At 33.6% G+C, this 72089-nt stretch overlaps 1 protein-coding gene, 1 non-coding gene and 6 pseudogenes across 2 annotated transcripts; 3 read left to right on the top strand and 5 right to left on the bottom strand.

Annotated features, from left to right (window-relative positions):
* The window catches only part of LOC125424077 (DNA-directed RNA polymerase subunit beta''-like), a 4819-nt pseudogene extending 1107 nt beyond the window's left edge, over window positions 1-3712 (bottom strand).
* A 15594-nt stretch (window positions 3713-19306) lies between these two features.
* On the bottom strand, window positions 19307-20172 carry LOC125424075 (photosystem II CP47 reaction center protein-like). Its single transcript, XM_060820296.1, has 2 exons — window positions 19908-20172; window positions 19307-19818 (listed from the first exon to the last, which is right to left on the bottom strand). Exons 1-2 carry the CDS (start codon window positions 20170-20172, stop codon window positions 19307-19309), a joined length of 777 nt encoding a protein of 258 aa, XP_060676279.1.
* A 16613-nt stretch (window positions 20173-36785) lies between these two features.
* On the bottom strand, window positions 36786-38517 carry LOC132805400 (acetyl-coenzyme A carboxylase carboxyl transferase subunit beta, chloroplastic-like; annotated as a pseudogene).
* Window positions 38518-39302: 785 nt separating this feature from the next.
* On the bottom strand, window positions 39303-43226 carry LOC125424028 (ribulose bisphosphate carboxylase large chain-like; annotated as a pseudogene).
* Window positions 43227-43633: 407 nt separating this feature from the next.
* On the top strand, window positions 43634-43707 carry TRNAI-UAU (transfer RNA isoleucine (anticodon UAU)). Its single transcript has one exon. It is a non-coding gene; the product is annotated as a tRNA-Ile (tRNA).
* A 3747-nt stretch (window positions 43708-47454) lies between these two features.
* On the bottom strand, window positions 47455-48530 carry LOC125424022 (photosystem II protein D1-like; annotated as a pseudogene).
* A 7289-nt stretch (window positions 48531-55819) lies between these two features.
* On the top strand, window positions 55820-57992 carry LOC125424018 (photosystem I P700 chlorophyll a apoprotein A1-like; annotated as a pseudogene).
* Window positions 57993-58017: 25 nt separating this feature from the next.
* On the top strand, window positions 58018-60088 carry LOC125424073 (photosystem I P700 chlorophyll a apoprotein A2-like; annotated as a pseudogene).
* Window positions 60089-72089: the final 12001 nt, after the last annotated feature.

The following is a 72089-nucleotide window of genomic DNA, read 5'->3' as shown; positions in this document are numbered from 1 at the left end:
TGCTTGAAAAGTATGTTTTAAATTGTCAAGTTCTAAATATTTAGTTACCGAGATCTGATTATGAGTTTTTAAAAGGTAATTATCAATCTGAGAGGCTATTTCCTAAAGGGCCTAATGAATTCCTAATTAGAGGATCTCTTTTAATTGATTCTTTTATTACATTGTAATATTTTACATCATTGAATGGACCCATTTGAAAACAATTAAACGATGACAAAATTATCAAAGATTGAGATTCCTTACTTCTATTTAACAACGTACAAATAGTTCCTTGATTTTGGCTAAGTGATTGTTGAATCCTTTCCCTGGAATAAATATAATAAAATGGATTGGTACGGTTTGACCTATTATCAGAGATCAATCCTGAACCTAACAGATCATTCCTTTTTCTGATATATGAAAGATATGGGATTTCACTAAGTTGATTCTTAGGAAATCTCAAATCATACCATTTGTCCTTACTTTAACAAAGGAAGTGTGGGCCTTTTCGATAGAAGAAGTTTTTTTATCTTGGTCCCAATTCAACACTAAACAAGTTCGAACTAATTGAATGCTTGTGCTAGAAATTCCCCGAATTGGTTTGCCATTTCCATAAAGAATATAATTTACAACTCTAAGTTCTAGATTATCACTTTCCTGCAACGGGTCCCAGGGGAAAAGTGTTTCTAAATTTATACCGTCCGCTATTTCATATATGATTATTGGCCAAACCAAAACAACATATTTTTTCTTGGTAGGTGTGATCCATTGGACACAAATCCAATTTTTCAATTTTTTTGATTCCTAACATTTTTTTTAACTGTTCCTAGTGGTATCAAGATGCTACTGTGTCGAAATATCTTATCCATCTCTACAGCAAAATGGATATCTCCAGAAAAGATTTTAAGTTCAATCTTTTTTTGTCTCTCTCCACTAGTGCCAATCCGCCTGCTCGACTTCTTATATTTAAAGTGATTCATGTATCTACTCCAATGATACTATTGTTCCATACCATTATGGAAGAAAATTCAGGTAAAATATGCACTTCCTCGCGAATGAAAAAAAATCGATCTACTTTCATTTGGTATTTTGGCTTAAATTCTTTGACTCCTTGATATTCAAGCAAATCCTCTTTTTTAAGGATTGAATACAACCTTATCACCCATATTTAGTCATTCCTAAACTTTTTCTTCTGTATTGAGGATCATCAAAATAAGGAAAAATAATATTTCTACAAAAAATGCCATTTATCGGTATTTCAATCGAAATAGTGGGATGAGGCATTAGTTCTTTCTCTCATTTTTGAATCCACTGGAATGGAATAATGAATCTATTTCGTCATCTCTTTGCCAATAAAAATAAATTAGAATTCTGGTGTAGAATAGAAGGAAATATGAAATTGCAATGACCTTTATATATGATTCAATTAATTTATGAGTAATCTGAAATGATATTTGTTTTTTTACCAGAAAAACCTAAACTAAAGAATTTGTGTTTTACTTGATCATTATTTATTTGATTTCCTAAAAGGCTAGAAAATATTTTTCCTTCGGCAGAAATAAAATGAACATTCGTTTGATCTTGATCTTTGTGGAGTGAAATGGGGAGGACACTGGATCGGTAGGAACTCTAACAATATCCATAAATGACTTGTTTTCGGTAAGAGATGGACATTACTATATGTAAATTCTGATGCATGGTATACATCGGTACTCCAGTGCATTTCTCCTTCCGAGTCAGAATAAATACGTTTTCGAACATTTTCTTTAAAATTTAAAGTGTATGTTCCCGCCCGAATTTCATAGTAACTTGTTCGGAGTCTAAATATTGATCATTTTGAACTAAAATAAAATTTTTTGGTCATATACACATTTATATAACATAGAAAAGTGGGATGACTATGACGTGTACGTGTAGGATGCACCAAATCCTCATTGAATTTTATTTTTCCATTAGAAAGGGCTCGTACATGTTCTGCAATACCCCCTGTGAATACCTCACCGGTATGAAAAGTTCTTAATGTTAGTTGAGTGCCCGATTCCCTAATAGATTGACCCGTAATAATACCTACAGCTTCTCCCAATTTGACCAGGTCACCATGAGTAGGGCTCCGACCATAACATAATTGTTAGATCTAAGACATGCTCTTACAAGCCAAGGGAGTTTGGATAGATATTGGTTGTATTTGAAAGGTTATGAATTGATTGAAAAGTCCAATCCCCATATCTTGATTTCGGATGGCAATACATCGAGGGCCTATATATATATCATCTGCTAATACATGACCAATCAATATTTGGATAAAAATTCTTTCCGACATCATCCCATTACAAGGACTCATAAAAATACCTTGGGTGGTGCCACAATCTGTTCTACATACAGCAATGTGTTGAACTACTCAACAAGTCTGCGTGTAAGATAGTCAGCATTCGATGTTCGTACAGCAGTATCCATAACTCCTTTGCGGACTCCGTAACAAGAAATGATATGTTCTGTTAAAGACAGTCCTTCACGTAAATTGCTTTGGATAGGTAAATCAATCATTTGTCCTTGTTGATCCGATCTTAACCCTCTCATACCTACTAATTGGTGTACTTGAGATACATTTCCTCTAGCTCCCGAAAAGGACATTATATGGATTGGATTAAAAGGGTCAGTCATCCCAAAATTAGGATTCATTTCTTATTGCAAATAGTCACTTGTAGAATACCATATCTCAATAGATTGTCATAATTTTTCTACTGTGTGTACATTCCTATAATGATGGTGTTTTTCCAAAATTAAACCTTGTTGTTCAGCATCTTGGACTAGCCATCCTTTAGAAGGTATTGTTAAAAGATCATCAATTCCTAACAAAATGGATGTAGGAGTGGCTTGTTGGAATCCCAGAGTCTTTACTTGATCTAGGATGTGTGATGTATATGCCATTCCAAAGTGGTCTATTAATCTATTAATAAGCCATTTAATGGTAATTCCATATATCACTTTATTGTGAAAGGCCATATTAGCCCGTTCTGCCATAAGTACCTCCATATTCCGCTGAGTGGGGTTCGCCAATGGGTTTGAGTCAATGATTGGAAAACTTCCTTTTCTCGATCTTGATTCACATAGAAATTCAAGAACTATGGTCCTACTTGAACCGGAGAGACCTGAATTCACACTGGTGTCATAGAATTACTTAGCTTGGATACCATATTATTGGTATCATATGAGCAGGCTAGGAAAAATCCTTGTATAGCTTCTTCGTTTTCTCAATAATGAGAAATATGACCAACAGTGGTTTGAGTGTATATACAAAAAATTTCCCTTTTTATGCTTCTTGCTATTAGATAGGACCTATAAATCTCATGATAGGTACCCAAAGGTTCATAGTGAACTTTGAGGGGAGCTTCTCTTGAAGTAATAACACATTGATCTAGTTGCCACTGGAGCCACAAAGGACTATCTAAATGGATTATTTTCTGCTGGTAAGCTCCAATTGCATCTTAGGAATTACAAAAAAGGGGTTTTGCCTCTTCCTCGGAGAAAGACAATCAAACAATTCCCAATCATGGTCCTTGCGGATAGGATCATCAATAGAATATACAAAAAGAAACTCCAGATATTTGATATCTTCCTTTTTAAATGAGATCTCAATTCCAGCGATGGTTTCATTAGATATCTTACAACTAGAATCCCTCTTTTTCTCGATCCAGTTCCTCCACCACTGCGAACCCCAGTTAGATTCATGCATGATACACTTTTAGTTATTGGGAGAACCCAAGTACTCTTTTTTGGATCCAGGAAATAGCTCTCAAAGATCTTTTTTCCTTTTGGAAGATACAAGAGTGAAACAATCAACCTATTGATATTGGAAGACCTAAAACATTCTTCCCATGTATCATTTCTGGGTCCAACGAAATTCATAGGTATAGGAAGAAGCCCTGTCAAATAGAGATTTTTTATTTTGACCATCTTTCGATTGTTAATACGATATAAAAGGACCGCTACTACAAATAGTATTACACCCTTGATCGTGAAATATCGATTGCTTGTTGAACCTTGTAAATGTGAATTGTGTGAAAGTAGGATACTCTAAATTCGGGAGTCCAAGAGTTTGTGAAACGTTCTTGATGGAAACAAAAGTGAATGAAAGATCCTATTGAATTGAATTGGGTCCATGAATCCAAGAAATCATGAGATTCTTGATCTCTATCAATATCTCTCTTAATTCGAAAATCCAGGATTTGAATTTATGTCCTTTCATTGAGTCCTCCTAAATTGCATTGATTTATCCTAAAGATTTCATTTGAATTGGAATTTGGTTATTCACCATGTACGAGGATCCCTACGAAGCATCCATGGCTAAATGGTTAAAGCGCCCAACTCATAATTGGCGAATTCGTAGGTTCAATTTCTACTGAATGCACGCCAATGGGACCCTCCAATAAAATAAGTCTATTGGAATTGGCTCTGTATCAATGGAATCTCATCATCCATACATAACAAATTGGTGTGGTATATTCATATCATAACATATGAACAGTAAGAACTAGCATTCTTATTGAGACTATAACTCATAGGGAAGAAAATAGATTTATGGATGGAATTAAATATGCAGTATTTACATACAAAAGTATTCGATTATTGTTAAAAAATCAATATACTTCTAATGTCGAATCAGGATCAACTAGGACAAAAATAAAGTATTGGGTTGAACTCTTCTTTGGTGTCAAGGTAATAGCTATGAATAGTCATCAACTCCTAGGAAAGGGTAGAAGAATGGGACCTACTATGGGATATACAATGCATTATAGATGTATGATCATTACACTTCAACTGGGTTATTCTATTCCACCTGTTAGAAAGATAAGAACTTAAATCAAAATATTTAATAGCATCACGATACATTTATTCTACCCCGAGCGCACGCAAAGGAGCCGTAGACAGTTAAGTGAAATCCAATCCATGAAATAATTTGATCTATGGGTAGCATCATTGTGGTAAAGGTCGTAATGCCAAAGGAATCATTACCGCAGGGCATAGAGGGGGAGGCCATAAGCATTTATACCGTAAAATCAATTTTCAACAGAATAAAAAAGACATATATGGTAGAATCGTAACTCTAGAATATGATCCTAATTGAAATGCATACATTTGTCTCATACACAATAAGGATGGTGAGAAAAGATATATTTTACATCCTAGAAGGGCTATAATTGAAGATACCATTGTTTCTGGTATAGAAGTTCCTATAAAAATGAGAAATGCCCTACCTTTAAGTGCAGTTTGAAATATTGATTTACGTAATTGGAAGTAACCAATTAGGTTTACAATGAAACCTAGAAATCGATCATTGATCCAATTTGAATACCTCTATAGGATAGACCTAAACAAAAAAATAAAGAGTAACGATAGCAAGTGATTGAGTTCAGTAGTTCCTCATATAAAATTATTGACTCTATAGATATAGTAATATAGAGAAGACAAAATTGTTACAAGCATCGAAAGAATCAGAAGCGCCTCTTGTTTCAAAGAGAGGAGGACATGTTATTCACATTTCATTTAATGGCCAGAGGCAAATTGAAAGTTAAGCAGTGGTAATTCTAAGGATTCCCGGGGGGAAAAATAGAGATGTCTTCTACGTTACCCGTAATATGTGGAAGTATCGATGTAATTTCATAGAGTCATTCGGTCTGAATGCTACATGAAGAACATAAGCCAGATGAAAGAACAGGAAGACCTAGGATGTAGAAGATCATAACATGAATGATTCGGCAGATTTTGATTCCTATATATCCACTCATGTGGTACTTCATTATATGGTATATATAAGAATTATACGATACATATAAGATCCATCTGTATAGAGATCATCATCTACATAAACTTGTATAGTTTAGGAAGGGGCTTTGATTGATCAAAAAGAAGAATCTACTTCAACCAATATGCCCTTAGGCACGGCCATATATAACATAGAAATCACACTTGGAAAGGGTGGACAATCAGCTAGAGTAGTAGGTGCTGTAGCGAAATTGATTGCAAAAGAAGGGAAATCGGCCACATTAAAATTACCTTCTGGGGAGGTCCATTTGATATCCAAAAACTGCTCAGCAACAGTCAGACAAGTGGGGAATGTTAGGGTGAACTAGAAAAGTTTGGGTAGAACCGGATCGAAATGTTGGCGAGATAAGTGTCCTGTAGTAAGAGGAGTAGTTATGAACCCTATAGACCATCCCCATGGGGGTGGTGAAGGGAGGGCCCTAATTGGTAGAAAAAAACCTGCAACCCCTTAGGGTTATCCTACACTTGGAAAAAGAAGTAGAAAAAGGAATAACTATAGTGATAATTTGATTCTTCGGCGTTGTAGTAAATAGAATTTTTTTCTTCGTCTTTACCAGAAAAAAAAGGAGTAATTAATTGTGACATGTTCACTAAAAAAAAAAAAAAATCCTTTTGTAGCGAATCATTTATTAAGAAAAATAAATACGCTTAACATAAAAGCAGAAAAAGAAATAATGGTCACTTGGTCCCGAGCGTCTACCATTATACCGACAATGATCGAGCATACTATTACTATCCATAATGGAAAGGAGCATTTGCCAATTTATATAATAGATCGTATGGTAGGACATAAATTGGGAGAATTTTCGCCTACTCTAAGTTTCTGAGGACATGCAAAAAATGATAATAGATCTCGTTGTTAATAATTATTTAATAAATACAAAAAGTGAATATAGATATTTATTGTTCATTAGTAAGAGGTAAACCTTATGAGAAAGAAGAAAAATATGGACCGATATATAGAAGAATACGCTATAGGTGAATTTATAGATACGTCTACTCATAAAGTGCGAAGAGTAATTGATCAGATTCGTGGGCATTCTTATGAAGAAACACTTCTGATACTCGAACTCATGCACTATCGGGCATGTTCTCCCATTTTAAAATTGGTTTCTTCTGCAGCAGCAAATGCTAATCACAACAGAGGTTTCACCAAAGCAAAGCTAAAAATTAGTAAAGCGGAAGACAACGAAGGCATTACTGTGAAAAAAGTAAAACCTCGAGCTCGGGGACGAGGTTATCCAATAAAAAGACCCACTTGTCATATAACTATTGTATTGAAACATACAGCCGTACATTATTATACAGACTATTTAATGAAAGAAAATTGTCTTTGAAGAATTTTAAGGTTAAAGGACAAATATTTTTTTATAATAAAAAATCAAATAAAATATGCCATATTATGCTTAAAAATACATGGATGAATAAAAAAAAGAAGTACATCGATATGACATGTCATGATATGTATAGTAGTGGGGGATTATGGGATAAAAAACTAAATCCACTTGGTTTTAGACTTGGTGCAACCCAAGGTCATCATTCTCTTTGGTTTGCACAACCAAAAGATTATTCGGAGGATCTACAAGAAGATAAAAAAAATACAAAACTGTATAAGGAATTATGTACAAAAAAATATGAAAATATCTTCTAGTGTCAAGTTAATTTCATGTATAGAAATTAAAAAACGAATCGATTTGATTCAAGTCATAATCTATATGGGACTCCCAAAGTTGTTAATAGAACCTAGAAGAATCATAGAATTACAGATGATTGTACAAAAAGAACTTAATTGTGTGAATTGAAAACTTAACATTGCTATTACAAGAATTGAAAACCCTTATGGAATCCCTAATATTCTTGCGGAATTCATAGCCGGACAATTAAAAAATAGAGTTTCATTTCATAAAGCAATAAAAAAAGCTATTGAATTAACTGAGCAGGCAGGTACAAAAAGAATTCAAGTACAAATTGCAGGGCGTATCGATGGAAAAGAAATTGCACGTGTCAAATGGATCAGAGAAGGAAGGATTCCTCTACAAACCATTCAAGCTAAAATTGATTGTTGTTCCTATACAGTTCAAACTATTTATGGGGTATTAGGCATCAAAATTTGGATATTGATAGAAGAGGAATACTAGGCCTTTACTTGACTTATCTTTAGTTCTATTCTATCCATCCAGTAATAGAACAAAAAATGACAAATTCTTTCATTCTTTTTCTCTTAACTCAAAACAAAATAAACAATTCTGTAAGGTTAAATAAAAATTCGATTAATTATTTGATATAATTGCTATGCTTAGTGTGTGACTCGTTGGTTTTTTTAGGATTAGGATTCAAAAAAAAGAAAGAAGTACCAGCCCATAGTATGAACTAATAACTATTATAGAACTAATATAGAACTAATAACCAGCTCATCGTTTCGCATTATTTGGATATAAAAAACGGGTCAAGATATGACATATTGGTCATATCAATGTAGCAACTGAAATCTTTTTTGCATAAACAAACAACAAAAAAGAAAAAACTAATCTGAGTCTGAGTTGTAAAGAAAAAAAAAAATCAATGATATATGATTCCAATATGTAAGGTCTATCGTTCATCTCATAACGCGGGATGTAATAAAGCATTAATACTGATTAGTCTGTAATTATACAAATCTGTTCATAGAAAAAGAATCAAGAGCCCCGAGCCATAAATACTGAGAGGATTGACTCAAGAACAAATCAAATTTCATTAGGGGCTCCATTGTAGAAGTTAGACTTAACCATTAATCGAGAAGTGATGGGAACGATAGAACCTGTGAATACATAAGATTCTATTGAAAACGAATCTTAATGATTCATTGGGTAGGATGGCGGAATGAACCAGAAACCAATTCATTTATTTTGAAAGGTCATGTCATAGACTAATCCTACAACTAAATATTTAAAGAGTATAAATCAGCCTGTGAAAATTTTGATTTTATTGGATTTCTAAATTTTAGCCGATCTGATATGATAATAAAAAGCAAAACAAAATAAAGATTCGTTATAACCTTATAACAAAATGGTTTTATCTATGCTATTATCTCTAAATGTATCTCTAAATAAAAATTCTCTATAAATCGAATCCATGTTTAGTTATATATCAAAACAAGATATACAAGTTTTTAATAGATTAGATGAAATTTCAAAAAATCTCATAAATCAATATAGTTTTTTAGTATATTATTCATTAAATATATAAATATAAATATAACTACAGAGATATTATTTTTTAATCATTTCAGTCACGAGGAGCTAGATGAGAAGAAACTTTCATGTCCAGTTTTGTAGTAGAGATGGAATTAATAAATAACCATTAACTATAACCCTAAAAGAACCAGATTCTGTAAACATCATAGAGGAAGAATGAAAGGAATATTTTATCGAGGTAATCGTATTTGCTGCGATAGATATGCTCTTCAAGCGCTTGAACCCGCTTGGATCACATCTTGACAAATTGAAGCCGGTTGATGATGACACGAAATGTCCGCCGCGATGGGAAAGAATGGGTACATATATTTCCAGACAATAAGACCTACAGAGACCTGTATGGGTTCGGGGAAAGGATCTCCCAAATATTGGGTAGCTATTGTCAAACTCGGTAGAATACTTTATGAAATGAGTGGAGTAGCAGAAAATATAGCTAGAAGGGCTATTTCACTAGCGGCATAAAAAATGCCTCTACGAACTCAATTCATTATTTTGGTATAGGAACGTAGAACCAAAAGAAAAGGTTTTTTAAATTGAAAAAAAAACAATTGTAGGTTTCCTTTTTTGTTTTGAACAAACAACATTTCTTCTTTTTTTTTTTTTTTTTTTTTTAACTTCTCCCTTTATGTTAATTGAAAAAATAGATTAAAAAAATGATTCTACCCCAAAACCATTTGAATGTAGTGGATAACAACGGAGCCCAAGAATTAATGTGTATTAGAATCATAAGAGCTAGTAAATGGTGATATGCTCATATTGGTGACGTTATTGTTGCTATAATCAAGGAAGCAGTACCAAATACACCTTTAGAATGATCAGAAGTGATCACAGCTGTAATTGTGCATACTTGTAAAGAACTTGATACGAACCAAGGATGACCTGCACTTAAACCCGTATTATATTAGCTCAGATCTAATTATGTTCAAGTTCTAATGGTTACCTTGACCCCTAACCAACCTATGATTAGAAACCTTGGTATATAATGAAGATGCCACAATAGGTGATGGAAGGCATATTGATAAGTCAAACTAAAAACACTCATTCACTAATGGTGTTTTAGGTGTTTAAAAGAGCAAAGAGAGATTCAATCTCACAAAATAAATTCTCAATATTATTAATGGTGTGTTCTTCCTCAAAAACAAGCCCTTTTATAGGCTAAAGGAAAACAAAATAAAAACCCTAAAAACAAGAGGGAAAACTGGCCATGCTTGTTGTTTCCTAATGTGACTGAATTTTCTCTCTCCTTTCCTAATGTAATTTTAATTAATTAATTCCTTTATTTTGAATTAGGAATTAATTAATTTACAAAGAAATAATAAAAATAATAACTTTTCTAAACTTATTTATCCAGCAAATAAACAAATAAAAGCCAAAATGTAAAGATAATTTTCCAAAACAAAAAGTAGAAATCAAATTAGGAAACTAAAATACTATTTTTTTGACTAAGTTGACTTTGACCAATTTTTGACCAATCTAAGCTCCAAATCAGCTTCCATATGCTTTTTAGGATGCCAAACAGGATTACCATGGAGCCCCACACATTGCCCTTGCTTGGAGGAAAGAGAAAAAGCCAACTCAGTAAAATACAATAAAGCCAGCAGGTAATACAGCAAAACCGACCAATTTGTCATGCCATGCACATAGCCCATTTTTGGTTGCCTTTGAAGCTGCCTTGACTTGATTCCATGACCTTTTAGACATATATATTGAATCCATGAAGCATTGGAACCATTTCATGCTGCCTGAACTCCATAAATGCACCAAAACCATTACCCAAGTCTGTATTGGCTTCCACCAGTTGTATGCTCAAAACAGGTCTTGGGTTTTTGGGTATGGACACGCCCCCTTGAGAATGACCTACTCTCTGGATAAAGGCAGCAAATTTATCCTTAAACCTTTTAGCTTGAGCCCTAGTGATTGGTCTGGTCTTCATCCATATCAGGTCAGCACCACAGCGGGTTGTCGGTTGTGCGAGTTCAGGCGGATTCGCATTAGAACTCAAACATGAGAATGGTATGATCATACAATATGATGACAATGATGCGGTTGTTATTGATCAAGAAGGAAATCCAAAAGGAACTCGAATTTTCGACACGATCGCCCTGGAATTAAGGTGTTAAATTTTGCTAAAATAGTTTCATTAGCACCCGAAGTATTATAAGAAGAGACCATAACAACATTAATGTAATTAATTATAAAATAATTAATATAATTAATGTAGTTATAATATTTAACCGAGTATTTACTGTGTATTTAATTGAAATTGATTAAGATTATTTAGTAAATGGAGATTTATTATTAGTAGTAGATTGGTTGTGTCTCATGTATATGCCTTTAAGAATTCATAATTAAAAAATGAAGAAAAACAAAAAAAGAGCATGTTGTTTATAGCAAAATTCGACTACAACAATAATCTGAGTTTATCATGAATAAAGACACTATTGATGACATTATAACCTCTATACGAAATGCTGACATGAATAAAAAAAGAATAGTTCGAATAACATCTACTAACATTACTGAAAACATTGTTAAAATCCTTTTACGCGAAGGTTTTATTGAAAACAAGTGGAAACATCAGGAAAACAACAAAGATTTTTTTTGTTTTAACCTTACGACATAGAAGGAATAGGAAAGGACCGTATAAAACTGTTTTAAATTTAAAACAGATCAGTCGACTCGGTCTACGAATATATTCTAACTATCAATGAATTCCTAGAATTTTAGGTAGAATGGGGTTTGTAATTCTTTCTACTTCTCGGGGTATAATGACAAACAAAGAGGCTCGATTAGAAGAAATTGATGGAGAACTTTTACGTTATATATGGTAATCCTTCTAATATGCAAATTATATGCGGAACTTTCATATTTGTGAAAAACAAAAAAGAGAGAGAGGGCGGTTTTCTAATATCACCCCTCCCATATTAGTTGATACCTCAATGAGTTTGACCTAAAATGAAAGAAAAAAAGGATTCATGAAGGTTGAATTACTGCATGACTACCCAATGGTGTAGTCTGAATTCGTTTAGATAATGAAAATTTGATTCTAGATTATGTTTCAGGAACGATTATAAGTAGTATTTTTTTACGTATACGACGAGGAAATCAAAGCAAAAGTGAAGTAAGTGATTATGATTCAACCAGTGAACGTATAGTTTATAGACTCCAAAAAAAGATTCCAATGATTAGATGGTTTTTTCAATTTCAACATTCATTTTTGGGGAATACAATTCGAAGTTAAAAATTTCAAGCAATTTATTTTTTTTCAATAAAGAAAGTTAGAATTAAGTTAAGGATGATAAATATGAAAATAAGAGCCTCTTTGCATAAAATTTATGAAAAATGTCGACTGATCCGTAGGCGGGGATGAATTATAGTAATTTGTTCCAACTCGAGACATAAACAAGACAAGGATAATCTTTCTAAGCAAAAAAAGACTCTATAAATCTAAAGGAACCATTGTACAAATACAGAAATAAAAATAAAGGATCTATTTTGACATGAAATGGATATATCCATATATCTCTGACTTATATTTATGAGATGATAAAATATGGCAAAACTTATACCAAGAATTGATTCACGTAAGAATAGACTTATTGGTTCACGTAAAAATGCGCGTAGAATACCAAGGGGAGTTATTTATGGTCAAACAAATTTCAACAATATTATTGTGACTATTACAGATGTAAGGGGTCGGGTAATTTCGTGGTCTTCGGCTGGTACTTATTGATTCAAGGGTACAAGATGAGGGATGCCATTTGCCGCTCAAACCGCAGTGGGAAATGCTATTCGAATAGTAGTGGATTAAGTTATGCAACAGGTAGAAGTCATCATAAAAGGCCTCGGTCTCGGAAGAGATGCGGCATTAAAAGCTATTCGTAGAAGTGGTATACTATTAAGTTTCATACGAGATGTAACCCTTATGCTACATAATGGCTGTAGACCTCCTAAAAAAAGACGTGTATAAGAATAAACATTGAAGATATTTCAAGAGAAATAAATAATTCAATGATCTGATCAAATAATATTACTATGGTTCACGTGAAGGTAACAGTATCTACTCAGACACTACAGTGGAAGTGTGTTGAATCACGAGTAGACAGTAAGGGTCTTTATTATGGACACTTTATTCTGGCTCCACTTATGAAAGGCCAAGTTGATACAATAGGCATTGTGATGCGAAGAGCTTTGCTTGGAGAAATAGAAGGAACATGTATCACATGCGCAAAATTTGATAAAATGCCATGTGAATATTCTACCATAGTGGGTATTCAAGAATCTGTACATGAAATTTTAATGCATTTGAAAGAAATTGTATTGAAAAGTAATCTTTATGGAACTCGTGATGTGTCAATTTGTGTCAAAGGTCCTCGATATGTAACTGCTCAAGACATCATCTTACCACCTTCGGTGGAAATCGTTGATAATACACAGCCTATAGTGAACCTAACGGAACCAATTAATTTGTCTATTAAATTACAACTCGAAAGGCATCGTGGGTATCGTATAAAAATGCCAAATAAATTTCAAGACAGAAATGATCCTATAGATGCTACATTCATGCTTGTTCGAAATGCCAATTATAGTATTCATTCTTATGCGAATGGGAATGAAAAACAAAAGATACTTTTTTTTTTCGAAATATGGACAAATGGAAGTTTAACTCCTAAAAAAAGCATTTCATGAGGCTTCTTGGAATTTGATTGATTTATTTATTCCCTTTTTACATGCAGAAGAAGAAAATTTCTATTTAGAAAAAACCCAACACAAAGTTACTATACCCCTTTTTACTTTTCATGATAGATTGGCTAAATCACATAAAAATCAAAACGAAATAGCATTGAAATCTATTGTTATTGACCAATTAGAATTGCACCCAGGGTCTATAATTGCCTTAAAAGGTCCAATATACATACATTATTAGACTTTTTGAATAACATTGAAGAAGACCTTAAAAAAATGAAACATTTTTGCATAGAAGATATAAAACATATATTGGACATTCTAGAAACAGAAAAGCATTTCGCATAAATTTTAATGGATTATTTCTTTTTTTTTTCTAAAAAAAAAGAAGATAAAAATGAGTTTTGAATCTTTACCACATTCCATATACTCAGAATAAATCCAAAATTGAATTGAATAAATAAATGTATTTAGGGAGAATTCTCTTTGAAGTGACTATTCCCTAGATACACACATTGTGTTTTTTTTATTTCACAATTGAATCAATTTAAAAAAAACCTAAAGTTAGAGATTTATCAATAGGTAACGTTGATCCAATACGCAACCAAAGGGCTACAGCGGTACCAATCAAAAAGACGGTTGTCGCTACTGGATGAAGAAATAGGTTTTTGAATTTACTAACATTCTTCAAAAAGGGTACCGTTAATAACCCTGTAGGTACGGAAACCATTAAAAGAATTCCCAATAATTTATTGGGCATTGTACGAAGAATTTGAAATACAGGAAAGAAATACCATTCAAGCAATATCTCCAAAGGAGTTGCAAATGGATCCGTGGGTTCACCAATCGTTGATGGTTCTAGAACCGCTAAACCTATGTTACATGCAATAGTACCTAAAATTACTACAGGAAAAATATATAAAAGATCGTTGGGCCATGCGGGCTCTCCATAATAATTATGCCCCACCCCTTTAGCCAACTTAGCTCTTAATACAGGATCGTTCAAGTCAGGTTTTTATGTTATTATGGTAGGTGAATTCTAGATCCATCCCCCAAAAGAATCGGACATGATAATTTTTCATCATCCAACTGGAGCACGAATCAAACGAACCAAATATATCCATATAAAAAATAAAAAATTGATATGGTATCCACACCTATGTGAATGATTCTATATAAGAGTAAGAAAAAATTTACCAAATTTCCTTTTTCGGAGTTTCAATAACCATCCATTATAAGGAATTTAGTTCTTACAGATAAATGCTCAATACCCAAGTAGGCTTACAAATTATTATCAAGTGCTTTCTAGGCTGTCTCATACCTTGCAATTAGACTTTATCCCTAAGAATATCAAAACTTTTTACATACAAAGGATTTACTTGTTACTAATCTAGTTTAGTCCCTATTCTTCTTATTCTTCTTTAGATCCCTTGTTTCACTCTGATAGTATAATCAATCGCGTCAATGCAGATGAAATGAATACATTTCCATACTATTAAGTAAGTGAAATATATAGAACATACCCCGGGATTATGTCACATCACTTCACTTATTCTTTCTACTGGATCTCACGAAGCCTATTCATACACGACATGTTCAAGTTTGATCATAGAAAAGATTATCTTCAAATGAACCAGCCTATACCTCTGTATGGGGCTTACATGGTGATTGGAACAAAGACACATGTTTTTATTTTAGTTGTCAATTCAAATGTGGCAGATAAGGGCATATATTCTGCACGGCCCAATTAATAGTTCAAGTCACACACTCCCATAATCCATTTAATCTTCGAAAAATTCACATAAACTATGAGTGTAAAAAAAATAAAAATAATTCGTCGTTACATTTTTGTGGAGTTGAAGAGAAATATCCAAATACATGTCTTATTTGTTTCAATAAGACATATTTGTAGCAATGAAATATTATTGGTCCTACCCCAATTGATAAATGATTGATTAAAAATAGCTATGATATAATATATTTTTTATATTATTTACATTATAAATTACATTACATTATATTATAAAGGGCTAGAAATCCCTTGCTTATGTATCATTAGGAAGTGCATTAACATGAATACGGCACTAAAAAAAGGTAATACTGATACGAACCTAGGACGACCTGCTCCTAAACCCGTATTATATTAGCCCGGATCTCAATTAAGTTCAAGTTCTAATGGAATGGACCTCAACCCCTAACCAACCTATGGTTAGAAACCTTGGTATAATGTAGACGCCACAATAGGGGATGGAAAATCTATTGATAAGTCAAGCTAAAACAACCAATTCTCTAATGGTGTTTTAGGTGTTCTCAAAGAACAAAGAGATAATTAATCTCACAAGTATTTTCTTTATCAAATCAAAGTTATTTTCTTATTGTTAACCAAGCCTTTAAATAGGCTACAAAGCCACGAAATAAAACCCTAGAACATAAAGAAAACCAGCCACCACACATAAAGAAACCTAGTTGGCTGAAACTATACTTCCTTTCCTAATCTAAGTTTGATTAATTAATTCCTTTATATTAAATTAGGAATTAATTAATTTACATTGGAAAGAATAAAATAAAAACCTTCCTAAAGTTATTTGTCCAGAAAATAAATAAATAAAAGACAAAAAGTAATGGTAGTTTCCTAAAACAAAAAGTAAAAACAAATTAGGAAACTAAAAATGCTAGCCTTTTGATCAAGTTGACTTTGATCAATCTTTGACCTCTTTGAGCTTCAAATCAGCTTCTAGATTCTTTTTAGGATGCCAAATAAACTGAATATGAAGTCCCACACGTTGCCCATGCTTGGAAAAATAAGAAAAGGCTAATACAGTAAAATACAGTAAAGCCAGCAAGCAATATAGCAAATTCGGCCAAATTGTTGATGCTGTCCGTACAAGCCCTTTTTGATTGCATTTGAGGCTGATTTAACTTGATTCCATGACCTCTTAGGCATATGTATTGAACCCATAAAGCATTGGAACCATTTCATGCTTCCCGGACTCCAAAAATGTACCAAAACCGTCACCCGGGTCCATATCGGCTTCCACCACTTGGATGCTTAGAATAGGCTTTGTATCTTCAAGTATGGACAAGATCTGTTGAGATTGATTACCCTCTGTATAAATACTCTTAGGTTGCCCTTAAATCTCTTAATTTGAGCTCTTGTAATTGGCCTAGTCTTCATCCGTGTCGAGTCAGCAACCCAGCGGGTTATCGATGGAGCGGGCTCGGGTGGAATCACATCAAATACACAAGTTTGTAAACTATAAAACTGAGTCAAATTGGATTGTCCCACACTAGCACTTCTACGTAATAACTCTACCAAGGGCAATCCTATTATAGGAATAGCTCCTGACACACCTATTATAATTTTTACTGCCCAATAACCAATTTGGTCTCGAGGTAAGGAATAATCAGCTACACCAAAAGATGCGGTCAATACACCTAAAACCACACCTATAACCTAAGTCAATTCACGAGGTTTTTTAAAGGCGCCAGTGAGATACACATGAAATACGTACAGGATCATCATTAGGACCATCATATTGGTTGACCATCGATGAACTTATCAGAACCAACCAAAGTTAGCTTCGGTCATTATATATTGAACTGAAGCAAAAGCCTCCATAACTGTCAGACTGTAGTAAGAAGTCATAGCAAACCTTGTAGCTACTTGTACTAAAAAACAAGTAAGTGTAATTTCGCCTAGACAATAAAAAATGTTGACATGAGGACCAACATATTTACTAGTTATATCATCTACATTTTCCTGAATCTCAAGACGTTCTTCGAACCAATCATAGATTTTACTGGGATAGGTTAATGAAGTGGAGCCCCCCCCCCCCCCCCCCCCCCGAGAACCGTATATGAGAATTTCATCTCGTACAGCTCAAACAGAAACACCAAAATACTAGTTCTACCATATATGTGTAATAGAAAGTTAAGTTTGAAACTTCTTAATCATCTGATTCAATCATTTCTGAATATACAAAAGAATACAAATCTGAAAGTTCTTTCTTATGGTTATAATGCCAAAATATAAAGTCGGCTCATTTGTCTTTGTGGTGATGATTATAGGCCTCTTGAATCTTCTTTTTACCTATTTTGTAATTTTTTTTATTGTGTGTAATGCGCTTTTAACTACTATTTTTTATTATTATTGATATTGATAGGAATTCTCTTGTTAAGACCCTATGAATCGATTAAAATCCCAGATTCATACTAAAACCACGATGATTCAATAAAACCCTTTCTTTATAAACTAATTCCAAAAATTCCTTGAGTAAGAACTGTTGGATTATCACTTATTCAATGAAGAACTAGAATGAATAAAAGTCCAACGACACCTTTGTCCTTTGATCAAAATAAGCATAAATATGAGTTTGAAAAAATAAAAATATTTCAATTTACAACTTCTAAATCTTACTCTTTGAAAAAAAAAATGGAAGTCCGGACACGTGGTCTGAATATTAAGGATGAATCATAGCGCTAATAATACTTTGGAATCTATTTCCTATAATCTGTGTTTCAGATACTAGAATGAATATCTGGCGAAGTAAAACCATCTCTATCAAGATGACAGATGCATTCTCTATACTATCCATATTTTGGAACTCTAGAAACAAAGAAATTTCACGATCAAACTACCAAAATAGAATGGGATAAAAATCAGAGACCTAAATGCTTCACTTTGTATTGAAAAGCTAGTTACTAGTTCTTGCAAATCTAATTCGTTCCAATTTCGTTCAGTAAAATGGAAGAATTATAAATCTCCAAAATAATAGATAGGAATATCACAAAAAAGGCCATTGCGATACCCATCAAAGGAGTAGTTCCCAACTCAGGAGCTACTTTACCGTATTCTAAATTCAATGGTTTCAATAAACTCCCTACAGCAGTCCATCTTTATATTCATTGAGATCTATTGATTTTGTATACCATTCCGTTGTAAATAAATAATCTTATCATAGACCCATTGTGGCCTTGAAACTATATAATAATGGAAACAGCAACCCTAGTTGCTATCTTTATATTGGGTTTACTTGTAAGTTTTACTGGGTACGCCTTTTATACTGCTTTTGGGCAAGCCTCTCAACAACTAAGAGATCCATTCGAGGAAACTCAGAGACTAGTTGAAGTAATGAGCCTCTCAATAATGGGAGGCTCATTACTTTCAATTGAGATAATGAAAAATCATTTCACCTTTTTAGTTGAAACTTTAGGTGGTTCTTGAAAAAAGATAGCGAAAAAAATTATTCTTAAAGTTGAGACTAAGAGGAATGTATAAGCCAATGCTTCCCTAGATTCGATCGTGGTTTACATACAATTATAGCTTCTATACCTGTTTATTTGGGATCATCTCCTGGATAAAGAAAGAGCAAGAATAAAAGAAAAGGTAGTGATTCAAATCAAGATTTATCTGGCACCTTACTCATAAACCTAAAAACGAAAAATAACAAAACAATATTCTATCAGATTACTTGCCTTCTTGTAGTTGGATCTCCAAGTTTTTAGACTGCTGCAAATTCTAATTGAGCACCCAAATCGGGGTCAATACCAGTAAAAACATCTTTGAACAAGGTTCTAGCACCATGTCAAATGTGTCCGAAGAAAAAGAGTAAAGCAAATGAAGCATGTCCAAAAGTAAACCAACCCCTCGGACTGCTATGAAAAACACCGTTGAATTTCAAAGTAGCACGATCTAATTCAAAAATTTCACCCAATTGAGCACGTCTAGCATATTTTTTCACAGTAGTAGGATCATTATAACTGACTCCATTGAGTTCGCCGCCATAGAACTCAACAGTTACACCTACTTGCTCGACACTGTATTTCGGTTCTGACCTTCTAAAAGGAACATTGGCTCCAACAATTCCATCTCCATCTACCAAAACAACTAGAAATGTTTCAAAAAAAGTAAGCATACAATGTACAAAAAGTTCACAATCCTCTTTATCTCTAAAAATAGGGTGTCCAAACCACCCAACAGGAATTCCATCCCCATTGTCCATATTGCCCGCTCTGAATAATCCCTCATTTGATGGATTATTGCCGATGTAATCATAAAAAGCTAATTTTTTAGGAATTTTAGACCAAGCTTTGGATCCTAATACACCCAGTGCCAAATAGCTGCCAAAAAGCATAAGCCCGAAAACACAATATGTGCACTAGCCATGGCTTCATAACTCCAAATACCTGGATTTGTTATAGTCCCTCCTATGATAGTCCAACCGCCCCATGAATTGGTTATTCGTAAATGAGTCATGAAGGGTATAACAAACATCCCTTGTCTCCACATTGGATCAAGAATAGGGTCAGAGAGATCAAAAGCTGCTAATTCATAAAGAGCCATCGAACCGGCCCAACCAGCAACCGGAGCTGTATGCATTATATGGACAGCAAGCAAATGACCGAGATCATTCAATACAATGGTATGAACATGATACCAAGGCAAACCCATGGAAATACCCCTCTATCAACGAAAAATAGACATTATGTAACTTCATTGCATTAGAAAAGAACTATACTATATAGACCTTCCCTTTTGAGTGGATTATCTCAAGGAAAGGATTAATATTTATTCTATTGTTTTAGTAATAATGGAACAATTTTCTTTGTAGGAACAAAAGAAAGCAGATCTATTCCACACCCGATAAGTACCAATACGCAATGGTAAGAGCATGATACCTTTTATATGAGTGACTGCATTTATATTTTTTTTTTTCATCGTTCAAAGGACCTATTTGAAAGAAATTTCCTTTAGTATTTATGTCTTCCTTTTTTTTTATAAACTTATTCAATCTTTGGATAAAATGGGATAAAGAACAATATTATTAAGACAATAAATACATTGTTACGCTTTCACATCAAAGTGAGCTCTAGTAATTAATTTTTATTTCGTTTAATGCCTATTGGTGTTCCAAAAGTTCCTTTTCGAAACCCTGGAGAGGAAGATGCATAGTGGATTGACGTATAATGCAACTTGTCAGATATATTTGGTCATATGGTATTTCCTTGTTCTCTTACCCGATCGAGATATCCTTTCTTTCATCTAAGAAAGGTTGATTGAATCATCTAAAATTTGGAGTGTGAAATACAATGAAGTGCAATTCAATCTATTTTTTAGGGAGGGGTATACAGATTAATATTCTTAATTATAATAATTTATAATTTATGGTTGGCTTGGTTAGACCAAAAAAATGAAATGTAATGTCAGGACCCGTCCAGAATTCCTCACCGGAATCCTAGACAAGCCCTGATCCCAGGGAAATACCACCGAACCTTCCAATGGAAAATCCGGCAGTACCTCCCCTAAGGGTAGGACTTACCAAAAAATTACCTGCACTGAAAACACACTTCTATACTCATCCCCTTATTCCTCCCGCAAAACTACAAATTGATTCCACAAATTTACAACACTTCACAACAATAACGGTAAACCAGTGCATAAATAAAACATAAGTGTCCAAATAGTATACAGAGCTTTATGAAGTGCTATTCAACAGAAATACAACAAAGATGAAAGAAATAATACAACTGAAAGGAATGAGTACAAAAGTACTTCTCGAAACACGATAGCGGCGGAGAATTGGTTCGCCCGGAAGAACGTCTATCACCCCTTGCACCTAAGGGAACGAAACTTAAAAATGTGAGATGCTAATTATCTCAATGAGTGACCCTAACTACTGAACACTTTTAATGATAATAATAATAACAAATAGGGAATTTAATTAATACCAACAATTAATAAATAAATAATAATAACAGTTGGAAATAATAATTTTCCCTCAAAACTCTCACTAATCACTCCATTGGAAATGTTCCCTTTTTAAAACAATTTCACAAAACCCAATATTCGTACTTCCCGAAAACCAAGGGATCAAACCATTTGATAAATAATAAATAAATAATTACCCCAATATATAATTAAAATATAATAAATCATAATAAACAAATTTTTGAACACCTTTGGGGTTTGAAACTTTATCTGAAAAATTACACTTGACGCACCACACCATATACCGGTGATGCCCTCCGATACCCAACGTCCTGAGCACCGACTGGCGGGGAGATTAAAGAGAGAAACTTGCATACGGCACTTCGGCATCCCAACAGTACCGCTGCTGAAACCATCATCCCGGCCAAGGAGGGGGGCGGCTCTGGCCAATAACAAACTTGCCTGCCCACTGTCCAATGGCAATTCATGGGAGACATAATAATACTTGCTGAACCACATATACATATACCAGAACACCAATATTGTATGAATGCGTCTAAAATAATTATTAAACCAACTGTATCGTTTTCCAAAATTACCGTGGGAAATATACCAAAATTTCACACTTACCATCCCACGTATTTTTATTTAACAAACCGGTACGAAAACATCGATAGCAAATAAACCATAATTTTCTCGTAATACGAGGTTCAACAGATAAAGTACCATGGGCATAATTATAGAATTAAACCACCAATTTAACAAATATTTTCATAAAATATTTAACCAATTATGCCCAAAATAATACTTAAAACCACGTACGACTATTACCGAAATATACTTTGCTCATGCATAATAAATAAATTAAATCACAATAAAACCATAACTAAATTGTCCCACATGAGCATAAGTTAAACACCAATTAAACATAATTAATTGCCCAAATATTTTTGAAGGTGGGTCACTCACCTTAAGAGCGTAAATCAGCTAAGATCCTCCACAGGATCAACTCCACTACTTGTACGCGCACCTAAAACATCCATAGTATACCAACCAAATATATTAATATTTTAATCGGGTAATTCCTAAATGGGTATCCGCGGAGCGAACACAAACGACAACTAAAAGTTATGAGTTATATACCGAATCGAAGCTTGAGTGATGAGGATCACGGATTCGGTCTTACTTTTCGGAGATCGGACCTGAGGTGGCCGGAATCTCGCCGGAAAGATTTCGGGATTCGACTCCGCAATTCTCCCAAACCGTAGCCAATTGGCGGAAAAGGATGCCGGATTTGGATTCAGGAGGTCGAAAACAGTGGACAAGGACCGGCGGTGTGACTGGGTACTCGCCGGAACAGTAACTTCCGGCGAGCTACCGCGGTCACGGGCAACCGTAGCCGGCGGCGGCACGTACGGTGGCCGTTGGCTGAGATTTTTAACAGTTTTGTAGATCGAGGGGAGAGGATTCCAATGGAACCGGCGGTGAGGTAAATGGAGGCCGGACGGGGGAGAAATCGGGGTTTGAAGATTTTTGGCCCCTCGCTGAAAAACGCTCCAATCCCGGCCCGTCGGAGGCCCGGTGGCTGTGAAATTTGGTGGGTAGGCCGGACTTGAGGAGGTGGTGAGGGGTGGCTGGCGCGTGTGGCCTGAAAATGGCCGGAAACAGGGCAAACGGTGGTGGAGGGAAAAATCACCGCCGAACTTCGCCGCCTCGATTAGGTCGCGTCCGGTGACCAACGGCCGTGAGATTTTGGGGTTTGGCAGGAAATGGAAAGAGGCTTCCGTCTGGCCGGCGCGTGTAACGAGAATCGACCGAAAAATTTGAAGATTCCGGAGGCCGGTCGATTTCTCTCTCTCTCTCTTTCCTCTCTCTCTTCCTCGAGATTTTTGTCAAATAAAAGCCACCGTGCTGACACTGTTCATCCACGTGGACCAATCAGGTGATGACACGTGGTGTTACTGTGCACTTAAGCCAGATATAATAAAATATTACGGTATCCGGCGAACTTCAAACGTCCATAACTTTTTAACCAAGTGTCCGATTTAAGCGTGCCGCTAGTCTATGAACTCGTATCGACGAGTACTTTACAACTGTACAAGAGTCAAAACAAAATTACACAATGAGAAAAAGTCAACTCCCGGCACCTTTTGGACTATTTGCACCTCAACTTGTTTTGCCCATAACTTTCAAACCGTAGCTCCGTTTTCGACGTGCTACTAGTCTATGAACTCGGAGCATCATGCACTTCGCCACGGTAACCTGGTCAACCAGAAATTCCAACTGGAACAAAAAGTCAACTTTTGACCCCCCTCGGTCAACGGTCAACCTTGGTCAACGTGGACGGATTCCGGTGTGATTTGGGACGGGGTGTTACATGTAATATTAATATACAAGCTCCATTTAGCAAAAAAACCAATTGGTAATATATCTATGATTACCACTTATATCATATTCTATTTATAAAGATTTTCCACTTATAATATATAATAATGATCTCAAGCTGTTAATCAATCGAGTAATGTGATGAATGCATTGAATATTTACTATTTGGCGGGAGACATGGAATAAATAAATAAAAAAAGGAAGTCGTAGCAAAAAGATGTGGTATTGGGGCATTTGTCCTATATGTGCAAATCCAAATCGGGCAGATCATTACTCGGAGTAGAGCATAAACCTAAAAAAAGTTGAAGAAGACCGTTCAGGAACAAGAAAATTACATCGTGAGTTGGATTGGATCCCAATGAAACAATACATCAATGAGAAGTTAGTCCGATAAGTTTAGTGAATTATTTTTATTTATAAGTTTTTAATTTATATATAAATTAAAACAGGCCAAAACTCATCTTTCTTGAAACATGAAAGAAAAAGCCCCCCTTTGTTACAAGCTAAAAAGAGCCTGCTATGAATATAAAAAAAGAAAGAAAGCTAGAATCTACAGATTGGTTCTTTTTTTTTTTTTTTTCAGAATTTTTGTTGAACCGTATGCATCAAAAGGTGCATGTACGGTTCCTAAGGGATACAATTTTATCCTAATCAACCGAATTTATCGAGAAAGGTTACTTTTTTTTGGCGAACCGATTGACAACGAGATCTAAATCAACTTATTAGTCTTATGGTATATCTCAGTATAGAGGATGATACCAAAGATCTGTATTTGTTTATAAACTCTCCTGCCGAGTAGCTAATACCCGAAGTAGCTATTTATGATACTATGTAATTTGTGCGACCAGATATATAGACAGTATGCATGGGATTAGCCGCTTCAATGGCATCTTTTATTCTAGTTGGAGGAGAAATTACCAAATGTCTAGCATTCCATCACGCTTGGCGCCAATTAGTTTTTTATTGGATTTGAGAGAAAAAACGAAGACTATGCCTTCGCGTTACAGGAAATATGAATATTAAGTAATAACAGCATGCCATTTCGAATTCGATATAAAAAGAAAAAATTTTCAAAATGCTTACGTTATGTATTGAAAGAGTAGTATGAGATAAAGAAAGGGTATTTCCAATTTTATCTGATCTATCAGGAGATTCAGCATCATAAACTTTTTTGTTTTCACACCGAAGATAACAATATTTATGTTATGAAAGAATACGAAAATAAAAATAATAATAAAAAAAACATAAATAAGTAAAAAAAAAAATCTTATTTATTTGTATTGAAAAAAAAGGAAACTTTGAGATTGCTAAATAATAGATGAAATAATAAAGCAACGGAGCCATCATAGTTTTTTTTAACTACTCCAAAAGGAAGGCTAGTTAGTGGATCATTTACTTATGTGAATTTGACAGACTCTATATATATGTATATTTTCTATTTTTTTTTCTATTTCCTCGATGTAAGGTAAAAAAAGGTAAAAGTGAATTCCATTGTAGAACCGTATGCAATGCGCAAAAGATGCCTGTACGGTTGTTCAATTCTATCCTTTTTTTCGTACTATTTATTTTATTATTCTTTATCTCTTCGACTTTCATCATACAAGATAGAGGAACTATGTATTATGTTATATTATCAAGGTAATGATGCATCAACCTACTAGTGTTTTTTATGAGGCATAGAGTGGAGAATTTGTCCTGAAAGCGGAAGAACTACTGAAGCTACGCGAAACCATCATAAGGGTTTATGTACAAAGAATAGGCAAACCTTTATGGTTGTTTCTGAAGACATGGAAAGAGATATTTTTATGTCAGCAATAGAAGCCTAAGCTCATGGAATTGTTGATCGTGTAGCGGTTAAAAAATAAAATAAAAACTAAAACTAACAGAACAGGGGTTTCATGAAAATCTGCAATTTACGATTTTATCGTCTTACCGGGTTTAATATTCTATTAATTAATAATTAATCTATTAATATATATACATTAATCCATTAATATATAAATGATTCATAATCATCCGGTTAGGATCGATCTAAACCAGCTCATTATGTATATGATTCCACATGCCAGCCATTAAACAACTTATTAGAAACATAAGATAGTCAATAAAAAATGAGACGAAATCTCCTGCTCTTCGTGGATGTCCTCAGCGACGAGGAACATGTACTTGGGTGTATGTGCGACTCGTTCAGATAATGTGCTAGGCCAAAAGAAAGAAAACAATTGATCCAGTATTAGCGATTAGGACGAATGAATAGGATAGAATGAAAGAAGCCCATTTACTATCTAAAACTAAAAAGGGTAAATCTAAAAATAAAAAAGATCTATCATATCTTTCTATTGTGTTACCAAATTTATGGTTTTCATTGGTACTAAACCCAATCATTTCAATTTTTAATTTATGATGAGAAAGAATTCCCCATTGGTAGAAAATGGTATCCATTAAGCAGGGAAATCCGATTTAAAAGGCGGAAAGGTTATGCCCTTATTCTTGACTCTTGCAAGAATGGACTAACAAGGTCAACTACTCAGATAATCTTCATGATTAAATACCGTTACTGTATCGGTGGGTTTCGATGTGAAATATCTACTAGATAATTATGGATAGAGCCAAAGAGTGTGAACTATACAAGTTAACAATAACATTCATTAAATGAAAGAAGGGGCTCCGGTGTATAGAGAGGACCTCACCGTTTAAGAAGAAACCATAGGAATGATGGAACCCACTATACCCATTTATATTTACTATTTTTTAATTTATTGTGTTTTTTTTTTTTTTTTTATACTGGGTATCAAAAAAAATTATTATTTTGAGGTGAAAGCCTATAAGAAAAATCATGGTTAGGAAGGTTATAGTAGCAAAACCCATTGGAATTTTGTTTTATACATTGGAAGAATCTGTTTTGTTATTAATAGACTAGGAAAGGGAAAGAAAAAAACTAAAAGAAAAGAAATCAATTAGTTATTCGTCAAAGTTTCATTTATTCAATCACTAGAATTAAACGGAGATATATTGCTCGAAGACGTAGAACAAAAATTCGTTTATTTTCCTAAAGCTTGCGAGGGGCTCATTCAAGACTTACTCGGACTATTATTCAATGGAAAATAAGAGCTTTGGTTTCAGCTCATTGGCATAGAGATAGGCAAAAGAGAGATTTTCAGTGTTTATGGATCACTCGGATAAATGCAAAAGTCGAGACAATAATGTATACTATAGTTATTGTAGACTAATACACAATCTGTACAAGGGGCAGTTGCTTCTTAATTGTAAAATACTTGCACAAATAACTATATTAAATAGGAATTGTTTTTATATGATTTCTAATGAGATCATAAAATAAGGAGATTGGAAGGAATCTGTTGGATCGTTTTAAATGGAGTTCCCTGGAGAATGAACTCTGGGAACGTAGAGTAGAAATTAGTATGATAAACTATTGTCCTATGAGAAAGTTGTCAAAATGAACAAACACGTTCAATAAAAAAAGATTTATTCTTCTTTACCAATTATTTTTTTCTACGACACGATAATCAAACCTGGATTCTCAAAGTTTTCAAACAAAACATAAATTCGTGTTTGAGTTTGGATTGGAATTTTATTTTGATTCAATTGAAGAGTTATTTATTTTTAGTTCTCAAATCAACAGTTCGAGTGGTCGACTTGCTTCTTTCAAATTGTTTCTCATTATTAAGAAAAGGTAACGAAGATAAAATATGAGCTTGTTTTATAGCGACAGTAATTAACCGTTGTTGTTTTAAAGTCAAAATCAACTAATTAAACCAATGTTTCGATAATCAATCCGATCCCCCGATTGGATCAGGGGTAAACACCGACAAAAATGTTGCTTGGATTTAAGAAAGAATCGCTTGGATTTATCCATGGTTTGTTTATTCCTTATTCTAAAAATCCTACTCCTATTTCGATCAGATCAAAACAAAAACGATCAAAAATGATTTATAATTAATTAATAAATAGGATTTGTTTATATTTAATATATTTTATAGAAATGGTTATTTTATATATAATATGTCGTTTTTCACCTTCCTTGGATTGGAAGGCGGACACAGAGGCAATCGGTTCGATCTATTTCTTTATTTCACTGTGAATCATATGTTTGTAACAAAAGGTATAGAATTTTCTCAATTCCAATCGATCATGCCTATTATGTCGATCCTTTTGAGTAAGTTATCATATGTTTGCCCATTGATGTTTATTAACACGGTTTCGAACACAAGTGGTACATTCCAAAATGACCGTTACTCATACATCTTTACCCTTGGCCATGAACCTCCTTTAGGTTTTTGACAGACTTCATTTTTCTATTTTCCAATCCAAAGGGAAGAAGAAAGGAATGAAAAAAAAAAAAAATAGAAGTTGCTAACTCGAAATAAAATTATGAAAGATTTCCTTTCAATTTCAATCAATGAATAATCATTATAATAATAATAAGAAGAAGAAGAAGAAATATAATGATTTCTAACTATATTTAATTTACATTTTATAATAAATACAAATCGCTGCATAGTATTTCATTTAAGTATCTTGTGTAATATTGTTGCTACAGCCATCACATTTCCATTTATTAAAAAAAAAAAAAAAAAGAAGAGAACAAGAGGGATTAGTCACAGATATTTGATTGTATCTCTAATCGTCTTCAACCCCCCCCCCCCCCCCTCCCCCTTCAATCTCACTAACTAGAATGGAAAAAAAGGAAATATCAACACATCCGAAAATAAATAATTGATCTCTATCAATAAACCCGTTAAAGACCTAAACTATAGAGTACCTACTACCGATGCCACGGAGAGGTATGCTTTTAGATCTCGCGTTGAAAATCCTCTTTCTTTATTCGTTATTGTAATTTTATTCTAAGATGTATTACATAATGGTAATACATATATGACTCGATGTGTATATGTAGTTAGCGATTGACCATTGGTAATACAAAATGTCACAGGTTCAAATCCTGTCATCCGTACCTATTACTTATGGGCAATGATGAGGGATCAATTGAAATTGATTAAAATTGGATACACAAAATCAATATTTAATTTTATTATATTTTTTATGATAGTATATACATGCAAGACAAATTGGGTCACAAAATTATTTTTGTGATAATAAAGCACTCTTAATTCAGTTTAATAGAATGTGGGTCTCCAAAACTTGATGTCGTAGGTTCAAATCCTACAAAGCGTGATTCCATTCTTGTTATTTGTTTGGTTGAAAATTACATTGAAATACTTGAACAGCAATCTTAATTTGACCTCTTGTAGATTAAAGAAAAAGAAAGTAGGAGGTCAATAAAAAAAAAAAAAGAGATGTTAATTAATCAAAGGTCTAATTGATCACCACGTCTGTATTGTAAATATGCAGTTACAAATAATCTAGCCAAAGTAATAGGAATTAGACCTAAGACAATTCCAAATAGAAAAACTTCAATCATTTCAATTTCTTTAAACGGAGAAGATATATCTATTCTATCCTTAAATATTAATCTGTATTACCCATGAATCTCAATGATCAAGAATTGGAAAATGATCGGGTAAGGAACTATAAAATATATGAACTACCACATAAGGGTTTTTTTTTTTTTTTTTTTTTTTTTTTTTTTTTTTTTTTTTTAAGGAATGGTTCATGCAATTAATTTCAAATAAGTCGTATCTTGTTTACACCAATAAATAGAGCTGAGGTTATAGTCAAAGCTGCTAGTAGAAAACTAAAATAACTAGTTATAGTAAGCATGAAGAGGATAAATTTAAATACAATATGTTTTTTTTATACATGTGTTTATAAAGCACTTCCCTAAGTTTCAATTTTTGAAAGATACGAGGATAAGCAAAAATACCAATTGAAAAGATAAGTTCAATTGAAAGTTTTTGATTCAGCAATTATTATAATTATAGACAGTAGTGAAAAAAATAGAGTAACATAGGTAAGAAATCAATTCATCATCTAGGACATCTACCCCTCCTGAAAGTTGGAATCAACAGATTCCTTGAGCAACTCTCGAGTCAAGTAAACTAGTAACTAATAGAATAGTAATCAGAATACTAATAACCAATATATATCTATAGTATATAGACATAGAATATTAATTATTATTATAAATATTTTATTATTATAAATATTATTAATATTAAAGTAATAAACTTTGTTTTAGAACTTCATTCAAAAAATAAAACTTTCTTTGAATGACTATGGAAAAAAAAATGAGAAAATAATTTCTAATTTGATCTTTTTTTTATTGTATCGATGAATCCATTTTTTTTTTAGAACGATAAGTGACCTTATCTTATAATGAAAATGCCTTTTATTTATATTTTCTTTAAATTGAAATTGAACTTCTTAGATTTAGTAGTAGGTTCATTCACATAATCTCTCGAATGAAAAGAAAAAGAGTCTCGTATGATTAGATCACTCAAAATGGGGTTTTACATTTTGTCTTTCCATATTAGACAGCCCCATCCTTGTAATTAGATCAAGAACGACCCCTTCTTTTGGGTCTAATACAACACCAATGCGTATATCGCGTGTAGTTGTTTTCATTTTTTCTTTGTTCTTTCATTGAATACTATCTACTATTGTTACTTATTACTAGACGACTAACCAATTCCTTAAAATGAAAAATAAAAAATTCCAATAAAAAACATTTTCTCCAACCAAAAAAGTATTTTTTTAAATGGAACATCTAATTGAATCTTGAGAATATGATAATCTCTTTCATAAATTATTGAAAACCAAGAAACCGTCAGATTCACATTTTACATGATCCTCAGTTTCTAGCCCAAAGCCAATAATAGAGAAAACCCTTATATTACCAGTTCTACTATGGGTACTAAAGGAATTTGAGGTATTTTCTATTGAATAGTAAATAATTCTACATGGATAAGCAACAAGAAAAGAAGAAAGAAATTATCTAACACTTCATTTTGATACAAATTGTGAAATTTTATTGCTATGTAAGAAGACTGATAGTTATACTGATTCGATATACTTTAAAGACACCCTTGGTACAATATTGATGATCTCACAAAGAAAAGATTCGATTTTAGTAAATGGAAATTTACTGATTTCAACTTTTAGGGAATTGATCCCCCTTTGACTGTATAAGAATATGCGGAGCTTAACATGTTCAGAAGCATAGGAGAACGTTCTTTTGCTGATATTAGTACCAATATTCGATATTGGGTCATTCATAGCATTACTATACCCTCCCTAGTCATTGCGGGTTGGCTATTTGTCCGCACCGGTTTAGCTTACGATGTATTTGGAAGCCCTCATCCAAACGAATATTTTACAGAGAGCCGACAAAGAATTTCATTAATAACTGGCCGTTTTGATCATTTAGAAGAACTTGATGAATTTAGTAGATCTTTGACTATAGATAGAATTTATTCAAATTTTACAGTGCGATGGTTAGCTGTTCACGGACTAGCTGTACCTACCGTTTCTATTTTAGGGTCAATATCAGCAATGCAGTTCATCAACGATAAATATAATTTGAATCATAGAGCTACGACACAGTCAAACCCGAACCAACAAAGTGTAGAATTGAACCGTACCAGTCTTTACTGGGGGTTATTACTCATTTTTGTACTTGCTGTTATATTTTCCAATTATTTCTTCAATTAAAAGAAGAAAAGAGAATAGTAAAAATATAGTAGGAATTCTCTTATCTCATTTGGAAGGATACAATCTTATAATTATCTATGGATGTTTATGTCTCTTGCATGACCCCCTGATGAAAAGTGGAGGAAAGTAGGAAAAATGGTCAATACTACTGGAAGGATTCCTCTTTGGCTAATAGGTACTGTAACTGGTATTCTTGTGATCGGTTTAATCATTATTTTCTTTTATGGTTCATATTCTGGATTAGGTTCATCTCTTTAGTAATCGGATGAACCAAGTTGTAGACATGACATGAAAGCGTAAGAACTCAACGGTGCCGCTTCGAATCAGACAAAGAAAGAGGGGGTAGGCCCATTGAGCTTTGAATAATCATAATAGTTTATTCATCTAAATGGTAAAAAAAATGGATCACTTTTTCCGATGTTTCAAAAAACTCCGTTTCATTTTTTTATGATGTTTTTGGAAAACTCACTTCATTACTTGGTTCAAAACATCTGCTCCTTGATAGTATCCGGTAATACTTTCAAAAATCACAAAGGAATCACTTTATTTCTTCTTTTTGGACGACACAACCACAATTATATCTATTTTTTTTAATAAGTTTTATAAATTCATTGAAGAAGTTCTATTTGCTCACTAAAGTTTCCTATATTTTTTGTTTGTCCACTATCACTACTTATGTTCCTCTCATTTCTTTTATACTTTGGTTTCTATTCTATGCTTATTTATCTCTTACTTTTTAGTATCCAATCGAATAGAATACTATTGTTTCATTCTATGACATTGAAATTTGACAATATTGACATAATCATACCGTTTCAATTTGGATTGAAAAAATAAATAAATAAAGAAGAGAGGAGTAAACTCAAATAGTCTTCTTCACAGTATACACACTAGGAGTGCGATCCAACTAATTCAATTCCCAAACATAGGTAGAAAAAAAAAATAAAAAAACAAGAAACTTTTCAAAAATTTTTTGATCATCCATAATTACATAACATAATTGGCAACAAAAGTTGGATTCTTTCTAGAGCTTGGTGTGGATAAATCTTCAGATCTAGAAATTCATTTCAGACAATTGAACCTTCTCAAATTGCTTTTTTTTAAGAACAAAAAATATTTGTGCCAAAATAATAGATGCCAAGAAGAGCGAAAGTCTTTGGACACGCAATGGATCTTAAAGTACTATTTCCCCATCCCCCTGACCTAATCCACCCACATTAGGATTGCTCGTTACTGGTTGATCAAGTTTGATGGATTCTCCCTCTGAAACAAGAAGTTCTGGTCTTGGAGGGATAATATTAACCACTTGATATCCATCCAATGCATCCATTATGGTGATTTCGTATCCCCTTTTTCTTTTCATATGATTTTGCTTACTATACTTGATGATGTACCATTATAAACATTATTGTTACTCTTGCTTCTATCGGGATAAATCTGACCCTGTCCCCTATTGCCGCCTTCGTATATGGGATATTTTAAGAAGTGCACATCTTTCTTAGTAGCGGGGTTCGGAGAAAGAATAGGAAATGTGATTTCACTATATTTCTGACCAAGAACAAGACCTATCACAAGAATATTTTTTTTAGTGGGATGATAGCCCTGAAAAGATATATTGCCTATCTATATTTGTTTTACCTATCACAAGACCTATATTTCTGATAGCTCTCAGGCAAAATACGATTGGGAGGGGCTAATTCAAACCCCTCAGGTAAAATAAGAATAGCCCCTATGCTCAAAGCTCATTTTTTACCATTAGCAAGAACTTGTTTCAGCTGCAGATCATAAGGAATTCGAACAACTGCTTCAAATACAATATCAGGAAGTACCGCTTGTGGAACCTTGATATCCACGGGCTTATTGGCTAAATGGCAATTGGCACATACAATACGACCGGTCGCTTCTCGTGGATTTCCATAAACCTGCTATGCAAAAATGGGATATGCATTTGAAATGGGTGCCCAAGTTATTATATATATCATGAGCAAGATGGAAATATATTGAGTAATCTTTTCCTTCATCAAAGAAAAGGTATTTCTAGTTTGCATGGTCCAATCATTGATCCCAAAAATTTCTACAATAAAATTAGATAAGTCGCTAGTATAGTTCCCTATTTATGATTATGCTATTTACTGAAATAATTTTACTGGAACATTAAAGGAAGCCCCATATGGGTACAAAGAAAGAATAAGTACAGTTTTGAATGGGTTGCTTATGTACAAAGTAGCAAGCATTATAATTGAATCGATCTATCATTTTTCAGTCATTCATTGAATGATAAATGACTAGAAGTGACGGAGATACACGATTTAAATAACGAAAGATCCAATATTTAAAAATGGTATCTAAAATGACTGGAAAAGTAGAAACAAGACCTGATATAATTTGATCATTATGAGCAAATCCAAAATCTTTGTAGATAGAGCCAATCATTAGTTTCTAACCATGTGGCGAATGGAATCTTATACACAAATCAGGTAATAAAAGAATAGAAAACCCATATTTTATGTCACTAAAGTTATATAGAAATTCTTGAACCAAAGAGTTAAGAATAACAAGTTAATCATTACCTAGAATAGAATATTTGCTTAGAATAATGAAAGAGATTATATTTGTCGAGAAATGAAAAAAACGTATCCATACGATTCTCATTGTGCATTTTGATCAATTAGATCGTTTCTTTGTAGATTCCGCGATGAGGCTTTGGTAAATGTGTTTCCAGGTATTCGTTTATCATTACGTCCAAGAGGGAGAGTTCTTCTAATTCTATGAATTTTTTTAGAATACTTTTTTCTTGAATATCATTCAAACAAATTTCGGACTGTCTAGTATGCCACCAATTAGTAACCCAAGATTCCATACTTTTATTAAATGAGAGAGAGATCCACCATGGCAAAAATACTATAAATGAAAGATATATAAGGGAAATGAATGCTTTCTTTTTGGCCATTTTTTCATCTTGGAATTTTTAAATGAACTCGCCTCATTTGTCAACTCAATGCTACTATTTCTATTTCTATCAAGCATAGGTTCTATTACATTAAAAGTTATAGAGCCCATGAATCTATTTTCTATTTTTTTATTTGTGATTCAGTAAAGTGGTTAGCCCTTGAATTTAGAAAGAATACAGAAAAACAATACCAAAATACAATAAGAAAGAGTGCACTTCAAATTTGAAAAAAAAAAAAAAAGCAATTTCGTTTTATGATTGTTCCTTGTTCGTTTGCATTTAGCTCAAATGAGCGTTCTGAAGAAACTTCAGTTAAGTTGTGCTATATAAAAAAAAAGGATTCTTGAGTTTTCTTTTTTTCCCTATTGCTAAGAAAGTTGTCATTCTTCAGTTCTTGTTTCAAAATACTTCAATTGGTACACGCAAGAAATAGACCAATTTGGCAGCTTTTTGCTCAATTTCTCGTAGAGTCAAATTCTCATTAGTACGAGTCAAGGGAATGGACCCTTGGCCTCCAATTTCCATATAAAGGGCATGACGAGCATAAATACCCTCTTTAACTTCTATTCTAATGGACTGAATGTCTTTCATAAGGAATTGGAGGATGATGCTATAATTTTTTTCCAAGAAATCCCCAACGAAAAATACACACTCTTCCTTCTTTTATATCGAATCGATCATAACCACTACCTATATTCCATGAAATTGTGCACCACATATAGGAACTAATAAAAAGACCTGCGACTTCGTAGAAAGACATCAAGATCCCTTGTGGAATAAAATTATTGGTTGAGAGGGAACTAAAGATATAAAATTCCCACCAAAATAACTGGAAGTTCCAACAAATAAAAATCCTAATGAACCTAAAAAAAGGATAAAGGCGCAGTAGCAATTACTCATTTTTTTAGACCCCGCTATAAGTTCTATCCATATATGGTTTGACCACTAACTCATACTATACTAGATCTAGTTGCATTTTATTGGAATTAGGGAATAACCAAAAAAAAAAATTACTTTCATTTTTTTGTTTTCGAAGTAACTTTCATCAACTAGCACTGTTATGATGTGAACTTTTAAGAGTAATTCATCGAATTGCCCAGATCTAAACTAAAATACGAACATCCCTTTCATATGATTTCTTATAGATATCCACATACATATATTGACTTTACATTTCAAAAATTCATCCCAATATCGATCCATTTGAAAATAGCTCTAATTCAGTTACTCATATATCATGTTTACACATTCATACGAGCTTATGCTTGAAAAAAGCCACACGTTATACCATATCCTAATACAAAAGAAGCCACATGTTATGCCATATCCTAATAAATAGATAACCGTGCTACGATTCACGTAAGTCTTGAAAAAAAAAAACTAGATAAGATTTTGCCCCATTGTATTTAAAAATTTTTGTTTTTTTGAACATGAAGAGATAAAGAAACCATTGCAATTGCGGAAAAACTAAGCCCACTAAAGGCACAAAAATAGAGGGTAAGGTGGTAAGAATTGTCATAGAATGGGTACCTCGATTTAATATTTGAGTTGACCTGTTATTTATTGTTATATTAATCTTTTAACCTGTTATAAAGATATCTTATAATCCATATAACAATTATGATATTATACTGAGTATACATAAGTGAGTATATACACTAATTAATGTTAATTATTAATAAAGGGTATATAATGTATATATACTAAGATATAATAAAATAAGATAATAAAATAAGGATATAATAAGAAGTCTATAATATAAGAGTCTATAGACCGATATATATATATATATATATATTTAAAAAATATTTAATATATATTAAATAAAAAAAGAAAATATTATAAGTCTGTAAAATATATAATAGACTATAATATACTAAGTACATATATAATATAATTAATGTAAATATGTAAATAAAATAAGGAAATAAATGGGCTTATTCATCTTTCTACATGCAATATATGTATGATAATTCACTTTTTTATTATGTGCATTATTTATTTTTATTATTCTTCATTTTTGTTTTTCCCTTTGTAAAAAGATTCGTTATAATACGATCCAACAAAAGTGATCCTTAGTAAAATCGGAGATTCTTGAGGGATATAGAAAGATGCAGGACCCCCTTGCCCAATTTTATGGATGAAAGAGACAAAATTCGCTCTTTTTATTTTGTTTGAAAGAGATTTCTTGACGGGCTATCGATAAAAAAAAGTATCCACATGATTCTTTTTCCAATTTAATCTTATGTTACCAAAAAAAAAATCCATTTTTGGATTTTTTACTTTGCTTCCTATAAACTAAATAACTACTTGGTTACCGCAAAACAAGTAATAAATTTTTGAATTTATTAAATCTAATAATTTATTTAATATTAAATTAAGGATAAAATTAAGAATAAGGATATATGGCTCTCCTTAATTTTATTTTTTGATTCAAAGGAAAGAAAGCATGGAGCTAAAATAACTCACTCAGAACACCTTTTAAAGGATTATATGGTACGATTGGATCGAATAAGCCCTTATGGAATAAATATTCAGCTGCTTATGCACCCTCGGGTACTATCTTATTCAGTGTTTGTTCAATTACTTTTTTACCCGCAAATACAACATAGGCATTTGGTTTGGCAATAATGATATCTCCCAACATACCAAAACTAGCTATCACCCAACCTGTAGTAGGACATGAAAGGATTGATACATAGAATAACTTATTATTTGATTGATAATAATATAAAGCAGAAGATATTGTAGCCATATGCATCAAGCTCAAACTTCCTTCTTGCATATGTGCTCCTCCAGAAGCACACACTAGAATAAGAGGTAAAAATTTATTGGTTGCATGTTTGATCAAACGTGTGATTTTCTTGCCCACTATCGATCCCATACTACCCCCCGTAAACTGAAAATCCATAAACCCGATTGCTACAGGAATACCATTTAGTCGACCTATGCCTGTTTGAACAACATCAATTAATCCTATCATTCTTTGATTAAAATCAATATGATTGTTATAAGGTTCCTCCTGCAAATGAAATTTTATGGGATCCCTAGAGACCATGTCTTCATCCAGAGGCTCCTAAGTACTTGGATCAACCGAACTTTTGATTATATCTGAACGAGTCATTTTCAAATGACGTCCACAATGTTCACAAATATTCATTTGAAATTTAAAAAAATTCTTATAATTTAATCCATACAATTTTCGCATTGCACCATAAATATTTGTATTTTTTAGTTATCTTTAAATCACTTTTTCTATCACTTATTTGTATTTGATTTAGAGAAAACGTTAAATCATTTTTTCTTTCTCTTATTTCAGCTAGAGCTTTCTTTAATTTTTTTCTTTTAATATTTTATTTAATTTTAATTTGTTTTCTTTTAGTTGAGTTAGAGCTCTCTTTAAATCCCTTTTTCTTTTTCTATTTCAGTTAGAGCTCTCTCAAACTCTCTTTTTCTTAGAGTTTTTGCACTATCATCCGTACTGGTTCGTATATTGGACCTCCTGCTTTTACTACTCTTATCGCTTTCGCCACGAATGTAACTATAAATGTAACTGTCATTGGAATTGACACCACTACTTAAAATATAACGATCAGTACTAATTTGAGAATGAAGATAACTGTCAATGCAACTAGTAATGTGATTATTCCAACTATATTTAGTATCATACATGTAACGATAATAGTGAGGATCATCACTCTTAGATACATTATTTGGATAACTAGAATTCTAATAACTATAAAAAGAACTTTTCGATGTACTTAGAAAAGAACGATCGGTGTTAGTGTCCAAAAATTGATTTTCAATATCAAAATATATGGAGTAATGGTCCCTATTACTATCCCTAAAGAAAAAAGTTTGATCAGATATGAAATTTCGAATGTACCTCTTGATGCCGACTAAGTGATCAAATTACTATAACTATAATTGTTACTCTCAATCCGATTAGGAATCTTTTTATTCATATGATTCATAATCAGATCTTTATTTACGCTGGTATTTTCATTTTCAATAGGACCACCAAAATTATCCATTGATTTACTTAACCTGCACCTGTATTCTAACCTCCTCCTAAACAACATCGAATCGAACCGACATTTTTCCATAGAGTTTTCTTGCCCCTATTTACATGAAAATACAATAAATGAATAGTTATTTGATAAAACACATTTGAATATTTCGATTAGAATTTAGAATCAAAATAAGCATATAAATCCAATCGCTAGGATTATTAACTAATAACAAGTAGATACTGAAAAAAAAAAAAGTGATTATCCCTTGCGAGAATCCAGAGTATCTCTTCTCTATATATGATAAAATAGGATGAAATCTTTTTTCAACTCAAAATAATTGAAATTTTTTTTTTATTATAAATAGCAAATAGCAGGTTCCTCCATGTTTTGTCAAATTCACATTGAAAAAAGAAAAAGTTGTTTTCTCGTATGAATATGAAGAACCTTTTTTCGTAAAATCCTACCTACTAATCAGTTTCTATTCCAACATAGAATAAAAAGGACAATATACGGGATAGGTAGAAGAAATTGTGATACTCGACTCGATCCATGATCTGAAATGGCAAGATATAATAATATATAAACAAGATATAATGATATATAAAATAAAAATATAATTATAAAAATGATAATTAAAATATATAATATAAAAAATAAAAAAAATACACCAATCCTAAGGATCCATAGGATTAATTGTGGATCCAACACAACAATAGAAACGTTTAAATTGTTTCGCCTTATATTTTGTATTTAAGATCTTGTATATCTAGATAGGTCTGTATCTATCAAAACTTGATAAAATCATTGTATTCGGCTCAATCCTTTTACTAGAAGATTGGGCTGAGTTTAATTTCAATTAAAATTAAGAGAACGAACAGTAAGTAATTACTGGATTATAAAGTATCCATTGCTTCGAATTCAAATTTGATATCTTTCCATACTTCATAAGCAGCAGCTAGTTCAGGACTCCATTGATTAGCCTCATGGATAATTTCATTACCTTCACAAGCAAGATCACATCCCTCATTATGAGCTTGTAGATATGCTTCTAGAGCTACTCGATTAGCTACAGCATCGGCCGCATTTCCCCAAGGTTGTCCTAAAGTTCCTCCGCCGAATTGTAGTATGGAATCATCTCCAAAGATCTTGGTTAGAGTGGGCATATGCCAAATATGAATACCCCTTAAAGCCATAGGGATAACACCTGGTAGAGAGACCTAATATTGCGTGAAATAAATACCACGGCTTATAAAATCATCACGTAGTAAATCAACAAAGCCTAAAGTGATGTATCTTTCCCCTTCAAGTTTACCTACTAGAGTACCAGCGTGAATATGATCTCCACCAGACAGACGTAATGCTTTAGCTAGTACACGAAAGTGCATACCATGATTTTTCTGTCTATCAATAACTGCATGCATTGCATGGTGGATGTGAAAAAGTAGACCATTATCTCTGCAATAATGGTCTGAAAAAGTATCTAAAAATATCAAATTTAGATATTTGTATCTTGTCGAAGTAAGGAACCATGGCATATATGTTTGGAATATATTCCATTTTGAGAAAGTTGAAAAAGCACTATCTTGTTGAAAGGTTCTATACATCCGCCCTTTCTTAAGGCATTTCTTTAGACAAAGACCCCGATTTTTTCCCCTTTTCGGATGGTAAATATTTCTCAGAACATGGAGCTTGAATCAAATCCATGTTTGAATTGAAATTGAGATACTGATGTAAGTTCTTCCCTTCTGAATGAGACATATTCATATCTGAAAGACGTTGACAATAAGTTCTTTCAAAATAGACTATTTGTCCCTTTGTTAGAAGTGTTCCAGAAATGTCTGCGATCGAGTAAATAGCTCTACGAACGAATGGATTGGATTGGATTGAATTGGAAAATGGAAGGATTTGTACAAGTTATACTTTTTGTCACCATTTTGTGGAAAATCGTTAGGTATGAATATGTTAGACACCTATAACTCGATTGGTGAAATAGTATCTCTCTAAAAAAAAAAAATTTTTTTTATCGCCATGTAAAGAAAATATTTTGTTGCGAATGAACAAGATATTAAGGAATTGTGTCCATACATAAAATCATAATTATTGATACAGGCCTTTTCCACATAAAAAGGGAATCTTTTGTTATAATAGAAGTAGAAATGATGTGGATTATTCAAGAATCGAAGTCGATTTGCTTTATAAAAAGAAGATATCAATGAATTTCTATGAAATGGTTTCATAGGATTCAGACAACTGTCTTGATCATGGGATATCATTGAGAAATAGGAATCCATGTTATCAAAAGATTTCCTGTGATTATTTTGCTTTTTGGGAAGTGTCATGATCATCTAATAAGAAGGGTTTCCATTTTTTCAAATGAACGATTTGAAGACCTATTGATTCTAACAACTGATTGCAGAGTTGATCATTTGGACCTTTCAATTCATAGATGTGGATCTCGGACCTATGAATGGGGATACTCCCAAAACTCATGAAGAAAAAAGGAAGTGAGTTAGACAAAAAAGAGAAGAAACTTGGACAAAAAAAGAAGTAACTTGGACAAAAATCAAGGAAATGACTTAGACAAATCTTTTTTCTCGATAACCTCAGACCAATCAATTGAATATTGATTAATACGTAATCGATCGAACACTACTTGAAAAAGAAAATGGCTCGTCTGCTAAGAAATCAAATGTTCCAAATGTTCCAGTAAATTCTTGCTCCCATTGGACCATTTGTATCTATATGCATCAGGATCTCAATTCATGGATCTCTCGGTTCGGGAAATAAAAATAAAAGGATCGAATCATTTCTTCTGACTCTTTTTCAAATTTGATGAATTTTGGTTGATCGTATATTTCATTATAGTTCTATGATTTAGAGTATCATTTCCTATTTGATCCCTTTGAATTCCATATTTGAAGTTGCGATCGGATCTATTCATTAAAAATAATCGATTCAATACATTTCTCAATACATTTCTTATGACCCATAGGTGCTATATTGGATTTGAATCAGATTTTGGATCAATCTATATTGATTGACTGCCTCCATTATGTTGTTGCTAGCAAATGCCACTATTTTTGGTTTTGTATCTTCCAAATAATTCCCGTAGGAGGCCCGGACCCATTATTTTTTGATCCTTCAATAAAAGGATTCATTTTCTTCATAAAAAATAGGAGTTAGAACCAATAAAGATTTATTATTTGATTCATCTCTGGAGTTGAATACCTCATTCAAGAATTTTTTTTTTATCCAATCCGTAGGAATCAATAGAAAAGGCAAATCCCTTATGATACACCAGATCTGGCTCGGTTATTGATAGAGTGAATAGATCTGCCATTTTTTGAACTACGGATTCAAAATCGTGTTGTAATGTCTATCCCCCCCCCGGTTCCTGTCATGGAATAGATGAAATAAATCAAAAAAATGGATTTCTGTTCAAGAATGAAATCTTATTGGAACTATCCAGTTCATCCTTAGGAACCATATCACATTCTAGATATGATGAAAATAGGATGAATTGAGACGATATTTTGTAAATACGTAATTATCTTGAATATATTAACTATTTCTTTATTTTCTGATCTACTAGAAAGGACAAAAGAAACATCTTGTTCCTTCTTCAATAATTTTTGATCTCTAGTGGACCTCTCAATAGGATTCGAACCCAGATGAAGTTTTTACCATCTGTCAAAGAAAAAAGAACTAATGGATCTCCCAAGAAATTCTTTGATTTCTTTTGGAAGCAGATGATTATTCATCTGCTTCTCACGTTCCATGAATATCCGAGACATTGAGGAATATCCAAAAAGGCATTTAGGGAATCAGTTTGATTCTATCTCTATTTGTTTCATTTGAAGAAAAGAAGGATCCCAAATAATCGATCTTTCTTTTAGTTGTTGTATCTCTCTTTGATTGATCAATGTGTGATATTCTGAATTCTCATTAATAATGGAATCGAAATAATCTCTGGATTGATCAGAAGATCCTTTAAATTGGCTAGAATCCGTTGCTTGAACAAAATTGGATCTTGTGGAATCATATTGAATATTTGACGATACATTACCTTGCTAAAAACCAATCCTTGTTTACCAACCACACATTGTCTAACCAAATCCAATTCTCTCTCAATATGTTCCTCAAAAAATCCGATTCTTGCGGGTTCTTCCCTTAACTAAAGAAGAGATCTTGGCGGAATTGCCACATACAGAATTGAGCAAAAGAAATAGCCCACTTGTTTCTCAAGAAGGGGAAACATGCTCAATATCATTTGATTGAATAGTTGACCCAGCTCTTTTCTGTTTGAAGAAACCCTGCACTTCAATTGGTATTTTTTTCATGAAGGCAAACATGAGATAACAAATCCAGTCTTTCACTAAGATTTCAAATAGCTATCCCAAATTCAAGCTGATTATGTTTCGCCTCTTCCTCAAAGAAACACGATCAAACAATTCCCAATCATGGTCCTTGTGGATCAGATCATCCATAGAATATACAAAAAGAAACTCTAGATATTTGATATCTTTCTCTTTGAGAGAGATCTGAATTCCAGCTATGGTTTCTTTAAATATCTTACAACTAGAATCCCTCTTTTTTCCGATCCAGTTCCTCCATCACCGTGAACCTCTGTTAGATTCAGGCATGATACACTTTTTAGTTATATAGAGAACCCATGTACTCTCTTTCGGATCCAAGAAATAGCTCTCAGAGATCTTTTTTCCTTTTGGAAGATACAGGAGCGAAACAATCAACCTATTGATATTGGAAGACCTTACAGATTCTTCCAATGTATCATTTCTGGATCCAATGAAATTCATAGGTATAGGAAGAAGCCCTATCAAATAGGGATTTTTTTCTTTCGACCATCTTTCGATTGTTAATACAATATATAAGGACCGCTGCTACAAATAGTACTACACCCTTAATTGTGAAATATTGATTGCTTGAAAGTATGATACTCCAAATTTAGGAGTCCAAGAGTTTTATAAAATGTTCTTGATGGAAAAAAAAAATGTGAATGAAAGATCCTACTAAATTGAATTGAGTCCATGAATCTAAGAAACAGTGAGAATTCTTGATCTCTCTCGATATCTCTCTTAATTTGAAAATCCAGGATTTGAATTGATGTCCTTTCATTGAGTCCTCCTAAATTGCATTGATTTATCCTAAAGATTTCATTTGAATTGGAATTTGGTTATTCACCATGTACGAGGATCCCCGCTAAGCATCCATGGCTGAATGGTTAAAGTGACCAACTTATGATTGGCGAATTCGTAGGTTCAATTCCTACTGGATGCATGCTAATGGGACCCTCCAATAAAATAAGTGATGTGATTCCGCCCGACCCTGCACAACCGACAACTCGCTGGGGTGCTGACTCGATACGGATGAAGACCGGGCCAATCACTAGGGCTCAAGTTAAGAAGTTTAAGGAAAATATTGATGCTTTTATCTATGGAATAATTTATACTCAAAAGGGCTTGTCCATATCTAAAGAGCCAAGACCTATCCTAACCATACAAGTGGTGGAAGCCGATACGGACTCGGGTAGCAGTTTTGGTGCAAATATGGACAATAGGCAGCATGAAATGGTTTCAACTCTTTATGGATTCAATACATATATCCAAGAGGATATGGAATCAAGCCAAGGCAGCTTCCAAGGCATTCAAAAAGGGGTTGTACGGACAGCTTCAAATTTGGCCTATTTTTACTGTATTTTGTGCTGGCTTTACTGTATTTTGCTGAGTTGGCTTTTTCTCTTTCCGCCAAGCAAGGGCAATGTATGGGACTCCATAATAAGCTTATTTGGCATCCTAAAAAGCATATAGAAGCTGATTTGGAGCTCAAAGAGGTTAAAGATTGGTCAAAGTCAACTTAGTCAAAAAGCTAGTATTTTAGTTTCCTAATTTGATTCTACTTTTTGTTTTAGGAAATTACCATTACTTTTTAGTTTTTATTTGTTTATTTTCTGGAACAATAAGTTTAGGAAAGTTATTATTTTATTATTTTCATTGTAAATTAATTAATTCCTAATTCAAAATAAAGGAATTAATTAATCCAAATTAGATTAGGAAAGGAGTGAGAATTTTGGCCACCATAGGAAACTACTTTGTATGGCCGGTTTTCCCTTTGTTTTTAGGATTTTATTTCATGGTTTTGTAGCCTATTTAAAGGCTTATTTTTCAATAAGAAGGAAGCTTGAATTTTATACAAAAAATTATTTGTGAGATTGAATTCTCTTTGTTCATTTGAACACCTAAAACACCATTAGTGAATGAGTGTTTTAGTTTGACTTATCAATAGGCCTTCCATCACCTATTGTGGCGTCTTCATTATATACCAAGGTTTCTAATCACAGGTTGGTTAGGGGTCAAGGTGACCATTAGAACTTGAACATAATTAGATCCAGGCTAATATAATACGGGTTTAGGAGCAGGTTATCCTAGGTTTGTATCAATAAGTCTATTAGAATTGGCTCTGTATCAATGGAATCTCATCATCCGTACATAACAAATTGGTGTGGTATATTCATATCATAACATATGAACAGTAAGAACTAGCATTCTTATTGAGACTAGAACTTATAGGGAAGAAAATAGATTTATGGATGGAATCAAATATGCAATATTTACAGACAAAAGTATTCGGTTACTGTTGAAAAATCAAGATCAACTAGGATAAAAATAAAGCATTGGGTCGAACTATTCTTTGGTGTCAAGGTAATAGCTATGAATAGTCATCGACTCTTGGGAAAAGGTAGAAGAATGAGACCTATTATGGGACATACAATGCATTACAGACATATGATCATTACGCTTCAATCGAGTTATTCTATTCCACTTGTTAGAAAGAAAAGAACTTAAATCAAAATACTTAATAGCATGGCGATACATTTATACAAAACTTCTACCTCGAGCACATGCAAAGGAGTCGTAGACAGTCAAGTGAAATCCAATCCATGAAATAATTTGATCTATAGGCAGCATTGTTATGGTAAAGGTCGTAATGCCAGAGGAATCATTGCCGTAGGGCATAGAGGGGGAGGTCATAAGCATCTATACCGTAAAATCAATTTTGGACGGAATGAAAAAGACATATATGGTAGAATCATAACTTTAGAATACGATCCTAATTGAAATGCATACATTTGTCTCATACACTATAAGGATGGTGAGAAAAGACATATTTTACATCCCAGAGGGGCTATAATTGGAGATACCATTGTTTCTAGTACAGAAGTTCCTATAAAAATGGGAAATGCCTTACCTTTGAGTGTGGTTTGATCTATTGATTTACATAATTGGAAGTAACCAATTAGGTTTACAATCTGAGTCCCTCTACAGGACAGACCTCAACTGAAAACTGAAGAGTAATGGCAGCAAGTGATTAAGTTCAATAGTTCCTCATATAAAATTATTGACTCTAGAGATATAGTAATATGGAGAAGACAAAATTGTTTCAAGCATCGACAGAACTAGAACCCCTTGTTTCAAAGAGAGGAGGACATGTTCTTCACATTTCATTTGATGGTTAAAGGCGAGTTGAAAGCTAAGCCTGGGGGGAAAAATAGAGATTTCTTCTACGTTACCCGTACTATGTGGAAGTATCGACGTAATTTCATAAAGTCATTCGGTTTGAATTGTACATGAAGAACATAAGCCAGATGAAGGAACGGGAAGACCTAGGATGTAGTAGATCATAACATGAGTGACTCGATAGATTTTGATTCCTATATATCCACTCATGTGGTACTTCATTATATGATATATATAAGAATTCTATGATATATAAGATCCATCTGTATAGATATCATCATCTACATCCAAAAAGCCATATGCTTTGGAAAAAGCTTGTACAATTTGGGAAGGGGTTTTGATTGATCAAAAAGAAGAATCTACTTCAATTGATATGCCCTTAGGCACAACCATACATAATATAGAAATCACACTTGGAAAGGGTAGACCATTAGCTAGAGTAGCAGGTGCTGTAGCGAAACTGATTGCAAAAGAGGAGAAATCAGCCACATTAAAATTACATTTTGGAGAGGTCTGTTTGATATCCAAAAACTCCTTAGCAATAGATGGACAAGTGGGGAATGTTGGGGTGAACCATAAAAGTTTAGGTAGAGCCGGATTGAAATGTTGGTTAGGTAAGCATCCTATAGTAAGATGAGTAGTTATGAACCCTGTAGACCATCCTCATGGGGTGGTGAAGGGTGGGCCCCAATTGGTAGAGAAAACCTGCAACCCCTTGGGGTTATCCTACACTTGGAAGAAGAAGTAAAAAAAGGAATAAATATAGTGATAATTTGATTCTTAGTCACCGTAGTAAATAAAATTTGTTTCTTCATCTTTACAAAAAAAAAAAAAAAAAGGAGTAATTAATTGTGACACATTCACTAAAAAAAAAAAAAATCCTTTTGTAGCGAATCGTTTGTTAAGAAAAACAAATACGCTTAACACAAAAGAAAAAAAAAAATAATAGCCACTTGGTCCCGTTTAGTTGATACTTCAATTTAAATTTAAAGTTTTTCTTTATTTAGTCTTTATTTGGTTAATATCTATAATATATTTAGTTAATATAGATAGTATGTATAGTTAACTATTTTAATATTTTTAATATTTTTTTTGTTTTTAATTTAAATATATATATATGGGCGAACGATGGGAATTGAACTTAACTTGATTCACAATCCACTAACTTGATCCACTTGGCTACATCCACCCTTATTACAGATTACAAACTTACAAATTACAAACAAATAGGTTAATTTACACCATTTATCAAATTTTTTTCATTCTTCAAACTTAAAGAAGAAATAATGGAATTGAAAACTTTAAATTTAAATGTAAAATAAAAAAAATTGAAAGGAGCATATCGAAAATAAAAATTTTTACATAATGAAAGTATGGGTATGTTGAAGTAAAGAAAAAAATTTAAGTTAAAAAACTCTTAAAGGTGCAATACCAAACTTCTTGCTAGAACAAGAAATGATTATTGCTCCTTTATGTTCAATAACTCAGTATATACACTAATACCAAAGTCTTATCCATTTGTAGACGGAACTTCGACCGCAGCTAGATCTAGAGGGAAGTTATGAGCGTTACATTCATGCATAACTTCCATACCCAAGTTAGCACGATTGATAATATCCACCCAGATATTAATTACACAACCTTGACTATCAACTATAGATTGGTTGAAATTGAAACCATTTAAGTTAAAAGTCATAGTGCTAATACCTAAAGTAGTGAACTAAATACCTACTATAGGCCAAGCAGCTAGGAAGAAGTGTAAAGAATGAGAGTTGTTGAAACTAGCATATTGGAAGATCAATCGTCCAAAATAACCATGAGCAGCTACAATATTGTAGGTTTCTTCCTTTTGACCGAATCTGTAACCTTCATTATCATATTCATTTTCTGTGGTTTCCTTGATCAAACTAGAAGTTACCAAGGAACCATGCATAGCACTGAAAATAGGGAGCCGCCGAATACACCAGCTACGCCTAAAATGTGAAATGGGTGCATAAGGATGTTGTGCTCAACTTGGAATACAATCATGAAGTTGAAAGTACCAAAGATTCCTAGAGGCATATCGTTAGAAAAGCTTCCTTGACCAATTGGATAGATAAAGGAAATAGCGGTAGCAGCTGCAATAGGAGTTGAATATGCAACAACAATCCAAGGGCGCATACCCAGACGAAAACTAGGTTCCCACTCACGACCCATATAACAAGCTACACCAAGTAAAAAGTGTAGAACAATTAGCTCATAAGGACCACCATTGTATAACCATTCATATAAGGAAGCCATTTCCCATAGCGGGTAAAAATGCAAACCTATCGCTACAGAACTAGGAATAATGGCACTAGAAATAATATTGTTTCCATAAAGTAGAGATCCAGAAATAGGTTCACGAATACCATCAATATCTACCGGAGAGGCAACAATGAAAGCGATAATAAATACAGAAGTTGCGATCAATAAGGTAGGGATCATCAAAACACCAAATCATCTGATGTAAAGATGGTTTTCAGCGCCTGTTATCCAGTTACAGAAGCAACCCCATAGGCTTTCGCTTTCGCGTCTCTCTAAAATTGCAGTCATGGTAAATTTTTGATTTATTTAATTATTAAGCATCAGGGACTCCCAAGCACATGAATTTTCTATAAATAGATAATTGAGGGCTTGTTATTCAACAGTATAACATGACTTATATACCCATGTCAACCAATATTTAACATCCATAGATATATCGAGGTTTTTATCTATCTAGATTAATCCATTTTTTTAATATATTGAATAAATAAATTGAATAAAAATAAATAAGTTACAAAATTTGGATTAAAATTCTGATTTAATTTAGATAAATATGATTTCCATAGAATAATTAGAATGGGTTGCCCAGGACTCAAACCCGGAACTAGTTGGATGGAGTAGATAATTTACTTCCTAGAATTAGAAAATAAAAAATAGGTAAAATCTCTCCCCAAACCGTGCTTGCATTTTTCATTGCACATGGCTTTCCTTATGTATACATCTAAAATCTATCTCCTTCCCTAGACAAGCATCTAACAAAGTTGGATTTCAGTTGATCAACCTTTACTCTTACTACATGAACATTTCATAATAGAAGACTAAATAAATTTTTTGTTATCTTTTCAGCATTTAAGGATAATTTCCATTTCCATGGTCGAATAGCCTATCATTCATGATTGACCTGATCATTGATGCAAACAATATGAAAATACCAAATTCGCCCTCTATATAACCTTCGAAAAGTCAAATAAGTTCTTGGAAAATCAAAGAAGGAACCCTTTCTTCCTGTGTAAAGAACTCTTCCAATAATTCCGAACCTAATCTTTTCAAAAAAAACCTGTACAGTACTTTTGTGTTTACGAGCCAAAGCATATATTTTATTCGATATAAACCTTTTTTTTTTAAGGATCTGCTAAAATAATGAGAAAGATGTCTACATATACGGGCAAATTGGTTGATATCTCAAAATCTAATGAATCGGCCCAGGTCAACATACTAACAAGATGTCCTAATGTGTTAAAAATTTTCATTTTAGCCAATGATCCAATCATTGGGCTAATTGGAACTAATGTATCAAGCTTCTTTATAGCATTAGCCATTATAAATGAATCTTCTAGCATTGGACTCCGTACCACTGAAAGATTTAGTCGCACATTTAAAGATAGCCTAAAAAGCCGAAAGAATGGTTGGCTAATTGGTTTATATAGATCCTTCCTGGTTGAGCCCACACATAAAAATGACATTGCCATAAAAGGACAAGAAAATATTTCCATTTATTCATTAGAAGAGGCATATCTTTTGAAACCAAAATAGATTTTCCTTGATATCTAACATAATTCATGAAAGGCTCCGTGAAGAACTATAAAACTGCCGGAAAATCATTGGAAAAGACTTCTTGTACAGGATGTTTTATTTTTCAATATAAATAAATTTGCTCAAAAAATAGCGCAAAAGATGTATATCGTAAATGAGAAGATCGATTACGGGGAAAAAGTAAGATGGATTCATATTCATGAACATGAGATTTATATAGGAACAAGAAAAATCTTGAATTATTTTTCAAAAAAAAAAAGAAATAGATTTTTTTGGAGTAATAAAACTATTCCAATTATAATACTCGTGAAGAAAAAGCCATAATAAATGCAAAGAAAGCGCATCTTTCATCCAATCGCAAAGGGTTTGAATCAAGATTTCCAGATGAATGGGGTAGTGTATTCGTACATCTGATACATAATTTAAATGTATGAATTTGTCCTCTAAAAATGGAAATATTAAATGAATTGATCGTAAATTAGAATATTTTATGATTTCTGGCCTCAAAGATACTAATCATAGGAATCGTAAGGAAAATGGAATTTCCACAATGACTGCAAATCCCTCGAATATCATTTGAGAATACAAATTCTTGTTGTACCCAAAACATTTATTTTGGTCAGAATCATTAGCAGAAATAATCAAATGATTATGGTGATACATTCGAGTAATTAAACGTTTTACAATTAGTAAACTAGATTTATTGTCATAACCTACATTTTCCAGCAAACTCGATCCATTTAAACCTTGATCATGAGCAAAATGCATAAATATACTCTCGAAAGATAAGTGGGTATAAGAGATTGTGTTGCTGAGATCTATCTAGTTTGAAATATCCTTGAAATTCTTCCATTTGAAATTCAATTTGAACCGAAGATAAGGGGTTTATTGGGTTATCAAATGATACATAGTACGATACAGTCAACAAGGTATTATAGTACAAAAAAAAATAGATACCTCGGAAAAAGGTAAGACCATTAGCAGACTCTCTATCCTCTTTTTTTTCATCTAAGTGGTTTATGTTCAGTCTAAGATAACAAGATGGTTAGAAATCCTTTATTTTGGCAATCCAATCAATCTTTTGATTTTGGAAAAAAAAAAAAAAACTCTTTATCAATATGCTGCCTTTTTCTACACATTTATCTCCACCTCATAATGGAGAATACCTAATAGGTGGGACTCATAAAAAATGGATAATCCCTCATGGAAAAGTCTTTCCCGTGTTAAGCACTAATATATTTTTAACGTCCAACTAGTTTGGGTAATCATTCAGATAATCATTCAAAAATGAACACCAAAAGCTCGTTACTCTTTGTTTCCCTATAATTGGGGCCATAGTTGGGCTTTGTCCATTTATTCACTCAACCCGACTTGAAATTGATTTTCCAATTTCTTTTTTTCCTCCACACCAAGAATTCAATATAAGGGATGTAGACGTAAGAAAAAAGTAATAAAGAAAAAAAAAAGAAGTAGAAAAAGCTTGAATTTCGTCAATCAATCAATATAAGTAAAAGAAAAATGCTTAATCCCCCCTTTTTATTTGTTCATAGAAATCCAACTAACCCCCATTACCATTAATGGTAATACCCAAAATCGAAAGTATGAATAACAAATTAAAAGAGAATAGCAGAGAAAAGACTATACAAAGCTCTCAACAAGTGATCTCCACCTTCTTTATTTATATATTTCTTATATATTTCATTTTGATATATGTCATTAATATTTCATTAATTGACTATCGTTTGGTGATTAAGGGTAAGTTCCGTAAAAACCCCTGCTTTCTTTGAAATATCATGACCAGTTCCTATAGGCTGAGTGCCTTTTTCAAGGAAATATAGAATAGCAAGAACATTTAAATAGGTTTGATTCTTTATCGGGTCATAAAAACCCACTTTCTGAAGATCTCTTCCTTCTCTTATGGATTGAACATCAATTGCAATGATTTGATAAATGGCTCACTGGGATAGATGAACAATACCCCCCCCAAAAATGTATAAGAAGTTTTCTCCTCGTACGGCTCAAGAAAATTGGAAATTTTATCTATGTATATAATGATAAGGTCAAATATATCCATAAAATCATCAAATCAACTAGACTATGATTTAAATACTTATTCTTTCCCCCACCAAAAAAAATTACTCGTATTTACAATTTGCACCGTCATAACTCAAGTTGGATAACTCTCAAATAACTCAAGGAAACCTTTTAAGCATTTCATTTATTGAGTGGTCTCTAACCCCCCTGTTTTTTTGTCTCTTTTAGAACCTCTTTTGATTCTGCACTCTGATCTAGTTGTTGAGACAATCAAAAATGGTATTTCCTTGTTCCAGGAACGTTTATCTTTGCCTTGAATCATTGGGTTTAGACATTACTTCGGTGATTTTGAAACGTTTCAAAATGGCAGCAACATACCCTTCTTTTTATGATTTCTTTTTATCAAAGAATCATACGACTGAGTGATTGTTATGTAATACATTTGATTTGATCGAAAAAGTTTTACCAATTCTAAAAAAATTTGACTTTTGAATTTGAAACTTGTTTGAATTGGATCCTTTCGATTTATATATGGAAAATATATTTGCAAAGTTGTCCCAATTTATTGATTAATATTAGCCTTAGATTCTTGCCTTTGAGAAATGAATCAATACTTTTTACTCGAGCTCCATCATGTACGATTTACATCACCCAAAAAAAAAAAATGAAAGTTTTATTGAAGCAAAAGAAATGATGTTGAGTCAAGAGCACTTTCATTCTTCTATAATTCCTGTATAATAAAAAATGGTGGATGTAAGAATCCACAACGATTCGTATCCTTCAAGTCGCACGTTGCTTTCTACCACATCGTTTTAAATGAAGTTTTACCATAACATTCCTTTAGTTTGGAACCGGTATGTAATTGATTCAATTATGGAATCATGAATAGTCATTGGTTCAGTCGATACATAGTAATCTATACTTTTTCTTTCTATATGAAATATGAATGGCTAGGTTCTAACAAAGTCTCAGAACGAATTCAATTTAATCCCCAACACCCAATACATATATTTATTTTAACATATATTTTATTTCATTTTTTATTTATTTAACATAATAAAATATAAATACCATGAATACCACAAATTAAATAAAAAATTTCTTTTTGAATCTGCACCTTCAAGTAACTTAATAGTGATAGGATAAATTTACCAATTTCATACCTCTTCGAGTACTACGAACTCATAAGAAATCATCAAAAAGATTCAAATGATTGAAAATTTTCTAGACTCGAGATCATTATTTGAATAACATTTTAAAGTAAGGACCACATTTTAGCATCCTAAGAGAAATTCATATTTGTATTAAACCATCAATGATTAAAAACCTAGATAGCTAAAAAATCCAATTTATTTTTTTAGTGAACTAGTGGATAAAGACTGGTGTAAGGTAAGATTGTTGTTTTTAAGATTGTTGTTTTTTCATACTGATTTCTAAAATTGGAATCGAAATAACAATAATATGGGACCCCTATACAGATCGACTAAAAAATTGTTACTAAAAGGAATTATAGATATTTTATGTTAAATATTTAGCATTTAGGGATCACAAATGGATCCAATTATATATGCATGTTATTTGAACACGATTCAATTTGAGAAAAAGATATGATTCAGAGAAGAATTATTAAGAATACTAATAAAAAATTTCCAATCCAATTTTATACTCTTAAACAAAAAGGTTTTTTATTTTAAAAGGCAATCTTTTTTCTGATATATAGCATTATATGTATTATAATGCTATAATGGGTTGGGCATGCTCTGGGACGAAAGGATTCGAACCTCCAAATAGCGGGACCAAAACTTGTTGCCTTACCATTTGGCCACGCCCATTTCTATTCAACCCTAATAAATACTAGTATTGGTATTGGTTGTTCGTCAACTCCAATATAAATATCTATAAAATATATAGATTGTTGCTAGAATTTTAATATGTATCGATATATAACTAAATTGTATTTATTGATCATTACATAGAATTCAATTAAGATATTGTGTGAAAGTATGATTTATTCTATTATTTTTTGATTTGAGAATTGAAGGATTTTTTATTGGGGGAGTTCAAATCAAAGAAGGTTTTTGGGGTCTATCTTATTTAGTTTTATTCATTTTCCCCTCTATCAATAACTCAACTTATTAATAACTTAATCAAAATAATACAATTATCTTCAATAACAAAAATAACAAAAATTTGTTATGCTTAATATATTTAGTTTGTTATGGATCTGTCTTTATTCTGCCCTTTATTCAAACGGTTTTTTCGTCACCAAATTACCAGATGTTATGCCAGTAATACCTATTCTATTTTTTCTTTTATCTTTTGTTTGGCAGGTTGCTATAATTTTTCGATGAGATCTTTAATAACATCCTAGTTTAAGTGATTTACACCTCGAAGTATGTAAATACCAGATACATAGGTTGAGTCATTCGCTAAACAACTATTTTGTTGAGCGATCAACCAGGTGCTCCTACCCTAATGAATGCAACTGGAAGAACTCACTTTCCTATCGTTTAGTAGGAGATCCCTTCTTGTGGCTTGAAATTTATTACCTGTTGCTAATGGGGAGAGATCTTTCATTAGGGTTTAATGCTCTTCGATGGAGATCACAGAATAATAGCTTGCTTGTGGAACTTGGTACTTTAATGCGGGTATTTTTGTGGAACCAGAAATGTCATGGTTCCTCATATATGCATTCCATCAACTTAGTGCATAATTTGATGATTTCTTTTGTTTTTTTCTTTGCTTGATCCAGTCCATTCTGTCTTCTTTCCCACGGATCCACCCTATTAGATTAGAGAAGGGCTTCCTATTCTGTATGACAACAAAACAAGCGTTTGCTGGACAGCCAAACATTGAATGAAATGTTGGCATGGGGTTTCAGCAATTTCAATTCCATTTTGAGTATTTTTCAATTGAAATGGATCTTGTATACACCGGTTCAAGCACACATTGGAGCATCCAAACAAACCAGCAGAGGCGCTACTGTGGTAAAGACAATAGCAAAAGCACTAGTCTACGTTGATCACCTATCAGCAGGGGAAGCAGCATAGGTGGCAGAAACTAACTAGGCTTTAGGTACCAATTCAAAGAGCTTTTGTTTAGCTCTCCTTAGGGGTCAAGAGCAACCAGCCCTAGAGGTACCACACTAACAGCGGCATCCCAACCTAATATGGATCCCTACCTCTCATAAAGTATGAAAAGTAATTGATCAGATTCATGGGCGTTCTTATGAAGAAACACTTCTAATACTCGAAGTCATGCCCAATAGAGCATGTTCTCCCATTTTAAAATTGGTTTCTTCTGCAGCACCAAATGCTAATCACAAGGCATTTCGAATGACAACACTATGTTATTCTAACTATTTTTGTTATTTTATATTTTTTTATTTGTTATAATGAATTGTTTGTTGTCTCTATCAATCAAATAAAATGGATCATTTCTCTGGGAAGAACCAATAAAAAAATTTCATCATATCCCTTCTCCTTCTAAGATCGTTCTATTTTGTCTGTTATTTCATAGGGATAAACGATATACAGATAAGTTAGAAAATATATTTCTTTTCTACTGTTAATAATGATAACTAATAAAAGTAAAAGCGACCTTTGAATGACTAAATAGAAATAGTAATATTTCTCTTAGTAATGATTGTTCACACGGTTTGGAATAGAGTAATATTAATATATTCTATGTAAGGCATAAAGTGTCTTCATTTAGGAACTTCTAATTGAGATATGAATACATTAGGTTGCACAAAAAAGAATTGCGTCAATTCAAAGCCCCCCAAAAAGATTTTATAAGATTAAAAAGGTCCATTTAGCACCCTTCGGCTAGGTCATAATAGATCTGAACACTTACCTTGGATCGACTTCCAGATCATAATTGCTCTAGCGAATAACTAAAGAAAATAGATAGATGGGAGATAGAAGAAAAAAAACTAAGTCTAAACATCTCTCATAGGTTCACTAATTACTTAACTATTGGTGGGTCTCTTTGTATGTGTTGTCCGGAAAGAGGAGGACTCAATGATTATTCATTCACCAGAACCAGAAGCTAAATTTTGGTAGATACGGATCCCAGAAAAACTTCTTTTGAGGAATGGGCTAGGCCAAGTCATTTCTCAAGAACAATAGCTAAAGGACTAGATATTACAACTTGGCTCTGCAACCTACACGCTGATGCTCATGATTTCGATAGCCATACCAATGATTTGGAAGAGATCTCTTGAAAAGTATTTAGTGCCCATTTCGGCCAACTTTCCATCATTTTTCTTTGGCTGAGTGGTATGTATGTCCATAGTGATTGTTTTTCCAATTATGAAGCATGACTAAGCGATCCTACTCACATTGGGCCTAGTGCCTAGGTGGTTTGGCCAATTGTGGGCCAAGAAATATTGAATGGTGATGTAGGCGGTGGTTTCCGAGGAATACAGATAACCTCTAGGTTTTTCAGCTTTGGCAAGCATCTGGAATAACTAGTGAATTACAGCTCTATTGTACTGTAATTGGTGCATTGGTTTTTGTGGGCTTAATTCTTTTTGCTAGTTGGTTCCATCATCACAAAGCTGCTCCAAATTTGGCTTGGTTCCAAGATGTAGAATCTATGTTAAATCATCGTTTGGCAGGGCTACTAGGACTTGGGTCTTTTTCTTGGGCAGGGCATGAAGTACATGTATCTTTATTGATTAATCAATTTCTAAATGCAGGAGTAGATCCTAAAGAGATTCCACTTCCTCATGAATTTATCTTGATTCGTGATCTTTTGGCTCAACTTTGAGGGAGCAACCCCTTTTTTCACCTTGAATTGGTCAAAATATGCAAAATTTCTTACCTTTCGTGGAGGATTAGATCTAGTAACCGAGGGTCTATGGTTGACCGATATAGCACACCATCATTTAGCAATTGAAATTCTTTCTAATAGTAGGTCACATGTATAAAACCAACTAGGGCATTGGCCTTGGCACAAAAGATATTTTAGAGGCTCATAAAGGCCCATTTACCGGCCAGGGTCATAAAGGTCTATATGAGATCCTAACATCATCATGGCACACTTAATTATCTATTAATCTAGCTCTGTTGGGCTCTTTAACCATTGTTGTAGCTCACCATATGTATTCGATGCCCCCTTATCCATATCTAGCTACTGATTATGGTACACAACCTTCAGTGCTCACATATCACATGTGGATTGATGGATTTCTCATAGTTGGTGCTGCTGTGCATGCAGCCATTTTTATGGTAAGAGACTATGATCCAACTACTCAATACAATGATCTATTTTTAGGCTTTCACATTTTTGGTTCTTATATTCATAATGATACTATGAGCATTTTAGGGCATCCCCAAGATATGTTTTTAGATACTGCTATACAATTACAACTCGTCTTTGCTTAATGGATACAAAACACCCATGCTTTAGCACCTAGCGCAAAAGCCCTTAGCTCAACAACAAGTACCAGTTTAATTTGGGGGGTGGTATTTAGTGGCCATGGATGGCAAGGTTGCTTTGTTACCTATTCCATTAGGAACCATCGATTTTTTGGTACATCACATTAATGCATTTACGATTCATGTGACGATATTGATACTTATGAAAGGTGTTCTATTTGCTCGTAGTTCGCGTTTAATACCGGATAAAGCAAATCTTGGTTTTTGTTTCCCTTGTGATGAGCCTGGAAAGGGGGGGGGGGGACATGTCAAGTATACGCTTGGGATCATGTCTTCTTAGGGCTATTATGGATGTATAATTCAATTTCAATAGTAATATTCCATTTTAGTTGGAAAATGCAGTCAGATGTTTGAGGTAGTAAAAGTGATGGTGGTAACTCATATCACGAGAGGCAACTTTGCACAAAGTTCCATTACGATTAATGGGGGGCTCTGCAATTTCCTATGGGCACAGGCATCCCAGGTAATTCAGTCCTATCATTCTTCATTATCTGCATATGACCTTTTTTTCCTAGGTGCTCATTTTGTATGGGCTTTTAGTCTAATGTTTCTATTCAGCAGGCGTGGTTATTGGCAAGAACTTAGTGAATGCATCATTTGGGCTCATAATAAATTAAAAGTTGCTCTTGCTACTCAGCCTAGAGCCTTGAGCATTGTCCAAGGACGTGCTGTAAGAGTAACCCATCACTTTCTGGGTGGAATTGCCACAACATGGGCATTCTTCTTAGCAAGAATTATTGCAGTAGGATAATGGCTAGGAGGATTTGAAAGGCATTATGGCATTAAGATTTCCAAGGTTTATCCAAGGCTTATCTCAGGACCCCACTACTCATCATATTTGGTTTGGTATTGCTACCACACATGACTTCGAAAGTCATGATGATATTACTGAGGAACGTCTTTATCAGAATATTTTTGCTTCCCATTTTGGGCAGCTCATGCAATTTGGGATCTTCATTTTGGTCAATTGGCTGTGGAAGCTTTTACTCGGGGGGGGGGGGGGGGGTGCTCTTGGCCAAGTGAATATCACTTATTTTGGTGTTTATTAGTGGTGGTGTACAATCGATTTACATACTAATGGAGATCTTCATAATAGAGCTCTTTTTCTATTATTTCTTTCTGCCATATCTTTAATAGCCGGTTGGTTACACCTACACCCGATATGGAAACCGAGCATTTTTTTGGTTTAAAAATGCTGAATCGCACCTCAATCATCATTTATCGAAGTAAGTTCCTTGGCTTGGACAGGACATTTAGTTCATGTTGCTATTCCCGGAGCCAGAGGGGAATATGTTCATTGGAATAATTACTTAGATGTATTGCCGCACCCCCAATATTAGGCCCACATTTTAAAGGTCAATTGAATCTTTATGCTCAAAACCCCAATTCAAGTAGTCAGTTATTTGGTACCTCCCAAGGGGCCGGAACTACCATTCTAACCTTTCTTGGAGGATTCCATCCATAAACGCAAAGTTTATGGCTGACTGATATTGCTCATCATCATTTAGCTATTGCATTTATTTTTCTTATTGCTGGTCATATGTATAGAACTAATTTTGGGATTGGGTATAGTATAAAAAATCTTTTAGAAGCGCATATTCCTCCAGGGGGGCGACTGGGGCATGGACATAAGGGTTTTTATGACACAATAAATAATTTGATTCATTTTCAATCAAGCCTTGCTCTAGCCTCTTTAAGGGTTATTAGTTCCTTGGTCGTTCAACACATGTACTCTTTGCCAGCTTATGCATTCATAGCACATGACTTTACTACTCAAGCTGCTTTATATACTCATCACCAATACTTCGTAGGATTCATCATGATAGGGGCTTTTTCTCATGGAGCTATATTTTTTATTAGAGATTACAATCCGGAGCAGAATGAGGATAATTAATTGGCAAGAATTTTAGACCATAAAGAAGCCATTATATCCTATTTAAGTTGGGCCAGCCTCTTTCTAGGGTTCCATGCTTTAGGACTTTATGTTCATAATGATGTCATGCTTGCTTTTGGTACTCCGAAGAAAGAAATCTTGATTGAACTTGTATTTTCCCAATGGATACAATCGACTCATGGTAAAACTTCATATGGCTTTGATGTACTTTTGTCTTCAATGAATGGTCTCGCATTCAATGCAGGTCGAAGCATATGGTTGCCTGGTTGGTTAAATGCTGTTAATGAGAATAGTAATTCACTATTCTTAACAGTAAGACCCGAGACTTCTTGGTTCATCATGCTATTGCTTTAGGTTTACATACAATTACATTGATCTTAGTAAAAGGGGCTTTAGATGCATGTGGTTCCAAGTTAATGCCAGATAAAAAGGATTTTGGTTATAGTCTTAGTAAAAGGGGCTTTACATTGATCTTAGTAAAAGGGACTTTTTATTGGCATTGGAAGCACATCACATTATGGCAGGGTAGTGTTTCACAATTTAATGGGTCTTCCACTTATTTCATGGGATGGTTAAAAGATTATTTATGGTTAAACTCTTCACAACTTATCAATGGATATGACCCTTTTGGTATGAATAGTTTATCGGTTTGGGCGTGGATGTTTTTATTTGGACATCTTGTTTGGGCTATTGGGTTTATGTTCTTAATTTCCTGGCATGGATATTGGTAAGAAGTGATTGAAACTTTAGCATGGGCTCATGAATGACCACCTTTGGCTAATTTGATTCGGTGGAGAGATAAACCGGTGGCTCTTTCCATTATGCAAGCAAGATTGGTTAGGTTAGCCCACTTTTCTGTAGGTTATATATTCACTTATGCGGCTTTCTTGATTACCTCTACATCAGGAAAATTTGGTCAATTCTTTATTTATGTGTTGTATTATTCTCAATAATATCATTTCTTTTGATGGAGAAGGGGGATTGCCTTCTTATATTTCTACGTCTAGGATCCGACTTGTATCATTGAAACTAAAATAATAGGAATTTAACCACTATGGCAAGAAAATGTTTAATTCAGAGTGAGAAGAAGAGGCAAAAATTGGAACAAAAATATCATTTGATTCATCGATAATCAAAAAAAGAATTAAGCAAAGTTCCATCGTTGAGTGAAAAATGGAAAATTCATGGAAAGTTACAATCCCCACCCCGTAATAGTATACCTACACCCTTTCATCGACGTTGTTTTTTGACTGAAAGACCAAGAGCTAACTATCAAGACTTTGGTCTATCCGGACACATACGTCGTGAAATAGTTTATGCATGTTTGTTGCCCGGAGCAACAAGATCGAGTTGGTAAGGATTAAACAATCTCTTTGTTTTTCTATTCATTTCTATGATCGATGATCATAGAGGGCTCCCTTACCATTCTGGATAAATGGGCTATCCTATTTCTACAGATATGGTCGAGGGGCACATTTAATCCTTGTTTGCCCATTAGTTTCCCACTTGTCTTTTCATCATGGGTAGAGCAACTTGGTAGCTCGCAAGGCTCATAACCTTGAGATCACGGGTTCAAATCCCATCTTTGCAACATTTTTTTGGCAAAAAATTTTAGGTTTGGGTTTGTTAATTTGTTACCTGGTAATTAATTACCGTTTTTCTTTGGGAGCGGGGGAAAAAGAAGGGGGAATAGAACCAATATACTATTGTGATAAACTTTACTTAATCCTTTATTCTATTAACTTAAATACATTAAGTTATTATTCCAGGGGGATAGTGGGAATCGAACCTACATCTTCTCCTTGGCAAAGAGAAATTTTACCATTCGACTGTATCCACATCTTTTTTTTTGTTCCTAATATGAAATGTATAGATTATATTGGAGCAAATCTAGGCCAAATACTCTCTTTCATTTTTATATTTTATGTTATCTATAGTATATATAATTCTATATATAGTATAATTTTATATAATTTTAAAATTTATTATATTATGATACAATATTTGTTTATATAGTTTATATATAACTTATAATACATATTTATTTCATATTTATATAAACAAAATTTACAAAACAAATACACAAATACAATAAGTTTGAACCCTCTCTCTAATTTTTAGAATTTTTTTCTTTATTTGCATTTTATTTTTGGGGCTTATATGGATTTTAATGTGTCACAACCCAAAAGAATTCGGGGAAGGGTCTGTTGTAGATCTAAAGCAAATAGGTTCAAGAGATGAGAGAATTAAGGATACTCACTAGAAAGACTAATCCAATCCATAATGATGTACTGGAATATACAACATTTTTGTTACTCGCCCAACCATCAGGAGAAGCAAATACAATGGGTACACTAATCAGTAAGATTGATGAAATAGCAATTAATGCAAAAACAGCCAATTGGAAAGCAATAGTCATGTTTCTAATCCTCCAATCTACTAACAAAAGAATTATGCCATTTGATCACCTTATCAGCCAACAAATTGTAAAAAAACAAAATGCATCATAGAAGTATTTTACCATGACTCCATCATTGATTCTATATGACTTATTACGGACTTTAGCCAGTTTTTTTATTAAGGCATAGAATCGAGGGTGGTTTTTTTACTTTACAAAGGGACATGCTGGATCATGCATCTATATACAGACAGATAGGCCTATAGATTCATACCCGATATCTTTCTATAGATGGTAATGGTATCAACTCATATGTTCGTGTTCTATTCAGTGGAAAAAAAAATTAGAAATTTTCTTTCGAAGAGATGTATAGTTCGAAACAAAGAACTATCGGGAGTTTGAATCCCTCTCTCTCCTTTCTTGGTTTGGTGAATAGATTTGTTGCTTTTCTTTATTTTATTGGTTTTTCCCTTTTAGTATCATAAAGGGAAATGGCTCAGCTAAGTAAGATAGCCGAGCCACCAAAAAAAAAAAACAAAAAGATTAGATATAAATGGGTTGAAAAGAAGGGGAAAAAGGAATACTTTTTAAATCTGACTGGACCCACCTAACCTAATATGTATGGTGGAATCAAATTGATTCCTACTTCAAGGATTAGGCTTCCCATTTCAATTAAGATGGGTCATGGAAAGAGCAGGTTCAAAATCACAATCAATTGCTTTTTCAAATCCTACGGTAGCTGCACGAGCCCTTCCCACATGCTATAAATGACCTACGAATAGGAAAAATCCTATAACAAAATGAGAGGTAGCTAACCAACTTCTAGGAGAGACATAATTGACTGCATTGATCTCGGTCGCTATGCCTCCCATGGAATTTAAAGAACCTAAAGGAGCATGAGTCAAATATTCCACAGAATGCTGTTCTTGCCAGGGCTGGATGTCTTTTTTCAGCCTACTTAAGTCTAAACCATTGGGGCCCCTTAGAGGTTCTGACGAGGGAGCACGTAGATCCCAAAAATGCATAGTTTCTACTCCAAAAATAACTTCCCCAGTCGGGGAGCGCATTAGATATTTAGCTAAACTTATAAGTCCTTGAGCGGGTCCCACATTAGCCCCAAGACGTTGGTCTCTAACTAGAAAAGTAAATGCTTGAGCTTGAGAAGCTTCCAATCTAGTAAGATCGTAAAACTCACTAAGATAAGCGGTATTATTGAACCAGACAAAGTAACAAGCAATAAAACCAAAAACAAATAAAGCATCTAAACTATAAGACAAGTAAGCCTCTGTAGACCATACAAGTGCATGGCGAGCCCATGCAAAGGGTATGGTCGTAACCATACATGCCCTCCAATTATATCTTCCAAATCATGGACACTAACAATCCACCCTTCTCCCCCAAAAGAGGATTTTAGTAAATAACCAAATACAATACTTGGGCTAAGTGTCAAGTTGGTAATTTTTCTTATATCCCCCCCCCCCTGCGCGCTGGGAGCCCAGGTAAGCCTAGGTATCATATACACTCCCAAAATAAAGAGCTTTGAACACTAGAAGAAAAGCACCTATACCTAACAAGATTAAGTGAATCCCCAAAATGGAAAAGATTCTTCAAGAGTTTCAGGTCCCTGAAATGCATGATAAGTACCGCCAAAGCCCAATACTGTAGAGGAAATTAAGTGAATTACTCCAGACATAAAGTATGGAAAGGTGTCTCGAACTTTCTCCCCAAGACCTACCCCCCATCCTAGAGTACCTAGGTGGGGAAGTAAAATTAATCCTTGTTCGTACATCGACTTCTTTGGTATAAAATGAGCCACTTCAAATATGTTCCTTGCTCTGGCCCAGAATAAGATTAATCTGGCATGAGCTAATGAGCCCCCAGTAGTTTACCGGATAAGTTGATAAGTCGGGCATTTTTGGCCCACCAAACGAAACCGGTGGTTTCTTGGTCACGACCAGCTAAAGCTAAAGTTCCATTAAAGAGCGTTTCCATAGGGTAGAACCTCCTTAGGGAATATAAGGTTTTCATGAGGTTGATCTTGAGCCACCATCCAAGCATGAATACCTTCATTTAAGAGAATATTTTTGGTGTAGAAAGTCTTAAATTCCGGATCTTCCGCTGCATGAATTTCCTAAAAAGTGAAGTCATAGGCACGTAGATTCAGGCTAGACTGACTACTCTAAGAGCACTCATCCACAAATCGGTTACTGGTACAAATAACATAAAGAAATGTAACGAACGTTTATTAGAAAAAGCAGCAAAGATTTGGGACCAAAAGCGGTTGGCAGTGACCATTGAATAAATTTCTTCAGCTTGAGTTGGGTTAAAAGCCCGGAATATATTTGCACCATCACCATCTTCAAATAAAGTATTTTCTAGTGTACCATCATGAATAGCGCGCATAGCAGAGCAGCGCCCAATATCCCAAGAACCCCCATCATATGAAATGGGTTCAATGTCCAATTATGAAACCTTTGGAAAAAGAGGATGAATTGAAATGTAGCCGCTACACCAAAACGTGGCACAAAGAACCAACCTAACTGACCTAGCGGATAAATCAGGAATACAGAAACAAAAGCCGCAATTGGATCGAAAAATGCGATTGCATTATAAGGTCGTAATTGAACAGATCGAGCAAGTTGAAATTAACGTAACATGAAACCTATTAGTCTGAAAGCACCATGAAGAGCAACAAAAGTCCATAGATAGCCTAATTGACACCAATGAGTAAAATCTCCTTGTGCTTCAAGGCCTATAGTAACAACAAAGAGTGTGCTAAACTATTAGCAGGAGTAGAAACTGTGGCGGTTAAGAAGTTGCAGCCTTTCAAATAGGAACTTGCTAATCCAAGGGTATACCATGAGGTTACAAAGGTTGTACCTATAAACCAACCCCCTAAGGCAAAATAGGCACAAGGAAAGAGCAATAGACCGGACAAACCTACAAAAACGAAATGGTCCCTCTATAACCGGTCATCTATAATATCAAATAAATCATTTACGTCTTTGTAAATTTACCAAGGGCTATAGTCATATTGATCCTCTTATTCAACTACTTCAACCATTTTCGAGCACCTCATAGCATTTTCAGAACATTGGGGCTTCTATCATTTATGTATGATTTGATTATTTGTCCACTGCCCTTTCTTTCAAATAGGTTTCGAATATAAAAAAATTTACTGGTCTTTAACTTGACTTAGTAAAGTAAAATCCCTGAACTCAATTTAGTTATCCTTTCCTATTCTTAATAACCACCTAAACCATGAATTGTCTTATGACTCATCAATCAGATAGATGCATTTTTGATTTGATTTGAAAAGAACTATTCAAAAATCAAGCGATCCCTTTTCCCGCTATCGATAGATCATCAGATATATTCCTCCCGTTCCATCAACTAATCTTATTCTTGAATCTCTTTATGAAAATTAATAAAAATAAGAATTTGTATGTGTCTTAAACTACTACAGTATCATATATTTTATTACTTTCTATTTTACTCTTTCATTTTCTTTTAATAAACTTCCTATTCTATTTATTTTATTCTATTATTTATATTTAATTAAATTAATAGGGTATTGAATTTAATAATAGGATACTATAAATAAAAGTCTCTTTCTTGCATCCATTTTCCATCCGATTATCGGAAAAAAAATATTGTATGTATCCATATGGATGGAAATATTTGTTACATGAAACCACGATCGAATTGATATCTATCTACGTATCTAAAATAGATACTTATAAATTATGAAATATACAAAATAAAATAGAAAGTCATATTGTCTTCTGTGCTGGAATCAAAGAAAGGTGTTTTAAACGCCTCTTATGTATGTTATGCTTGGAATAAATCTTTCGCTGTAAAGTAAGGGAACGGGATGGTATTCCTATACAACATCTAGAAACAAGAAGATTTAATCAGAAATATTGAAAGATTCTCGTGTCGTCCAAAGAAATATGAAAATGAAAAAAAAAAGATCCACTTTTCCAATTTTATCTCTAATCGAATTTTAATATCAGAATAGTGGATATAGTTATGATTTAATGGGTTAGGTCCACTTACTTTTTCTTTTGTTGATTTCTAATTGATTTGATTGGAATGATAGAATAAAGTAATAGGAATATTTGGAGATTCAAGTAGACAACTTAGCATTATTCATTATAAACTTATCATTATAATATTTATAAGACAACTTAGCATTATTCATTATAAACTTATCATTATAATATTTATAACAATATAATAAACATAATAACAAATGTTCAACTTGATAACTATAATTACTAGAAATTACTACATTTCATTAGTATTTAATAGAATTTCAATATAAAAATTAATTATATTACAATTACATTTTATGGTTTGTTACTTTTTTATTACAAATGGCAACAGTATCTCTATAAATATGAATACTACCGTTGGAATTTTATGAAAAAACCAAAGCCCCTTATTAGATTTGAACCGATGACTTACGCCTTACCATGGCGTTACTCTACCACTAAGTTAAAAGGGCCCGTTTACTTCAACTCCTGAATAAGCTGCTAGTTACTATGAGTTTAGTGTATATACTTATTATATGTTATATGTCTATAGACATATCTTATACGTTTATATGTTATAATCTATGTAATAGATATATCTTAGATGCATAGTGGGTCATTCAGGATTGCTCAATTTGATTTACCTAGTGAATATAGAATATACTAGTAAGTGTAGGTAAAAAAAAGGTCTATTGATATTGGATTAGATAAATATAAATGCAATGAATTGTTTTTGGACTGGCCAAACCTAATTTCTTTCCGTTATTTTCCATTATAATGAAATTCATTTGAATGATACATATACCTACCAATTCAACATAGCTCCAAAATATTTTATTGAAGCAATCGTTGATAAATAGATTCGACTTGTCCTTTGAACCAAAAAAAAATTTAGAGAAAAAAATTCAATAACTTATCATTTTTTTATTTGAATTTCCTGTCTTAGTGTGAGGTAGAAATATGCCGACCTAATCTTAACAATGAGTGAATCAATGAATGAAAGCGTAAGAATGGGGTTTAATCCCCTTTTCTGGTAGACCAATTACTCATCAAAAAGTGTTATCCTTTGTATTAAGTCATACCATTCCCATTCTATTATATTGTATATTGAAAATTTCAAAAAACTATTCATACTATGAGCATAGTATGATGGCATTCAGGCAAGTATGGCCCCATCATCTAGTGGTTCAAGACATCTCTCTTTCAAAAAGGTAGCGGGGATTCGACTTCCCCTGGGGGTAAGGTACTATGAAAGGAAGTTGATCATGGACTATCAATGAGCATGAAATTGCTTCTTCCTGTCCTGGGTCAAGCGGTTAATGGGGACAGACTGTAAATTCATTGGCAATATGTCTACGCTGGTTCAAATCCAGCTCGGCTCAATAATTCACCGATCTACCATGATATAACCCATTTATTGTTTTCCTGAAATGCTCGGTCCCAATAGGAAAAAAGTAAAAGTTTTTTATATATCTCTACCATTATTTAGTTACTCTATTTAATTTATCTTTTTTCCAACAAATTTTGATTTTTCTAATGATCTAGATTCATATCAGGATCGGTAAGTGTAAAGGCTAAGGGCAAAAGTAAAATAAAGAAAAACAAACTTTTTCATTGAAAGATTGATTATCCAATTGAATTGGTAATAACAAAAAGATTATTAGTAATCCATGCCGCTTTCGCTAAAGCGCATATCCATATGGAGAGAAATATATCACTCGCTTCTCTGTTCCAACATGACAATTCTAATCGAAAATCTAAATCGAAAGTCTTTGAATGAAATCATTAATAATAGGTATATTGTACACTTTATTTCCCTGGGATTGTAGTTTAATTGGTTAGAGCACCCCCCTGTCAAGGCAGAAGCTGCGGGTTCGAGCCCCATCAGTCCCGACGGATCCAAATCCAATAAAATAACAAAAATACATTAATTTGTCTCTGTTTTTCTATGAAAGGGAGTACAAATAGCCGAATTTCATTCCCAACCAGATCCCTCATTTTTTTCATTTCGATTATTTGTTTGGGTTTGGTTAAAATCAATGGTAAGGTAAGTGTAAAGGTGGTTAGATGATACTTCATCAGAGGATTGTACAAGGATCAGATGATTGTACAAGGAAGGCAATAAGTTATAGAAAAAAAGAATGAAAAAGAATGATAAATCAAAATTTAAATTAATATAAGGAATTTCTGAGTGGATCAAGAATCAACCTTTGAAGTCGGTATGGATAAAAGATCTTCGTATGTTATACTATTCAATACTTGATGATGCATCGATTCGATAGCCCAGATATTGTTATTCATGATATTGATTTAACTCGATTACATCGAGACATAATTCATCCCATTGAATTTACAAACGAAAGATTTATCATCTCTATGGGATTAAACCCCGAGTTATTGCTAATTAAAGAAAAATGAAACAATGAAATTATGGAAGTCAATATTCTTGCATTTATTGCTACTGTACTAGTCATTCTAGTTCCTAATGCTTTTTTACTTATAATATACGTAAAAACAGTAAGTCAGAGAGATTAATTTGAATTAAACTTGACTTTTTAGTTCTTATCAATGATTGAAGAAAAGAAATAAAATGAAAAAGATTCCAATTTCACGTATTAAATGAACGAAATGAACAAAATAGAATTAGCAGTATTCTATGAGATGATAGTATGGCAAATAGAAAGATTCATATTTTTCTTTCTACCATACTATCTAGTATTGTCATTGTACTGTATAAAATTTATTGTCTAAAGATATAGGTTAATTTAATATATATATATATATATATAAATCTACATTATTATCTTCATATATATAGATATCAATTCAATATATTGTTGAAAAGTGTTGGGGTGAGAAGGTTATGACCAAGAGCAAGCTAGCTTGAAGTGTTAGCAACAAGCAAGCTTTTGGTGATGCTCTTGGGAATGGTTGTGTGTGAGTTGTGTTTTTAGGTTTTGGTTATAGTGTTTTCTGGTTTTTAGGGTTCCTAGAGTGTTCTAAGGTGTTGAAGAAGAGATGAGAAGAAGGGGACCACGTTGGGTTTTGAAAATGAGGCTTAGATCTTTAGCCATTTCATTCATTTTGCAATATAAGCTTGAAATTACAACTAGTTCACACATGCCAAGCATGTGAGCTTACAAAATGAGTAAAGTATTTGAAATTTAAAAAAGTAAAATGGTCAACACCTAACTTTTGATACACAAAGAGGTCAAAAACAGCTGCAACATGTCTATTCCAAATATAGTAAAAAGTGGCACATGGTTTTGAACTAAGTTCCTATTGTTTAACTAGTTTGGGTAAACAACCAAACTAGCTTCACCTACTTAGTTTCCCTTTGTATCTGCCTATGAAACTTGGTTTGAAACATCCTTGGTCATCAATAAATATTGTTCCAAGAGATAGGAAAGTTCTGGAACCGGAGCATGGGCCAAACAACTCCAAAACTGGCCCATACTCTGCATACTGGGCCCATCAGATACAGCAATCTGTTTGGAATAGAAAATGGACTTTCCCATGTCATTGTGACCTGAAAGTTGAACCATAGTCTTCTATATATGTCTGTAGACATCCCTCAAAATTTCAGCCCAAACCGCCATTTGCAACCTGAGATATAAGATAAATAGTGGAGCTATGTTGCTGGAAATTATGAATCCAGCACCATAGGCATTTCAAGCATAACATTCCTACTCTTTTGTGCATAATCTTGCCTATAATTTTGCATACATAACTTAGGCACAAAACATTATCAAAATATACCTTGCATAAATTAAAAACATACAAAAAAATATAAACTCATAAAAGAAAAGGATTTGATACCAAGGTGTGCATGCTAGCCGATGACATGCACCATCAAGTGGCAAAATTGCCACACTTCAACACTCCTCCTTGGCAATTTTGTATGAGACATTGAGAAGTCCTCTCAATATCTCAAATCTCTTCTTTCCCAATGGCTTAGTGAAGATATCCGCCAAGTTCTCCTCGGAAGTCACATACTCCAACTTCACTTCACCACTTGCTTCAAATTCCCTTAAGGAATTATACTTGACCGGTATATGCTTGGTCCTCCCATGTTGGACTGGATTTTGAGCAATTGCTATTGCTGAAGTATTGTCACACAATATTACCGTGGCTTCCTCTTGCTTCAAGCTCAAGTCCTCCAATAATTTCCTAAGCCAAACACCTTGATTAGCACAACTTGAGCAAGCAATATACTCGGCTTCCGCGGTGCTTTGTGCAATGGTTTGTTGCTTCTTGGAATTCCATGAGAAAGGACCATTTCCAAGAGTGTAAATGTAGCCCGATGTGCTCTTGCTATCATCCAAAGAACCAGACCAATCACTGTCACTATAACCAAGCAAAGCTTCATTCATGCCATCCTTGTACCATATACCGAAATCACTAGTACCTTTCAAATACCTTAGGATTCTTTTTGCACAACTAAGATGATTTTGTGATGGACTATGCATAAATCTTGACAAAACAGCCACACTAAACATGATATCCGGTCTAGTAGAGCATACATATAAAAGGCTACCAATTAAACTTCTATAGATGGAAGGATTTACCTTTGGAGAATCATCATCCTTCACCAACTTGGTGCCTTCATTCATAGGTGTGGCAACGCTATTACAATCCTCCATGTCAAACTTCTTGAGCAACTCCTTCACATAGCTTTCTTGAGATATGAAGATGCCCTTGGATGATTGGACAACTTCAATTCCAAGAAAGTATTTCATCTCTCCAAGGCTAGACATCTAAAAGTTCAATTCTAGCTCACTTTTGAAATTGCTCACTTCTTTCTGATTACCACCGGTCACTAGAAGGTCATCAACATAAAGAGACACCAACACCATGCAACCATGAGTTCTAATATACAATGTAGGCTCATTAGGACTCCTCCTAAATCCATGCTTTGTCAAAAAACCATCTATCTTGGCATACCATGCCCTAGGAGCTTGTTTAAGGCCATACAAGGCCTTATGTAGCTTGTATACCTTCTCTTCACTTCCTTTCTTCACAAAACCTTCGGGTTGCACAACATAGACCTCCTCCTTCAATATTCCATTCAAGAAGGCTGACTTCACATCAAGGTGATATACTTTCCAAGACTTTTGTGCCGAAATTGCAAGAAGAAGTCTTATGGTTTCCATCCTTGCAACCGGTGCAAAAGTCTCTCCATAATCCACACCGGCTTATTGTGCATATCCTTTGACAACAAGCCTTGCCTTGTGCTTATTTATGGACCCATCCGGATTGTACTTGGTCCTAAAGATCCACTTCACCCCAATAGCATTCTTTCCCTTCGGTTTTGTTACCAAGCTCCAAGTGTCATTCTTGTTTATCACATCGATTTCATCTTGCATGGCTTGTCTCCACTCTTTTCTTACCATAGCCTCATGGACATTGATTGGATCACTCAATGCCACATTACACCTTTCATAAATCTCATTAAGAGGTCTTGTGCCTCTCACACCATCACCAATCTCCAAATCAGCCCCTATGGAGATTTCTAGCTCATTCTCATCATATTCATCATCATGGGCAGCACCTTCATCATTTCCTTGTTCCTCATCATTATCATGAGCTTCAAGGCGATTGTCTTCATCCATACTAGCCAACTCCTCCTTACTACAAACCCATTTAGCTTCCTCATCAACTTTCACATCTCTACTTATCACAAGTTTCTTGGTTTCCAAGTTATACACTCTATATCCCTTGGTCACATCACTATAGCCAACCAAGACACCAACTTGTGACCTTTCATCTAGCTTTCCTCTCTTCTCTTGTGGTACTAGGATGTAACAAATGCTTCCAAATACCCTTAGATGATCAAGAGAAGGCTTATATCCAAACCAAAGCTCAAATGGGGTTTTACTCCTCAAAGACTTGGAGTAAAGCCTATTTTGGATGTAGATGGATGTATTAACTCCTTCGGCCCAAAACTTCTTTGGCAAGCCACTTTCAAACAACAAACATCTAGCCATCTCCATGATGGTACGGTTCTTCCTTTCACATACACCATTTTGTTGTGGTGTGTATGGTGTAGTGAATTGATGAACTATACCATGATCCTTACAAAGTTGTTTGAAAGCCTCACTTGTGTATTCCCCACCATTGTCCGTCCTTAACACCTTTATAGTGCAACCGGATTGATTTTGCACTAACTTCATAAATTCTACAAACTTCTCCAAAGCTTGTGATTTTCTTTCAAGGAAATACACCCAACACATTCTTGAGTAATCATCAATGAAAGTTATGAAATACTTGCTGCCATTTAAGGATGGAACACTCATAGGACCACAAATATCCGAATGTATAAGTCCTAACTTCTCCTTTGATCTCCAAGAACAAGATTGAAATGCTAGCCTAGTATGCTTTCCTTTTTGACACACTTCACACACATGTTCTTGCTTCTCCACCAATGGCATGTCTCTAACAAGTTCATGTGTGCCTACCAATGACTTAAAGCTAGCATGGCCTAGTCTTTTATGCCAAAGTTGAGAGGTGTTCTCAACT

Source organism: Ziziphus jujuba, chromosome 9 (assembly GCF_031755915.1).
Source record: "Ziziphus jujuba cultivar Dongzao chromosome 9, ASM3175591v1".
Lineage (NCBI taxonomy): Eukaryota > Viridiplantae > Streptophyta > Magnoliopsida > Rosales > Rhamnaceae > Ziziphus > Ziziphus jujuba.
The sequence above is the reverse complement of the archived record's forward strand: the minus strand, read 5'-3'. Positions and strand labels throughout refer to the sequence as shown.

What these genes read in the sequence shown, in the direction of transcription:
- LOC125424075 (XM_060820296.1), bottom strand. Translation starts at nt 20,172, where the DNA reads ATGGGTTTGCCTTGGTATCATGTTCATACCATTGTATTGAATGATCTC. An exon ending in AGGGACTATAACAAATCCAG is followed by an intron (nt 19,819 to 19,907) that starts GTATTTGGAGTT and finishes TGGGTGTATTAG; the next exon opens with GATCCAAAGCTTGGTCTAAA.